This window comes from Spermophilus citellus (genome assembly GCF_964194105.1).
Source record: "Spermophilus citellus genome assembly, chromosome: 11".
In the NCBI taxonomy this organism is placed as follows: domain Eukaryota; kingdom Metazoa; phylum Chordata; class Mammalia; order Rodentia; family Sciuridae; genus Spermophilus; species Spermophilus citellus.
Genome location: NC_138192.1, coordinates 85,478,314 through 85,550,402, shown reverse-complemented (window position 1 = coordinate 85,550,402; position 72,089 = coordinate 85,478,314). Strand labels below are relative to the sequence as shown.

General features: G+C 38.0%; 1 protein-coding gene across 1 annotated transcript; it reads left to right on the top strand.

Annotated features, from left to right (window-relative positions):
* The first annotated feature begins 35,146 nt into the window (after window positions 1–35,146).
* On the top strand, window positions 35,147–65,631 carry FRZB (frizzled related protein). Its single transcript, XM_081260432.1, has 6 exons — window positions 35,147–36,163; window positions 43,418–43,465; window positions 55,523–55,588; window positions 60,084–60,288; window positions 60,675–60,738; window positions 64,427–65,631. The coding sequence occupies exons 1-6, from the start codon at window positions 35,686–35,688 to the stop codon at window positions 64,541–64,543; spliced, it is 978 nt and encodes a 325-aa protein (XP_081116558.1). The 5' UTR covers window positions 35,147–35,685; the 3' UTR covers window positions 64,544–65,631.
* The last annotated feature ends 6,458 nt before the right edge of the window (window positions 65,632–72,089 follow it).

The window sequence follows — 72,089 nt, the reverse complement described above, 5'->3', positions numbered from 1 at the left end:
TTAGGAAGATGGCAGGATTTATGTCATAGACATGTCAGTGTAAAAATCAAATATCCTGTATTTCCAATGTTGAAAGTGCCATGGTGAAAAGTGGATGCTAGTTTTTGTAAAATGATACTGAATAATAATACTTAGTTCATGGGGTTGTGGTGAGGGTTAAATGAGATAAACCATGAAAAGCATTTAATAATGCCTAGCAAGAAACGGCTAGCCATTACTCTTACTCCCTCACACTTACTTTTGTTCTCTGGCCTGTCACTGGGTGGCTTGGCCCTCCTCTCTTGCTTGTCTTTTCTTTATCTTCTGCCACACACCTTTAGCTCTGGTATCCATCTGAGGCGTTTGTGAAAACATTTCTGAAACAGAAAGTTTCCTTTCCAAGAATTATGGTGCCAGCTGTTAAGAAAAAACATCTTGTTGTCCACTGTTTATATATTTCAAGCTCATTTGGTAAATTTATTTAAGAAAGTAAGTTGCATATACACATCCTGAATACGGATCAGTTTTCAGCCCTGTGTCCCAGACATTCTATCCCTGCTTGCTTCTGCCCAGTTTGTTTGCTGGCCAAGTAGTATGCTTCTTATCTTTATTACAAAAATATAGACTCCTTAGTGACAAGGCTGTGTGTAATACATTTTGTTTTGGCAAAGATACTTGCATGTAAATGCATTCAATAAGTAATAACTGATTGACCCTCTTCCATTCTCCACCATAGTAGTTTGTGTGGTCGAGTTCTTTACTTGCCATGTCTCTTCTTAGGAGACGCTCAGAAGCAAAAGAGTTCTGACCAATAAACATCCCACACTCTGGTGGATTCAAATGAAAACTGGTAATCAAATCAGATACAACTCACGAAGAGACAATGGAGAAGGGGGGTTTGTAAGAAATTGTACATGTGATGGCACAGTATTTGTGCTGTATCAAGGTCACTTGACTTTATCCTATTAAGTTGAAAAAGTTGCCACTATAAGAACAATTGATCTGTTTTATCAGGAAAATAATTTTCCTCATTCTTCTTCACTATTAGGTTGTTCTAGTAATAATTATGTTAGATCACTTGTTTGGAAGAAAAACGATTGAATAAGATTGAACAATAATAGTATATTCAGTTCCTATTCAGTTTTTTGTGTATGTGTGTGTGTGTGTGTGTGTGTGTGTTTGTGTGTGTGTGTTGGAAGAAGTGAAAACAGTTACATGGAGACCACCTGTTGGTCCAATTTATTCCACTGGAAGGAAGGCATTCTGGGAATGATTCACTGAGGTTCAGCAAGGAGCAAATGCCAAAGAGACCACTGTGGGAGTATGAGGTCTGGAAGGCATGCCAGTGTGTGTGTGTGTGTGTGTGTGTGCGTGTGTGCATGGAATGTGCATTTGCACAGCAGGAGGGGTTCTTGTGTTTCACAGAGGCAGAAGTGGCATGCTCTTTGTCCTTCTTGTGTCTACTTGAGCCATTTTTCTGTAGGGTTGGGTGCTTTTGGCTTATTATTATTATGATTAATGCTGGGTATTGAACTCAGGGATGCTACATCCCTAGCCCTTTCTAGTTTTTATCTTGAGACAGGGTCTCATCAATTTACTGAGGCTGGCCTTAAATTTGTCCTGTCTCAGCCTTCCAAGCCCCTGGGATTATAGGCGTGCACCACCATGCCCAGCACATTGAGGATTCTAAACAATCTTGTACATGTCCATCCTTGAGCATACTGCAGCTTAGGGCATTTCATATGAGAGAGGGCATTATAGAATTCTTAACCCTCAAAGATCAATCTTCATTATTGCTAGAACCTATGGATTCAATGTCTCTTCTGCTTTTAATTATTTTCATAAAGACAGATAAATTTGTGTTTTTCATATTTTAAGCCAGATGCAAAATTCTCTCCACCCAGAATGGTAACATGTGACTGAAAGGGCTGAGTTAACAGAGCTTTTCTAGAATTTCATACCAAGGTGAATAACCAGAACCAGCTTGATCCCCACTTAGATGGAGCATAGGTCATGGATCTGCCTGCACCTTCTAGTCCAGAAGAATTAAACAATGAAAAGTCAGGGGTGAGAATTTCAAATGTAGGTGTGCAAATCCTTCTATACACCATAGGTAGAAACTATGATGATGGGCATATCAGGAAAGAAGGGTACCACCGGGCAAGCTGTCTGATTCAAAGACAGAATTGCCTCACTGACAGTCACCAGAACTGTTATTATATGGGAAAAACCTGTAGATGATTCTCTGGAGTTCAAGAGGAGGTTAGAAGCTCTTCTACAGAGGAAGATGGCAATTATATCTTTGATGAGAAAATATAAGTAATATGGGAGAAATGCTTAGGTTGTGTCTGGGTAGAGCAGAGGCTTTGTGCATTGGGTACCATGAAACCTGGGATGCTAGATAGGCCACATGCCCATGTGACAAAGGAATGTAGGATTTTTCTTTAGCATGGGAAGAAATGCTTTCAAGAATAAATAAAAATAGTAGCTAACATTTTTTTATGCTTTACTAAGTGCCAGCCACTGTTTTAAGGGTTTATACATATTAACTTATTTACTCTTGACAATATCCGTGAAGGTCAAGTATTGTTATCATTGACATTTGGGGGTGAGGAAATCCAGGCAAAGGGTAAGACCCTTGCTCAAGGTTACACAGAGAATTGGTGCCTTCTCTAATGATGGGGAGGGACAACAGCAGCCTAACGGAAGACTAAAATCCTAGGAGGCCTCCACTGCCATTCCAGGGGTGAGTCAGAGGTGCAGATCTCAAGAGAACAAGTCTGAGCAGTTTTCCAACTTTGTAATCTCTCCATGTTGGCTATCCAGGTTGTTTCTCTTAATATTCCTGTAAAAATTCTCCTTATAACATGTTAGATGAAAATCATTTGGATACTTATCTTCAAAGATGGTGGATGAAATTGAGTTTGTGACCAAGAAATAGGTCAGGGAAACACTGATCTGTTGCAAAAAAAGGAAGACACAGGTTTGGGCATGCACAGAGGTCTTAGTAATGATCAGAATATTCCAGGAAAGGCAGAATATGTAAATTGTAAATTGAGGAAACTGACTTAAGTCTTTGCGACGGAAGTTATGGAATATTCTTTTCTGAAGGTGTTTAGATTTTGGAATTTCCTAAGCTTTGTTTTCTAGATCTGTTTTTATGTTATCACAAAAGATTTTATGCCAGTCACCGCCAACCTTGGCATGCTGGCTTGTAGCAGATTTTACAGAATAGAGATTTATCAATTCTCATTTAGATTACAAATACTAATAATTTACTATGGGAACAGTATACTGTAAAGAATGAGACAGCTGGGTGGATAGCTGGGTGCATGTGGAGGTGTGTGCCTGTAATCCCAGCTACTTAGGGGGCTGAGGCAGGAGGGTCGTGAATTTGAGGACGACTTCAGCAACTTAGTGAGAACTTGTCTCTAAGTTAAAAAAAAAGAAAAGAAGAAGAAGAAGAAGAAGAAGAAGAAGAAGAAGAAGAAGAAGAAGAAGAAGAAGAAGAAGAAGAAGAAGTTGTTGTTTTTTTAAAGAGGCTGGGAATGTAGCTCAGTGGTAGAGCACTTGTCTGGCATGTACAATGCCCTGGGTTTTTTTTTTTAATTATTTTATTGTTGGTTGTTCAAAACATTACATAGTTCTTAATATACCATATTTCACAGATTGATTCAAGTGGGTTATGAACTCCCATTTTTACCCCAAATACAGATTGCTGTGTCACATCAGTTGCATTTCCATTGATTTACAAATTGCCTTTCTAGTGACTGATGTATTCTGCTGTCTATCCCATTCTCCACTGTCCCCCCTCCCCTCCCCTCCCCTCCCCTTCTCTCTCTCCATCCCCTCTACTATAAATCGTTTCTTCCACTTATATAATTTTTCTCCTACTCCTCCTTTCCTCTTATATGTAATTGTGTATAACCCTGAGACACACCTTCCAATTCCATGCAATTTCCCTTAACTCTCCCTTTCCCTCCCATCTATCATCCCTGTTTAATGTTAATCTTCTTCTCCAGCTCTTCGTCTCTACCCTGTCCTTGGTTACTCCCCTTATATCAAAGAAGACATTTGACATTTGTTTTTTAAGGATTGGCTAGCTTCACTTAGCATAATCTGCTCTAATACCATCCATTTCCCTCCAAATTCTATGATTTTGTCATTTCTTAATGCAGAATAATACTCCATTGTGTATAAATGCCACATTTTTTAATCCATTCATCTATTGAAGGGCTTCTAGGTTGGTACAACAATCTTGCTATTGTGAATTGTGCTGCTATGAACATCAATGTAGCAGTGTCCCTGTAGCATGCTCTTGTAAGGTCTTTAGGGAATAGACCGAGAAGGGGAATAGCTGGGTCAAATGGTGGTTCCATTCCCAGCTTTCCAAGAAATCTCCATACTGCTTTCCAAATTGGCTGCACCAATTTGCAGTCCCACCAACAATGAACAAGTGTACCCATTTCCCCGCATCCTCGCCAGCACTTGTTGTTGTTGGACTTCTTAATGGCTGCCAATCTTACTGGAGTGAGATGGTATCTTAGGGTAGTTTTGATTTGCATTTCTCTGACTGCTAGCGATGTTGAGCATTTTTTCATGTAATTGTTGATTGATTGTATGTCCTCCTCTGAGAAGTGTCTGTTCAGGTCCTTGGCGCATTTGTTGATTGGGTTATTTGTTATCTTATTATCTAATTTTTTGAGTTCTTGGTATACTCTGGATATTAGGGCTCTATCTGAAGTGTGTGGAGTAAAGATTTGTTCCCAGGATGTAGGCTCCCTGTTTATCTCTCTTATTGTTTCTTTTGTTGAGAGAAAACTTTTTAGTTTGAGTAAGTCCCATTTGTTGATTCTGGTTGTTAACTCTTGCGCTATGGGTGTCCTATTGAGGAATTTGGAGCCTGACCCCACAGTATGTAGATCATAGCCGACTTTTTCTTCTATCAGACGCTGTGTCTCTGATTTAATATCGAGCTCCTTGATCCATTTTGAGTTAACTTTTGTGCATGGTGAGAAAAAGGGATTCAATTTCATTTTGATGCAAATAGATTTCCAGTTTTCCCAGCACCATTTGTTGAAGATGCTATCCTTCCTCCATTGCATGCTTTTAGCCCCTTTATCAAATATAAGATAGTTGTAGTTTTGTGGATTGGTTACTGTGTCTTCTATTCTGTACCATTGGTCCACTCGCCTGTTTTGGTACCAGTACCATGCTGTTTTTGTTACTATTGCTCTGTAGTATAGTTTGAAGTCTGGTATCGCTATACCGCCTGATTCACACTTCCTGCTTAGCATTGTTTTTGCTATTCTGGGTCTTTTATTATTCCATATGAATTTCCTGATTGTTTTATCTATTTCTATAAGAAATGCTGTTGGAATTTTGATTGGGATAGCTTTGAACTTATAGAGAACTTTTGGTAATATCGCCATTTTGATGATGTTAGTTCTGCCTATCCCTGAACAGGGTATATTTTTCCATCTTCTGAGGTCTTCTTCTCTGTCTCTTTTTAGGGTTCTGTAGTTTTCATTGTATAGGTCTTTCACCTCTTTTGTTAGGTTGATTCCCAGGTATTTTATTTTTGGGGGGGATATTGTGAATGGAGTAGTTGTCCTCATTTCCGTTTCAGAGGATTTGTCGCTGATATACAGGAATGCATTTGATTTATGCGTGTTGATTTTATATCCCGCCACTTTGCTGAATTCATTTATTAACTCTAATAGTTTCTTTGTAGACCCTTTTGGGTCTGTTAGGTATAGAATCATATCGTCTGCAAATAGTGATAATTTAAGTTCTTCTTTTCCTATTTTTATGCCTTTAATTTCTTTCGTCTGTCTAATTGCTCTGGCCAGTGTTTCGAGGACTATGTTGAACAGAAGTGGTGAGAGAGGGCATCCCTGTCTTCTACCAGATCTTAGAGGGAATGCCTTCAATTTTTCTCCATTCAGAATGATGCTGGCCTGTGGCTTATCATAGATTGCTTTAACAATGTTGAGGTATGATCCTGTTATCCCTAATTTTTCTAGAGTTTTGAACATAAAGGGATGCTGTACTTTGTCGAATGCTTTTTCTGCATCTATCGAGATGATCATATGGTTCTTATTTTTAAGTCTATTGATGTGGTGAATAACATTTATTGATTTCCGTATATTGAACCAGCCTTGCATCCCAGGGATGAATCCTACTTGATCATGGTGTATAATGTTTTTGATACGATTTTGAATCCGATTCGCCAGGATTTTATTGAGGATTTTTGCATCTAGGTTCATTAGAGATATTGGTCTGTAGTTTTCTTTCTTTGAAGTGTCTCTGTCTGGTTTAGGCATCAGGGTGATGTTGGCCTCGTAGAATGTCTTTGGAAGTTCTCCCTCTTTTTCTATTTCCTGAAATAGCTTGAAAAGTATTGGTGTTAGTTCCTCTTTAAAGGTTTTGTAAAACTCTGCTGTATACCCGTCCGGTCCTGGGCTTTTCTTAGTTGGTAGTCTTTTGATGGTTTCTTCTATTTCCTCTATTGTTATTGGTCTGTTTAGGCTGTCTATATCTTCCTGACTCAATCTGGGCAGATCATATGACTTAAGAAATTTATCGATGCCTTCACTATCTTCTATTTTATTGGAGTATAAGGATTCAAAGTAATTTCTGATTATCTTCTGTATTTCTGAAGTGTCTGTTGTGATATTGCCTTTTTCATCCCGTATGCTAGTAATTTGGGTTCTCTCTTCTTCTTCTCTTTGTTAGCATGGCTAAGGGTCTGTCAATTTTATTTATTTTTTCAAAGAACCAACTTTTGGTTTTGTCAATTTTTTCAATTGTTTCTTTTGTTTCGATTTCATTAATTTCAGCTCTGATTTTAATTATTTCTTGCCTTCTACTTCTTTTGCTGTTATTTTGCTCTTCTTTTTCTAGGATTTTGAGATGATATATGAGATCGTTTATTTGTTGGTTTTTTTCTTTGTTTAAGGAATGCGCTCCAAGCAATGAATTTTCCTCTTAAAACTGCTTTCAATGTGTCCCATAGATTCCGATATGTTGTGTCTGTGATTTCATTTAACTCTAAGAAGTTTTTAATTTCCTCCTTAATGTCTTCTATGACCCATTGATCATTCAGTAACCTATTGTTCATTCTCCATGTGATGCATGATTTTTCCTTCCTTCTTTTATCGTTGATTTTCAGTTTCATTCCATTATGATCAGATAAGATGCATGGTATTATTTCTACTCCTTTATATTGTCTAAGAGTTGCCCTGTGACATAATATATGATCTATTTTTGTGAAGGATCCATGTGCTGCTGAGAAAAAAGTGTAACTACTTGATGTTGGGTGGTATATTCTATATATGTCAATTAAGTCTAGGTTGTTAATTGTGTTGTTGAGTTCTATAGTTTCCTTATTTAACTTTTGTTTGGAAGATCTGTCCAGTGGTGAGAGAGGTGTGTTGAAGTCTCCCATGATTATTGTATGGTGGTCTATTAGACTCTTGTACTTGAGAAGAGTTTGCTTGATGAACGTAGCTGCACCATTGTTTGGGGCATATATATTTATGATTGTTATGTCTTGTTGGTGTATGGTTCCCTTGAGCAGTATGCAGTGTCCCTCTTTATCCTTTTTGATTAACTTTGGCTTGAAATCTATTTTGTTTGATATGAGTATGGACACTCCTGCTTGTTTCCGCAGTCCATATGAGTGGAATGATTTTTCCCAGCCTTTCACCTTCAGTCTATGTATATCTTTTCCTATCAAATGCGTCACCTGTAGGCAACATATTGTTGGATCTTGTTTTGTGATCCATTTGACTAGCCTGTGTCTCTTAATTGGTGAGTTTAAGCCATTAACATTTAGGGTTATTATTGAGATTTGGTTTGTTCCTCCAGTCATATTTGTTTATTTATGTTACTAAACCTGATTAGTTTTCCTCTTTGATTACTTTCCCCCCTTTACTGTCCTATCTCCCACTGATGGTTTTCAATGTTATTTTCAGTTTCCTCTTCCTGTAATGTTTTGCCAAGGATTTTTTGAAGAGATGGTTTTCTAGCTGCGAATTCTTTTAACTTTTGTTTATCGTGAAAGGTTTTAATTTCATCTTCCATCCTGAAGCTTAATTTCACCGGATACACGATTCTTGGTTGGAGCCCATTTTCTTTCAGTGTTTGAAATATGTTATTCCAGGATCTTCTAGCTTTCAGAGTCTGTGTTGAGAGATCAGCTGTTATCCTGATTGGTTTGCCCCTAAATGTAATCTGCTTTCTTTCTCTTGTAGCTTTTAAAATTCTCTCCTTATTCTGTATGTTGGGCATCTTCATTATAATGTGTCTAGGTGTGGATCTCTTATGATTTTGCACTTTTGGCGTCCTGTAGGCTTCTAGTATATGGGATTCTGTTTCATTCTTCAAGTCTGGGAAGTTTTCTCGTATTATTTCATTGAATAGATTGTTCATTCCTCTGGTTTGGAGCTCTGTGCCCTCCTGTATCCCAATGACTCTTAAGTTTGGTCTTTTAATGTTATCCCATAATTCTTGAATGTTCTGTTCATGGTTTCTTAGCAGTCTTGCTGAGCTGTCTATGTTCTTCTCAAGTTGAAATACTTTGTCTTCATTGTCTGATGTTCTATCTTCTAAGTGATCTATTCTGCTGGTAGTATTGTCAATTGAGGTTTTAAGTTGGTTTATTGCTTCCTGCATTTCTAGGATTTCTATTTGTTTGTTTTTTATTACTTCTAACTCCCTGTGAAATTGATCTTTTACTTCCTGGATTTGTTTCTGTAGTTCCTTGTCAATGTGATCTTTCATTGTCTGATTTTGCTGTCTCATGTCTTCCTTGAGAGTCCAGATCATCTGAAGCATGTATATCCTGAACTCTTTATCTGACATTCCATCTGTTGCAGCTATTACCTCTTCTAGAGTTGAGTTGACCTGCATTGCTTGTGGTCCTTTCTTTCCTTGTCTTTTCATGTTGCTTGCGTTTCTTTCTGCTTTGTGAAACTGTTGTGTTTTTGAAATTTTTCCCCCTGTTTATTTATGTTGCTCTTGTATAGTTGGGATATCTCTCTTGTAGGGCGGGTAGTGGCTGTGATCCTCCTCTAATCAGGGTGATCTATCCACTATGCTGGTTGGTCGTAGGTCTGCCCGCCCTGTGGGCATGGGTGGCTGCTCTACTCTGCCCCCACTCCAATTGTGGTGACGTTCCTACCACGTCCTTGGATCATTGGTCCTGATCCGGATGTGGGCGGCAGCTCTTCTCCACCCCTACTCCAATTGATGTGACGTGTCTACCACGCTGGTCGGCCTCCAAGCCTGTTCTGCCGGTGGGTCTCATATCTGCCCACCCTGCGGGCCTGGGCAGCAGTTCTGCTCAACCCCCACTCCCAGTGGGGGTACCTAACTGCCTCTCCAACGGGTCTCTGGGCTCCTTCCGGACGCTGGCAGCGGCTCTGTTCAACCCCCACTCCAACCAGTGTGACGTGACTGCCTCAATGCTACTCGTCCACCACACTGGCAGGCTGCCGAGCCTGTCCTGCCAGTGAGACGCAGGACTGCCTACCTTGCAGGATCAGACGGCAGCTCTTCACGGCCTCCACTCCAAGTGGGTTGACTTGGCTACCCTGCCGTCGGGTCGCTGGTCCTGTTCCAGGCGTGGGCGGCTACTCTCCTCGGCCCCAGCTGCAGTTGGGGTGTCACGATACCACACCGGCGGGACCCTTAGCCTGCTCTGGGCGCAGGAGGCAGCTCCACTCTGCCCCCCAGGCCCCCGCAGCACCCAGCAGGACCCGCACCAAGAAGCAGTCCCTGTAGGATCCCCAACCCTGAGCCAGAGCCGCTTCGGGAGCCAGGAGCCGGTCTCTCCGATCCCCGCCACGTTCTGCTAGGAGCAGGCTCCTCAGGGCAATCGCCGCGGGTTCCCCAATCCCAGGCCAAAGCAGCCCCGGGAGCCCAAGCCTGGCCGCACCAGACTCTCCCTGCTCGGTGCCCAAGCCTGGCCGCACCAGACTCTCCCTGCTCGGTGCACGCTCCCCTTGGAGCAGAGTCTAAGACGCACTTCCCGCGGGCTCTCCAGCTCCGGGCCAAAACTGTTCCAGGAGACAGAGTCCCGCTGCCCCTCGTCGCAAGTTTCACTTGTGGCTGGCCTCAGCTCGCGGTCCCCGCAGGCTCCACGGCCCTGGGCTCAAGCAGCCACGAGAGCCAGAACCCAGCCTCTCCGATCCCTGCCACACTCTGCTCGGAGCAGGCTCCACAGAGGTACCCCAGCCTCAGGCCCAAGCAGCCCCGGGAGCCCGAGCCTGGCAGCTCCAACCTCTCCCAGCTCAGCGTACGCTCAGACAGGGGCAGGGTCAAAGACGCAGTCGCCGCGGGTTCCCTAGCCCCAGGCCAAAACTGTTCCGGGAGTTAGAGCCACGCCGCCCCTCAGCGCACAATCCACTTGTAACTGGCCTCTGCCCGGAGTCCCCGAAGGATCTCCCGCCCTGGGCCAAAGCAACCCAGGGAACTAGAATCTGGCCGCTCAAAGTCCAGCGCCCGCCTTGCCAGGGGTGAGGCCTGAAGAGTATTCTCCTCAGATTTTCCAGTCCCGAGCCTGAGCGATCTGTCTGCGCGACGTAGGCAAATACCAGCCTGGAATCACCTGTTCCGTAGTTGAATGAGCTGAGATCAGTAGAAAACAGGGATGATTGCATCAGCTCTCCATGATGGCGGCTGCTGTCCTCCTCCGTGTTCCGACCGGTGTCGGGAATCGAACTGGACCGATTCTCTCCTCTGTTTCAAAGCTGGAACTCAGCACTCAGCGCGGCCAGTGTGCCACTGGCAGGAGCCTCCAGAAACCGCTTCGCTGTAATCCCGCTCTGGTACCTCATGGCTAATTAACTAGGGCGCGTCCCAGACTCCATCCACGGGGCGGTCTGCCGACCAGGTACTGCTTCCCTCCGTGCGGAGAAATCGCCCGCGACCAAGCCCCTGCAGCCGAATCCCGCGCGCTGGAAATCTGTCCTCTAGATTCTGGAGCACCTCAATTTCACTGGGGATTCCCAACAAGGTAGCCTTCAGCCGTTTCACCTCGTGTTTCTCCCGCACAGTGGCGCAGCGTACTAGGGTGCTGCACTCCCTTCGCCGCCATCTTCTCTGACCCAATGCCCTGGGTTTAATCCCCAGTGCTTGGGAAAAGAATAAGAAGGAGGAGTAGGGAGAAGAATGGTGAGGGGCATACAAAAGGTTACAGCTGGGCATGATGCCTACCTGTAATCCCAGTAACTCAGCAGTAACTTGAGAGGCTGAGTCAGGAGGATCTCAGTTCAAGGGCAACCTCAGCAACTTAGGTCCTAAACAACTTAGGGAGATCCTGTCCCAAAATTTAAAAAATAAGAAGATCTGGGAATGTGGCTCAGTGGCAAAGCATCCCTGGGTTCAACCTCTAACACCAAAAAAAAAAAAAAAAATTACATGTTCCTTTGATGTGAGGCATCAGAGATCTACCCTAGTTGATCTAATTAATGATAAAGTCCTAAAGAGGTGTAGACACTGCAGGAAGCCAAGGCTAGGAAAGAGTCCTGAAGTTCATTCTTATGTGAGGCTATGTATTGGGAAACAACCTCCTGTTGCCTTGGAGAGAAGAATGGTGGGCCCAGTGGAGGGGAGTGGTCAGCCCAAGACCAGGGGAAGCTCTGGTAGTTAGGGAGGGAAGCACGGCCTAAGTGGTGGAACAATGTCAGGGGTCTGGTGGTCCTGGGACCTATTCTCAAAGGGCTGTTACTAAAACTTCAAAGGGTAGAACCCACTTCTTGTGCATCTTGCAAGAAATGTGTGTGGAGAAGGCTGGGCACCAGACCTCTGAGAACCTTCTCATGCTGAAGATTACGACTGAGCAGCCCCCCTGACCTTCCAGGACCTCCCTGAAGCTTTGGATATGAGGGGCATGGCGGGTTACTTCCAAGGTCTAACTTCTTTTTTCCTTTCATCCCACTGGGGTTGAATTTAATCTCACTAGGGAAAAGTGAAATTTTAAATTTTATATCAAAATAGTCTTTTTAAAAATAACTTCTTTATTCTTAGGTGGTGCTGAGGATCAAACCCAGTGCCTCATAAGTGCTCGGCAAGTGCTCTACCACTGAGCCACAACCCCAGTCTTTGAAATATTCTTAAAGAAAAGTTGTAACACTAACATAAAAAGGATAAATATTCTATTTATTTTTTCATTTACTCACTAATTGATTAATTCCCATAATCCACATTTTCAACCATCAAGTATATATATATATATAGTCCCATGCTGCCCATTACTCAGCCTCCCTCTTCCTATGTCTGATTTATTTCACTTATAATATCCTCCACATCTATCCACTTTACCACAGATGACAGGATTATTTTTAAATGACAGAATAATATCTCATTATGAATATTCACCGCATTTTCTTTATCCATTCATCTCTCAGCACCTAGATTGATTCTATATCTTGGCTACTGTGAATAGTACTGCAACAAACTTGGGAGTGCAGGGATCTCCAGTCCAGTATGCTGATTTCATTTCCTTTGAATATGTGCACTCAGAAGTGGGGTAGCTGGATCAATACTGGGGGTTGAACATGGGTGCATTCTACCACTCAACTACAACCCCAGTTCCTTTTATTTCGAGACAGGGTCTTGCTAAGTTGCCCAGGCTGTTCTCAGACATGTGATCCTCTTGCTTCAGCCTCCCAAATCGCTGGGATTATAGGTGTGCACCACATTGCCTGGGTTATTTTTAAGTTTTTGAGGAACCTCCAGAGTGTTCTCCATTAATGGGTGTATTAATTTACATCTGCCACCAGTGTGTAAGAGTTCCCTTCTTCCCACAACTTCCCCAGTATTTGTTATGTTATGTTTTTTTTGATAATAGCTATTCTAACTGGAATGAGGACCAAAATGCAGTTAAATAGAAGGAACAAGTTCTGCTGGTCTACGGCACAATTGGGATACCATAGTACACAATAACCTAATATATATTTTAAGAAGATCTAGAAGAGAAAACCTCAAAGTCTAGAAACACAAAGAAATGAGAAAGAGAAGCAAATGTTGCTCATTCTGATTTAGTTAAACATTGCATACATGTATAGAAATATATAAATATGTGCAGTTACTCAAAGATTCCATACTGAGGACACAGGATGGATGAAACTTGGTTCTTGCCTTCTCTAGAGGTCTTTGGTTTGTGCTTACATCATGTTATGCTATGATTGGAACACCTTCTGGTAGGAAAATGTCATTTAAGTGTGTGTCTCATCACATGCACTCTTTATAACCTCAAAGCGTGGGTTTAACTTTATTTAGCTGTTCCCTTGCACCGGTGTGCCTCAGAGAAGAAAGGAATGTCCAAACACTTTGTTAAATAAGGTCAAACTGTTCTGGTTGCAATCAGTCATGGGGCTGAAATTGTCCATGTGCTCATCCTCACAGATAGTGAGTGGCTTACAGAGAAGACTAGTGCTAAAGTGATTTAGTTTTATAATTTTATTCTAATAACAAGTGATGGTTTGCACTGGACAGGAAAGAAGCATAAGGCATTTGTTGGGATAGGTAGTTTTATGACTTTTCTGGTCAAGACATTTTGTATTCCACTGTTAACAACATTAGATTTTCTTTGCAAAAGTCGAACATCAGAATGTATCTGAAGTGTTATGATTGCTCTAATAAAACATATAAACCCTGTTTACACACATTTCAATGTTTACTTCATGTCATTGCTGCCCCACAAAGCCAAAATGAAATGAATGAGTTCCAAAACTATTGCTATAATTTATCTAAATTTTTTATTTGTTTGTTTTCTTAATGTGTAGGGATATAATCCCTAAATTATCCATTTCATGTTGGGTAAGTACAGCAACATTAAATTTGGTTTAAAAAAAAAAAGCCTCACTTTTTTTAGGAAGAAGTTGAAATTTCTAGAACATTTCAAAACTTCATACTAAGGAATCATCCCTCTCCCTCTCCCTCTCCCTCTCCCTCTCCCTCTCCCTCTCCCTCTCCCTCTCCCTCTCCCTCTCCCTCTCCCTCTCCCTCTCCCTCTCCCTCTCCCTCTCCCTCTCCCTCTCCCTCTCCCTCTCCCTCTCCCTCTCCCTCTCCCTCTCCCTCTCCCTCTCCCTCTCCCTCTCCCTCTCCCTCTCCCTCTCCCTCTCCCTCTCCCTCTCCCTCTCCCTCTCCCTCTCCCTCTCCCTCTCCCTCTCCCTCTCCCTCTCCCTCTGTGCTGGAGAATCAAACCCTGTGCCTTATGTGTGCTGGGCAACTGCTCTGCCTCTGGGATATATCCCCAGCCTGTACACTAAGGAATCTTTAATTTTGGTAGTCATTAGGTTTTGAGTTTAGGCATTTGATTTTTAATATTTGGAAAAAACTAACACTGCTTAGCATACTTTTATCAAAAATCATCAAATACACAAAATAAACTAAATTTGTGGCTCCATATGCCTGTTGAAACAAAATGGTAGTCTAGGAGAATTTTAAAGTCAATGTAATATTGTTTGGGTTTCTGGGCAATATTTCATGTGAATCAGTTATTATAGAGTCTTCAATTTTAAATTAGAAAAGTATCAAATTTCAAAGAAAAGCCTGATTCTTTAAAGTTTTTCTTAGTTTACTTTATACCAGTCAAATAGATTTGAAATTTGTTGCTGGACCTTTTTACTTAGAATAGAATGCCTTACTAAAGAATTGGTCTTTTGCTTATGTTTTAATCAAAAGTCAGTTGCAAAGACTTCTTCTCGGCAAGCTGTGCCACATAGATGAAGGCCACGGTCACATCTTAGCTAGAGTTGATTGCATTATCCTCTCTCCTAGAGTCTACGTTAATGAGACTAGGAATCTAATTTGAATCTTATGGTGTTGTAATTGTCAAATCAGGACCATCTCATCAAGAGATAGAAGGAAGGATAGCGGTCATGTTGATATTTAGCTGATGAAAGGGCCTGGGAAGGCTGTTTTCTTCTCCCTGCTACTACTGCAAACTGATTCCCCGCCCTAGGTAGTTTCTACACATATCTCCATGTCCCGCTTTTTTCCCCCTTCCTCTTTAACTTATTATTATTATCAATGATGCAATTAACACATACCTCTGATCAAATAGAGTGATTTAAGCTACAGATATTTCATAATATTTTCTATTATCATTGAAAATAGTTTTTGGAAAACCCTAACATTACCAGCGAACAACAATGCAACAAATTTCAACTTTTTGTTCTTAACTAGTCTAATGTCTTTATGAGCATATTGATTCAGTAATAAAATTGAGTAAATTGTTTCTGTCTTTTAATGATTTAATATGCATATATAGAATTGACCTAAGAATAAGTAGAGAACATAAAATAAATGAGCTTATGTATCTATCTGCACACATACATCTACACATAGAAAAAAAAAAGAACAAGGGGGAAGAGAGTGCGGGGAGGAAGAAACTGGTGAGAGAAGGAAGTTTAAAGGTCACAGGTGAGGAAGGATTTTACTTCCTTTGGAATATTTGCAAATTCGAATCATTTCCAGATCATATTCACTTCCAAATGTAGAAATATATTGCTACAGTATATTTGAAAATCCTAGTTTCATTTTTTCTGTTTATCTTGCAAGCTCTTCTAAAATGTATTAGTTTAAATGAATGTCCTATGCTCTATTGCTATTTTTGTAGTGGCTAACTTTAGACACTTTAAATAAGGACACATTTAACCTAACAGTCTAATGTCAATAATTAGACAAGCAAATAATCCTCCTAATAATAAAAGATTTTAAAATGCTTTAATGCTAATGACAACCTTCTTTGGAGTTTTTATTTTTATTTGATTTTTGTCTAATAAATACATATGTTTTTAAATCAAAGAAATTTCAAGAGATCAATTAATGATTCATCATATATATATAATAAAGAGCTTTATTATATATACAATTAATTATATATAAAATCAACTTTATTATATATAATAAATAATTATATAACTTTATTATATATATAATAAAGAACTTTTATAAACTAATTAATGAAAATGTATAAAAAATTTGACTCTTGAAAGTGTCACTATTTTGTGACCGTACCATGTCATTGAGAAACATATTTATGCCTTGATTTGATGTTGGTTCACAAGCCCATGTGAACATGATCCAAATTCATTAATTTTATCAGTAGGGAGTTGCAAATAAAGCAAGCAGGAGGGTCTAGGTGGCAGCAAATGATAACCTGGTAAGACACATATTGAATTACAAGCAGATTCACACAGGAGCGTAGCAGTTTCCGTGGATCTTGCTGCAGAATATTATACTATTTTATAGCATTAGCCACAGTACAGATTAGGTTCCTGAAGAATACTCATATTATAAAGCATGTAACACAACTTTGGCCTTATGAAAAACATACAGTATCCCAAAAGCATCTTCAGACCTGGATTTTCTAGGGGGCACGGGGTTATTCAGCACAACATCTGTTCCATCTTATATTCATGTAGTGTTTAATCTCCAGGGCATTTTTATTTATAGACAGGCAAAGAACATGCGATTTGAAGGGGAAATTGGGTTATGGCACATATGAGAAAAATAAAAATTTTGAGCATTGAAGCCCTTATAAACAATGTATATATTCTGTCATTCTGTGACTTATTCATTCTTTGTGATTCTATTGATAAAAAAAAATCAATAATATTGTTAAGAACAGCATGTTAGGCCAGGCACAGTGGCACATGTCTGTAATCCCAGCAACTCCAGAGGTTGAGGCAGGAGAATTGCAAGTTTGAGGCTGACTTGGGCAATTTAACAAGACACATGTCAAAAAATTTTTTAAATTTCATTTAATTTAAGAAAAGGGAGAAAAAAACGAAAAAAGAAATAAAGAAAGGAAAAGGCTGGGAATGTAGTTCAGTGGGAAGAGTGCTCATGGGTTCAATGCCAGTTCTGGAAAAAATAAGAGAGAAGGAGGGAGGGAGGCAGGGAGGGAGAGAGGGAGAAAAAGAAAGAAGGAAAGAAAGAAAGAAAGAGAAAAAAATAGTACTTTAGGATCCACCTATTCTTTTGGAATTGTATCCTTTCTGGTGATAAATTGCAAGATGCCCTGCACAGAGGTCTCACTACTATCTGTGTCATAGAGGAACTAGACTCTAGGGTCATACAGTGGTCCCTAAGGCCAGTGGGAAAAAAATTAGATTCCTGGGAAATCTTGAAAGAACCCAATAAACAAATTTACCAATCTGAATGAGAAACTAATTGAAAAATAAGTCACAGCGGACAAACTGATGGATATCATTACTAATATAAGTTCATTGGAGACTGTGGCTGTAGATATATGGCTAACAGGTTTTGCTAGCTTTTGACCTCAGGCTTAATAAGAATTAAGTATGTAGGCAGGGGAGTGCTGGACCACTGTGGACCTCCCCTGCAGGCTGGACTACTCCTAGACATGAACATATGAGGCACCTGAGAAGTCTTGGCATTCTAAAGGAGAAGGCAAAGTCCAGAGAACTTTCTACACTCAAAATCTCAGGTCAGAAAAATTGCTCCTCTGCCCAGGCTCCTCCCATGTTTTTAGTCATGAGGAAAGAATGGAAATATATTCTTATTCCCCCACTGGCATAAAGTTCATCCCCAGCATCCTTCCTGCCTTCTCCCCACCCTTCACCTCCTTTTATTTTCTTTGTTCTTTCTATATCTCTCTCTCCCTGCCTGGGGGCCTCATGTTGTGTTGATCAGGGAAGTCATGAGTTTTCTCTGTACTTTCTCCTAATAATTTATTGCAATCATATCTAATAACCTTAGTAATATAATAGGAATATTAGTTGCAATAATTTACAAATGGAACTATGTGATTTACATATTTTGAGATCTAGATATGAAACAACACAAATTTTATTTCTCTATATTTAGGAAAGAAAAAGTATGTTTGCATTTAGGTTGAGAACTTGAAATGTATGAATACCTAAGGAATATTATATTTCTTAAACAACAATAACAAAAACAACAAAAAACAGAATGAGTTCATTTATCAACAGAACCTAGAAATTTGTTTTCTCAAGAAGTCCTAATAGTTAGGAGCAATCAATTGGCTATTTGGATAATTATTTCTTCTCTAAATGTGATTGAACTCTTTTCTTTATAGTTTCTTGATTGCCTTTTTCATAGTCTTACTATGAATTGGACATTACAATTTTATGGTTTTTCTGTTTGGTTCTTCTTAAATACTTTAGGGAAAATCTTAGACCATTGTGGGCTTGACCACATTCTTTAGAGAGAAACAAGCTTGAAAACAAAATGCACAACAGATGTAAAGCTTTGCAAAGTTCCCCGCCTATCTTTTCACCATACGTGCTATTTTTAACACTAGGCTCTCCCTACTGAATTGTTGATGTGGCACGAGTGACAGAGAGTTCTGTGAGGCCTGCACAAACCTGGCAATTATGGTCTTACACGTACTTCTAGTTAAAACTGTTTATACCTAGAGGAGGAAATGCAATTTTCTGAAAAAATCATGTCCATGGATGATGTGGGTGGAGAAACAAAAATAAAATGAAAACATGGACCTCTAATTTGTTGAAATGAAATATCAAATGTGTCACCTGCAGGACAAATCATTACTTCAAATGTACACAGTTGGGCTCTTACTAAGACTGACTAAATAAATGTTCACTAACATTGAAATATGTCAGTGAAATGTAAACAGTTTTTCAAAAGCAGTTTATATGCACCATCAAGAATGCCAAGTTAATAATTTTTCACCTGCCAGTTCTTTAGAAACCTTACTTTCCACATTATGTATAGATACTGTCTGAAGAAAACAGGGAGGTATGTGGCCTGGGTGGGGCTGTGTCATCTAAACCCTTTGGAAAGGAAAAAAAAAGGTGTTTATTCTTTCTATATAACTAATTTTCAAAATATCTTTATTTTATTTATTGTTATGTGGTGCTGAGGATCGAACCCAGCACGTCGCACGTGCTAGGTAAGTGCTCTACCGCTGAGCCACAACCCCAGCCCCTATAACTAAATTTTTAAGGGACTCGGTTAAGGATTTACCAAGGTCTACACTAGAAAATTCTTTGGATTCATTCAAATATTCTTGCTGCAATATAAATAAAAGCTTAGTAAGTTAGTCTTCCGTCCATTAAGACATAGAACCAATCATTGTACAGTTTTTTTCATCTTGTAGAGAAAACTTATTAGAATTTAAGTTTTAAGATGGTCCAGTCCCCGCTTTGCTTATTGCATTTTTTTTTCCAAAACCTAAAATTGTCTGGTTTTTAGAAGGTGAGCAGTGTTCAGTGAATGAAGGAATGATGAATTATCTTTTCCAGGATAAAAATATTTTTAAAGCCTTCAGAAATTATGTTCCACCACTACCCAGAAGAAATTTCATTGTTTCCTCCAGCTCCTGTCCAGTTTGTTTGGTCTTATTATCGACAGCATTCTGGACATGAATAGCTATATGGTCATGCGTCAGTCACTACTGTTAGCATCATAACCACAAACATTACAATAGAATCATATAAATAGACTCTAATGGACATTCCACATCAAGCTCTTCTAGAAAGATCTATACTCCTACAAGCCGATTGTATTTTACATACAAATTAAAAATGTTTTAGTTTCAAAACAGGAAAGAAAGGAAATCTAATATATTCTTTACTCCTACAAAATATTTAAGGGATTCTAATTATTTTTGTTTTCATTTACTAAAGTAGTGTCAAAACGTGAATCTCTGTTAAGACAGAAGATAAGTATTTATAGACATTCTGTACTTAGCATGAATCTCATGTTTGTTTTCAAAATCTGGCTGGTTTTATATTTGTCAGGCTGATTTTCTGTCTCCATCTCCCTTCCCATCTCAGGTAGAATGAATGAGTGATATCTGTCCATGTGATTCCCTTTCCTGGTTCTCTCTCTGGGATCCAAACAAATATCATTTATTATGAATTATAATTTTCTAAAGAGTCTTGGAACCTATCTCTTATAAAAGAAATAAGTAAAAGTAGGTTTAAGCAATAGTACAGTTCTCCCCTTGATGTATTCCAGAAACTTGTGTGTATTGTAAAGTTGTTGGTGATTATGGGCTTGACTAGATCTTTTTACTTTAGGCTCAAGAAATTATTTATTTTTGTGTTCACTTAATAATATTTCATGTCCAGTGTAATGGTGAATGCCTATAATCCCAGCAACTCAGGAGATTGAAACAGGAGGATCACAAGTTCAAGACCAGCCTGGGCAACTTAGTGAGATCCTACCTCAGAATAAAATAAATTAAAAATGGGATGGGATGTGGCTCTTAGTAAAACACCTCTGGGTTCAATCCCAGTGCCAAAAATATGTATGTGTGTGGCATGCATGTATATATCTCAAAAATGCAAAAAATAAAAAGGTCAGGGGGTAGAGCTCAGTGATACAGCATCCCTTGTTTCAGGCCCCAGTACCTAATAATAATAATAATACATCAGTCATATATCTGTAAAATATGAGTGTAAAATATGATTAAATATACCTTAAGAGAGAGGCAAGATATCTGCATTCACCTTTTGAGACTTATGATTAGGAAATTCTCAGTTACTAAAGTTGTTAGCGCAGAGAGAAATCCACTCTTCAGACCTGAGCTTCATTATAATGATCCAGTTCTTTGTGATAGAAGAATGAAGAGAAAGATTGAAAAAGAGTATTATTCAGAGGTGAAGTTATTATCCAGTGATTGGGGAAATGATATGGTTGAGGGCCACCTTGAGGATCAGGACCTCAATTAGAAGGACCCTGGGGAAAACACTGCATAGGATGATTAATACTCTTGGGTTAGCAAAAAGGTCAGCTGGTCAGGATTCACAGATGGGGACAATTAGTTGATTGGTGATATAGGAGTAGTAATGCTATCCTAGAAAAGGTTCTGTTAGCAATGGGAGGATCCATACTACAATTTAATCCCTTTACATTGGCTATTTTATTTTGAAACATCTCATTTTGATCCTAGAAATTTTTCAATATCCATTTCTAACATCATTAACTTTTATTCTTCAAAACTGAGGGAAAAAACATCTTAGATTAAAAAAAAAAATCTCCTGGGGCTGGGAATGTGGCTCAAATGGTGGCGCGCTTGCCTGGCATGCACAAGGCACTGGGTTCGATCCTCAGCAACACATAAAAAAAAATAAAAATAAAGATATTGTGTCCACCTAAAACTAAAAATAAATAAATATTTTTAAAAATCTCCTGAATTTAATAATCAATATAGTTGTCTGACTTCCTGACTTTGGGTAAGTGGTTCTTTTATCTCTGAGTTTTTTCTTTGAATTAAGATATAGAGACTGGGAGACTTGAGGAGGGGCATGAGTGAACTATTTGGTAGAGGTTCATTCCATCATTAAGGTATTAAGGCCCCTTCTGGAACTTCTTTCAAGCTCCATCTATTCTTTTGTTACAATGGGGATAGAGTGGAGCTGTGACCCATTAGGAAAGTACATTAAGGTCAGAGGGCTAGATGATTGCATGGTGAGTGTTATTGAGGCCATTAGTACAAACTTTGAATAAATGATAGCGATATCTAGACCTCTCCCCACCCCCAAGTGTTGTTTAGCTGTAAGGTTACGTTATTAGAAATTTTGTTTCTGATAAAGAGAAAAGAAGATCAAAATCATGAAATCTTTACTGCACAGGAAGAGTTTATAAGGATAAATCAAAGCTTATCATCTAGTTCAAAGGGGTGATTTATTAAAGCATTGTCCTTGGACATCAGTATTAGGTTCATCTGGGAAATGTTAGAAATGTAAATTCTTAGGCCTTACCCCAACCCACTGTTCAGAAACTCTGGATAGGGCCTGTCAATGTATTTTTCCAGAAGCCCTCCAGAAGATTCTGCTGCACACATGTTTGAAAACCACTGCCCTAATGCTGCAGCAGCTAGCAGGTGGGATGCTTTCATCGAATTGTTTCAAGTCTGGAAGGGATAAGATCTTCCTAAAGTGGAACTAGTGGATCTAGGGAACTACTAGATCTACAGAGCATCTCAGGGAGAGTTCCCAGGCAGGGAAGTCTTCCCACTTGAAGTCTAAAGCTTCTCATTGGGCTTGACACCTTGACAACTTTGTATTCTTGGCAGGGCAGAGTCAACACCAGGCCAGTGGTATGGTTAGGGTGCAGGCCGAGACCCAGGTTAAGAGATAATCCAGTGCTTCCCTTTCACAGCTCCCTCCTGTCCATGAAACAGCATGATTATTGGAACTGTGAAGAGAGAATAGATTCAAGTATCACTCTGACATGCCCTTATCTATTTGTGAGAACTTTGGGGAACCTCCTTCCTCAGTTTCTTCCTCAGAGCCTCAGTTTCTTCATCTTTGGAATTAATATGGTCTGCAAATTTGTGTGGTTTATGTGCCTCACAGGAGGTGTGTATTCAGTAACACGTCTCCTTGCTCCCTGGATACCTCGGACTGATACTTACTATAGAATGACACTGGATTCAGACCTTCTAACTGGTAGATGTCCATTGCTATAGTTTGGATCTAGAATGTCCTCCAAAGCCCCATGTGGAGCTTGGCCCCCAACCTGTGGAGCTATTGGGAAGTGACAGAAAATTTTAAAGGATAAGGCCTACCAGAAGGAAGTTAGGTCCTTAGGTGCATACCGTTAGGGCATTCCCCTGAAGGGAATGTCTTGGTCCCTCCTCCTCTTCTCTCTTTGCTTCTGGGTTGACATAAAGTGAACAGGCCTCCTCTGCCACATGCTACTGCCATGATGTACTGTGTTGTCATAGGCCCAGAGCAACAGGGCCAAGCGACCGAGGACTGGAAACTGAATGGTGAGCCAAAATAAACATTTCCTTTTTTAAAGTCTGTTATCTTCAGGTATTCTGCCAGTGATTGGAAACCAACTAACACATTCACGCTCTACCATTTGTTATTTTCCATATAAGCCCTGTTTGCAGGAATGTAAGCACATTTATTTTTTATTTTTAATTGAAAACTAATAAATATATATTGTAAACACAGTGTGTGTGTGTGTGTGTGTGTGTGTGTGTGTGTGTGTGCACGCGCGTGATGTTGGGGGTCAAACCCAAGGCCTCATGCATGCTAAACATGTGATCTACCACTGAGCTATACCCTCCGGTCCAGCACATTTCCTTATAGGAAAGACGTGGGCAGTCTTATAAACAAAATCTTAGGGTAAGTTTAAAGTTTACTTAAACAGATGAAGAAATTTTAAGTTATTTAACATTAAAGGTTCACATTATTGACAAAATAAAATATTGACATTTTGAAGGGGAAGTGTAAATCAGTCAAATTTAAATTTTGGTAATACGGTGTGGCTGTTTCAATAACACCTAGCAGTATCTTTTCTAGACATTGCCACAGAAATCCTTGTTAGGAATGTAGATGAAATGCTAGTGGCAATGGGCATGACTCAGTCTAAGGAGACTGGCCATGATTGGGTCTGGGTATACTTCCTAAGCTTCTATAAAGCCAAAATTGACCCATAGTTCCAACTAGGTTCTAGGGGGCCTTATGTTGCAGCTCTCAGAGATCTAGGAGTACTCAGTCCTGGAAAAGACATGGATATGTCTTGTGGAGTCTTTTGCAGAATCTTGGAATCTGGTATCCAGGAGATTTTTTTTTTTTTTTTTTTTGCAGCACAGTATTAGTACATCAATAATTTGCTCTTGCCATCTTTTTCAAAAGTCTAATTTGCACCCTTAATTTCCAAACCTGAGGCAGGGGTTGGAACATGGCCGCCGAGGAGGAAGCAGGGACTCTGATGTCGCTGCACTAACGGGATCAAAAAGACCCTTTGGAACAGCGGCAGTCTTCACACTGAGGAACTTCTAGCAGAATTCCATGAAGAGGGGTCCTGCAGGGATCTGGTAGGTCTATAAGAAGTGTCGGTGTGTGGCCGCCGGGACTCGGGGCCTGGGGACTGTGATACTTGCCGGAGTCAGGCCGTCGCCTCCCCGGCCCCGGGCGCCACGAGCCATAAAGACACGGACCGGGCCGCGGTGCAGCTAGAAGCCGGGAACGCCGGGGGCGGAAAGAGCGAACAGGGCAGCGCCGGCTGTAGAAACCGCGGCGGAGAGAGGCGCAGGAGCTCGAAGCAGAGACACACCGGAGAGAGTGAGCCAGCACCCCGCCATCATCCCGAAATAGCGAGAGGAGAAAGTTGGCGGCGGGAAGTGAGTAAGCCCCTCCTGTTCCGTGCCCCGCACCACCGCGTCTGAAAAGCTAAGACAGACAGCTGCGACTCAGCATTAAGCTATCCGGCTGAGGCGGCTGGTCAGCGCTTCTCATTCCCCGGAGGTGGATGCCTGCCGGGCCTTCGTGGGTAGTGGCCGCAGGGTCCAGGCGGGGCTTGGGAGACAGTGGGGACCCGCTCAAGGCATTGGTCGCCCGGCAGGGGGAGGCGAACTGCAGCCGTTTGCTGAGGACACCACTGTGACAGAGGGCTGGCGTGGCAGGACTGCGGCGGAGGAGATAAATTCATTGAAGCCTGCTGCAGCAGGTGTGTGGTCTCCTGGTTCTCCCTCCCCACGCATCAGGGAAACCTTAAGAGCCCCTCCCAGCTCTCCCGAGAGTGCTACAGCCAGCCCAAGGGAGTCAGAGGTGCTGCGGGACTGCCGCTCCCTCCAGGGATGGCTGTTGAGGTCTCTTGCACCAGCTACGGGGGTGTGGCTACAGGAGGGCAAGCAAAATTCGCTGAGGATTCTCAGCACCAAGCTCTACAAGCTTAGGGTCTGAGGGAATGGCAATCTGGAGGAGTGAGCCCAGTCGTTCATGAAAACAGGGCTCCCGGGAGCAGCAGACCCGGCCTGTAGCCAGTATTGTGGTGAGAGGGGCCTGGCTAGAGGAAAAGTGGAAGTGTTTGGACACAAGAGGAGGCCCTAGGCACTCAGGATTGGAGACTCGCCCAGTCTGGGAGGAGCTGCTGCACAGTGATTGGTTCCCGCGTACTGACGGGAAAGACTTGACCTGGGGGGCACAGCGCCACCTAGTGGAAGAGAAGTTAATCAAACACTAAGACGGCATTTATTAGTCTTTTTTATTGTTTTTTTTTCTTTTTTCTTTTTTTTTTTTTTGATTGATTGGGGTTTTTCTTTCATCTTCATTTTTCAATCTTGTTTTTTCTTTCTTTTCTCTTTTTTTCTCCTTCTTTCTCTTCTAATCTCAATTTTATTTATTTTTTTTAATTATTATTAATATTTTTTTAAATTTTTGTTCTTTTTTAGTTCCTATTTCTTTCTTCTTTTGTCTTTTCATTTTTCTTATCCCCCCTTCCTTGAATTCTACCTGCCTATTCTCATTCTCCTTAGTGACTCCTTCCCTTCCCTTCTAATACCTTTCCTCCCTAGCATCAAATAAATTTATAGGAAAATAACAGTAACCCAGCAGTCAACCAGAACAAGAAGCAACATGAGCAGCTTCAAGAAGCAAGGAAGAAGAGGAGTACAAGCAATGCAGGACAGCCTAAATACTCAGGAGGACCTAGAGTCATCAGAAAAATGGTCATATAAAGACCTCAAGGAACACCTTAGACAGATGGAATGGAACCTCAAAGAGGATACGAGACAGCAAATTCAAGCAGCGAAAGAACACATTGAGAATGAATTACATAAACAGCTAAAAGAAGAAGTTAAGCATCTTTATAAGGAGATAGAGATTATAAAAAATAATCAAACAGTAATTCTAGAAATGAAGGAAACGATAAACCAAATTAAAAACTCAATCGAGAGTATCACTAACAGAGTGGAGCAAGTAGAAGCCAGAACGTCAGATAATGAAGACAAAATATATCAACTTGAAAAGAGTCTAGCCAACTCAGATAGGCTGGTTAAGAATCACGAGAAAAACATCCAAGAGATTTTGGATAACTTAAAAAAACCAAACTTACGAGTCATCGGGATAGAGGAAGGCACAGAGATTCATGCCAAGGGAATGAATAACCTGCTGAATGAGATAATTACAGAAAACTTTCCAGAAATAAAAAAGGAAACAGATATACAAGTTGTAGATGCATACAGGACACCGAGCACACAAAATCACAGTAGACCAACGCCAAGACACATTGTTATGAAGCTATCCAATATACAGAACAAGGAGAAAATATTAAAAGCTACAAGAGAAAAGAGACAGATTACATTTAGGGGTAAACCAATAAGGTTGACAACGGATTTTTCATCACAGACACTGAAAGCGAGAAGATCCTGGAACAACGTATTTCAAACACTGAAAGACAATGGATGCCAACCAAGAATTCTGTATCCAGCAAAATTAAGCTTCAGATATGACAACGAAATAAAAATCTTTCATGATAAACAAAAGCTAAAAGAATTTGCAGCCAGAAAACCTGCATTGCAAAGCATTTTGAGCAAAACACTACACGAGGAAGAGATGAAAAACAATAACCAAAACCATCAGTGGGAAGTGCCTCAGTAAAGACAGAGGGCAAGGGGAAAGATAATCATGGAGAAACAAACTAAATATTAAAAAAAAAAAAAGGATAAACATTCAAACATGGATGGAAGTTCAAACCATATATCAATAGTAACTCTGAATGTTAACGGCCTAAACTCTCCAATAAAGCGACATAGGCTGGTATCATGGATTAAAAAAACAAATCCAACAATATGCTGCCTCCAGGAGACACATCTGATTGGAAGAGACATACACAGGCTGAAGGTGAAAGGATGGGAAAAAATATACCACGCACACAGTTCTCGTAAGCAAGCAGGAGTGGCCATCCTCATATCGAATAAAATCGACTTCAAGACTAAGTTAATCAAAAGGGATAAAGAAGGTCATTATATACTGTTAAAAGGAACCATTCACCAACAAGACATAACAATTATCAATATTTATGCACCAAACAATGGTGCTGCGACATTCATAAAACAAACTCTCCTCAAGTTCAAGAATCAAATAGACCACAACACAATAATTATGGGTGACTTCAACACACCTCTTTCACCGTTGGACAGATCCTCCAAACAAAAATTGAATAAAGAAACTATAGAACTCAATATCACAATCAACAACCTAGACTTAACTGACATATATAGAATATATCAACCATCATCAAATGGATATACTTTTTTCTCAGCAGCACATGGATCCTTCTCAAAAATAGACCATATATTATGCCATAGGGCAACCCTCAGTAAATATAAAGGGGTGGAGATAATACCATGCATTTTATCTGATCATAATGGAATGAAACTGGAAATCAATGATAAAAGAAGGAAGGAAAAATCCTACATCACATGGAAAATGAACAATATGTTACTGAATGATCAATGGGTTACAGAAGACATAAAGGAGGAAATTAAAAAATTCTTAGAGATAAATGAAAATACAGACACAACATATCGGAATCTATGGGACACAATGAAAGCAGTTTTAAGAGGAAAATTCATCGCCTGGTGGTCATTCCTCAAAAAAAGAAAAAACCAACAAATAAATGAGCTCACACTTCACCTCAAAGCCCTAGAAAAGGAAGAGCAAAACAACAGCAAATGTAGCAGAAGGCTAGAAATAATTAAAATTAGAGCGGAAATCAATGAAATTGAAACAAAAGAAACTATTGAAAAAATTAACAAAACTAAAAGTTGGTTCTTCGAAAAATTAAATAAGATCGACAGACCTTTAGCCATGCTAACGAAGAGAAGAAGAGAGAGAACACAAATTACTAACATACGGGATGAAAAAGGCAATATTACAACAGATCATACAGAAATACAGAAGACAATTAGAAATTATTTTGAAAACCTATATTCCAACAAAATAGAAGATAGTGAAGACATCGATAAATTTCTTAAGTCATATGATTTGCCCAGACTGAGTCAGGAGGATACACACAATTTGAACAGACCAATATCAATGGATGAAATTGAAGAAGCCATCAAAAGACTACCAACCAAGAAAAGCCCAGGACCGGATGGATATACAGCGGAGTTTTACAAAACCTTTAAAGAAGAATTAAAACCAATACTTTTCAAGTTATTTCAGGAAATAGAAAAAGAGGGAGCTCTTCCAAACTCATTCTATGAGGCCAACATCACCCTGATTCCGAAACCAGACAAAGACACCTCAAAGAAAGAAAACTACAGACCAATATCTCTAATGAACCTAGATGCAAAAATCCTCAATAAAATTCTGGCGAATCGAATACAAAAACACATCAAAAAAATTGTGCACCATGACCAAGTAGGATTCATCCCTGGGATGCAAGGATGGTTCAACATACGGAAATCAATAAATGTTATTCACCACATCAATAGACTTAAAGATAAGACCCATATGATCATCTCAATAGATGCAGAGAAAGCATTTGACAAAGTACAGCATCCCTTTATGTTCAAAACATTAGAAAAATTAGGGATAACAGGAACCTACCTTGACATTGTAAAAGCTATCTATGCTAAGCCTCAGGCCATCATCATTCTGAATGGACAAAAGTTGAAGGCATTCCCTCTAAAATCCAGAACAAGACAGGGATGCCCTCTATCTCCACTTCTATTCAATATAGTTCTCGAAACACTGGCCAGAGCAATTAGACAGACGAAAGAAATTAAAGGCATAAAAATTAGAAAAGAAGAACTTAAATTATCACTATTTGCAGATGACATGATTCTATACCTAGAAGACCCAAAAGAGTCTACAAAGAAACTACTAGAACTAATAAATGAATTCAGCAAAGTGTCAGGATATAAAATCAACACGCATAAATCAAAGGCATTTCTGTATATCAGCGACAAATCTTCGGAAACGGAAATGAGGAAAAACACTCCATTCAAGATATCCTCAAAAAAAATAAAATACTTGGGAATTAACCTAACAAAAGAGGTGAAAGATTTATATAATGAAAACTACAGAACCCTAAAGAGAGAAGTTGATGAAGATCTTAGAAGATGGAAAAACATACCCTGTTCATGGATAGGCAGAACTAACATCATCAAAATGGCGATATTACCAAAAGTTCTCTATAGGTTTAATGCAATGCCAATCAAAATCCCAACGGCATATCTTGTAGAAATTGACAAAGCAATCATGAAATTCATATGGAAAAATAAAAGACCCAGAATAGCAAAAGCAATTCTAAACAGGAAGTGTGAATCAGGCAGTATAGCGATACCAGATTTCAAACTATATTACAAAGCAATAGTGACAAAAACAGCATGGTACTGGTACCAAAACAGGCGGGTGGACCAATGGTTTAGAATAGAGGACACAGAGACTGATCCACAAAGTTACAACTATCTTATATTTGATAAAGGGGCTAAAAGCATGCAATGGAGGAAGGATAGCATCTTCAACAAATGGTGTTGGGAAAACTGGAAATCCATATGCAACAAAATGAAACTGAACCCCTTTCTCTCGCCATGCACAAAAGTTAACTCAAAATGGATCAAGGAACTTGATATCAAACCAGAGACTCTGCATCTGATAGAAGACAAAGTTGGATCCGATCTACAAATTGTGGGGTCGGGCTCCAAATTCCTTAATAGGACACCCATAGCACAAGAGTTAACAACAAGAATCAACAAATGGGACTTAATTCAACTTAAAAGTTTTTTCTCAGCAAGAGAAACAATAAGAGAGGTAAACAGGGAGCCTACATCCTGGGAACAAATCTTTACTCCTCACACTTCAGATAGAGCCCTAATATCCAGAGTATACAAAGAACTCAAAAAATTAGACAATAAGACAACAAATAACCCAATCAACAAATGGGCCAAGGACCTGAACAGACACTTCTCAGAGGAGGATATACAATCAATCAATAAGTACATGAAAAAATGCTCACCATCTCTAGCAGTCAGGGAAATGCAAATCAAAACCACCCTAAGATACCATTTCACTCCAGTAAGATTGGCAGCCACTATGAAGTCAAACAACAATAAGTGCTGGAGAGGCTGTGGAGAAAAGGGTACACTTGTACATTGCTGGTGGGACTGCAAATTGGTGCGGCCAATTTGGAAAGCAGTTTGGAGATTCCTGGGAAAGATGGGAATGGAACCACCATTTGACCCTGCTATTGCCCTTCTTGGACTATTCCCTGAAGACCTTAAAAGAGCATGCTACAGGGATACTGCCACATCGATGTTCATAGCAGCACAATTCACAATTGCTAGACTGTGGAACCAACCCAGATGCCCCTCAGTAGATGAATGGATAAAAAAAATGTGGCATCTATACACAATGGAGTACTATGCAGCAATAAAAAATGACAAAATCATAGAATTTGCAGGGAAATGGATGGCACTAGAGCAGATTATGCTTAGTGAAGCTAGCCAATCCCTAAAAAACAAATACCAAATGATATAATGAGAGCAACTATGAACAGAGCAGGGAGGAAGAGTAGGAAGAAAAGATTAACATTAAACAGAGACATGAGATGGGAGGGAAAGGGTGAGAAAAGGGAAATTGCATGGAAATGAAGGGAGACCCTCATTGCTATACAAAATTACATACAAGAGGTTGTGAGGGAATGGGAAAATAAACAAGGAGAGAAATGAATTACAGTAGATGGGGTAGAGAGAGAAGCTGGGAGGGGAGGGGAGGGGGGATAGTAGGGGATAGGAAAGGTAGCAGAATACAACAATTACCAATAGGACATTATGTAAAAATGTGGAGGTGTAACCGATGTGACTCTGCAAGCTGCATTTGGGGTAAAATTGGGGGTTCATAACCCACTTCAGTCCAATGTATGAAGTGGGTTATGTCAAGAGCTTTGTAATGTTGTGAACAACCAATAAAAAAAAAAAAAAATTTCCAAACCTGAGTTCTAAAAGACTACTAATTGCTCTGCCCATGAAATATATAATTTAAAACTCTAATTTTCTAGCCCCTTGCATATTACCTGCAGATTTATCTAGTTGAAAATTTCAGTAGTTATAAGGAGAAGTCTAAAGCAGTTGGCTGTCTTTTCTGTAGTCCAGGTGCAGTTTTATTTAGTGATCAGTGCACTATCAGTTAAATTCTGGTTATATAAAATAAAGCATAAGAGAAACAAATTACCTACAACCCATTTCTCCAAAGTACAAGGTTTCAGTGTTCTCTTGAATTTCTGTAAATTTGGGCCTGTTGAAGGCACTCACTTCTGGGGATGAAGGTCATCTGTTTCTGGCAACTCCATGCCATATCTAACTTGTGTTTCCTTCACGATCATATAGTGTGCTTTTCAAACTTAGGTGTAACTATTATCCCCAATTGTATATTATATCTATAAGACATTTAAAAAAATATTTATGATGTTGTATTTCAAATTCTATCATCCCTCATTTTTTAAATGACTTTTTCAAAAGAAACAGAAGATGAATTGTCTCCTTTCAAAAATTGTACATGCCCTTTAGGGAAGGCAGAGCACATCTGGATAAAATAATGAAAGATAATTTTTCAAAGTAACACATTGGCAGGTGTTAAGCTTTTGTAAACATGAACAATATTCAGGGAGAAACAATGAGAAAAATGAAGAGACTCAGAGTACTCTGAAAGGGTACGTGGCTACAATGTAGTTTATTTTAGGTTTTGATAAAGACAAATTTGGATTAAAGAAAAGTTGCAAAGGACATGTTAGATAAAAGGGAGAGTTGACTTTTGCTCAGGGTAAGGAAACCAGACTTTATTTCAGATAGTGGTAGAACCACTAAAACAATGGGCTCATTTCTTCTTACACTGTAAATTTTAAGATGAACAGGAAAACATATTTGGCAATATTATATTATGTCTCACTTCTTCCTTTTAATTTATCACAAATCAGTGCCATACTTTTAAAAATCTGGATTAACTCCCAAATATTCTAATATTGACTTTTTAAATTTTGTTTTTTTCCACTAAATTTTATGTGCTCAGTCATTTTTCCCTCTAATTCATCTATATTATTTGGCCTTGTTTTCTTATGTGACAATAATGGTAGGCCAGGGAAAGCTTTTTTTATATTAACTAAATGACTCCCTATCTACTATCTGTTGTTGTTTTTCTCTCAAGTGGAACAAACTTCCTTTTAACACATTTACTGCAGTCACAAACTGCTGTTAATGGTCATTTTAGAGATAAAAATTCCATAAACTAAAGTTAGCAGTGACATTTTATCAGTACTGTGAAGGCAGTGCTGGGGAATGGAAACTGACATCTCACTGTGTGCTGGGAAGTGGGGACTTATTTTCTATGCATGTTATTGACAGAAATGGATGAATTAAAGCAGAGAAATATTTCAATGATGCAGAGCAAAGGTGACTTCCTGTTTTGCTTTAGGTTTTGTTGCCTTCCTTTCTTTTTATTTATTTATTTATTTTTTACATTTTTTATTGGTTGTTCACAACATTACAAAGCTCTTGACATATCATATTTCATACATTAGATTGAAGTGGGTTATGAACCCCCAATTTTACCCCAAATGCAGATTGCAGAATCACGTCAGTTACACATCCACAATTTTACATAATGCCCTATTAGTAATTGTTGTATTCTGCTACCTTTCCTATCCCCTACTATCCCCCCTCCCATCCCCTCCCATCTTCTCTCTCTACCCCATCTACTGTAATTCATTTCTCTCCTTGTTTATTTTCCCATTCCCCTCACAACCTCTTATATGTAATTTTGTATAGCAATGAGGGTCTCCCTTCATTTCCATGCAGTTTCCCTTTTCTCTCCCTTTCCCTCCCATCTCATGTCTCTGTTTAATGTTAATCTTTTCTTCCTGCTCTTCCTTCCTGCTCTGTTCATAGTTGCTCTCATTATATCAAAGAAGACATTTGGTATTTGTTTTTTAGGGATTGGCTAGCTTCACTAAGCATAATCTGCTCTAGTGCCATCCATTTCCCTGCAAATTCTATGATTTTGTCATTTTTTATTGCTGCATAGTACTCCATTGTGTATAGATCCCACATTTTTTTTATCCATTCATCTATTGAAGGGCATCTGGGTTGGTTCCACAGTCTAGCTATTGTGAATTGTGCTGCTATGAACATTGATGTGGCAGTATCCCTGTAGCCTGCTCTTTTAAGGTCTTCAGGGAATAGTCCGAGAAGGGCAATAGCAGGGTCCAATGGTGGTTCCATTCCCAGCTTTCCCAGGAATCTCCAAACTGCTTTCCAAATTGGCCACACCAATTTGCAGTCCCACCAGCAATGTACAAGTGTACCCTTTTCTCCACATCCTCGCCAGCACTTGTTGTTGTTTGACTTCATAGTGGCTGCCAATCTTACTGGAGTGAGATGGTATCTTAGGGTGGTTTTGATTTGCATTTCTCTGACTGCTAGCAATGGTGAGCATTTTTTCATGTACTTGTTGATTGATTGTATGTCCTCCTCTGAGAAGTGTCTATTCAGGTCCTTGGCCCATTTGTTGATTGGGTTATTTGTTATCTTATTGTCTAATTTTTTGAGTTCTTTGTATACTCTGGATATTAGGGCTCTATCTGAAGTGTGAGGAGTAAAAATTTGTTCCCAGGATGTAGGCTCCCTATTTACCTCTCTTATTGTTTCTCTTGCTGAGAAAAAACTTTTAAGTTTAAGTAAGTCCCATTTGTTGATTCTTGTTATTAACTCTTGTGCTATGGGTGTCCTATTAAGGAATTTGGAGCCCGACCCCACAATCTGTAGATCGGAGCCAACTTTTCTTCTATCAGACGCAGAGTCTCTGATTTGATATCAAGCTCCTTGATCCATTTTGAGTTAACTTTTGTGCATGGCGAGAGAAAGGGGTTCAGTTTCATTTTGTTGCATATGGATTTCCAGTTTTCCCAACACCATTTGTTGAAGATGCTATCCTTCCTCCATTGCATGCTTTTAGCCCCTTTATCAAATATAAGATAGTTGTAACTTTGTGGATTAGTCTCTGTGTCCTCTATTCTATACCATTGGTCCACCCGCCTGTTTTGGTACCAGTACCATGCTGTTTTTGTCACTATTGCTCTGTAATATAGTTTGAAATCTGGTATCGCTATACTGCCTGATTCATACTTCCTGCTTAGAATTGGTTTTGCTATTCTGGGTCTTTTATTTTTCCATGTGAATTTCATGATTGCTTTATCTATTTCTACAAGAAATGCCGTTGGGATTTTGATTGGCATTGCATTAAACCTATAGAGAACTTTTGGTAATATCGCCATTTTGATAATGTTCCTTTGGCTCTGTGATTTCCCATTGAAAGGGCATAGCGCCGGGGTCTCCGCAGGTCATTCCATGTAGAATGTGCTGAAAGGAAGTGGGTGGTTGGACAGGGAGGGAAAGAGGAGACTTGTTAGTGCTAGGAGTAGATCAGGAGAGATCTGTTTTCTATTTTCTCCTCCCGGATTAAAACTCATCTGGATGGGATGGAAAGGGTTATTACCACAGTCATTACCTATGTGGGGTAGTTTTCCTAGACATTTCTTTCAAGTGTGAGGCGAAATTGTTGTTGAGAAGAATTAGGTAGTAAAGGCCGTTTTATTTCAGGGAGGGAAGGAAGGAAGGAAGGAAGGAAGGAAGGAGAGAGAGAGAGAGAGAGAGAGAGAGAGAGAGAGAGAGAGAGAGAAACTGTTTGAAGATGTTAGTTTCCACTCCTAGAAAACAAAACTCTAAAGTTCTAATTCTCCAGAGCAAATAAAGAAGAATACAGACACCGGTTCTTTGCTCCTGGTGAACTATTTATCATCACCCACAGCATTTCTGCTCTTTATGAAAGGCAATTTCCCTTTAGTTATTCGGAATGCAGACCTCTGTGGTCTTTAGCTCTGGGTTGATAAAGCTTGGTTGCTGCTCACTAGGTGGGCGAGGGGGGTGCTGTTTTCTGCGAGGTGGACATTTAGTGCTGTTTAAGCCTTCCTTCCTTGGGTCTGATCTTAGAAGAAAAGCTGCGTTGTAGTTTGCTGAAAGGAAATACTCCAGGGAGTGAGGGGCGGGGGTGGGGGGGGGTGGTGCGGAAATTAGTGGACTCCTCCCTGGGGAATTGGAGTGGGCTCTTCAGTCAGGGGCAGGGGCTCGTCTTTGGGGCTTCCCATTGCGGGACTGAGGAAGAGATGCCCGGCTCTAGTGGGCACTGCTTGGGGTTACCGCATCTTCACCGCTTGGCAAGACTCCCCCCCCCCCAATCTCCCGCAACTCAGAGACTTCTCCCCCGCACACCCTTTCCCTTCCAGTGAAGAGGAGCAGGCGTTGGAGGCTGGGACTGCCCCGGGGGCGGAGCTCCCCCACCCGTTTGGAGGTGGGAGAGCCAAGAGCTGTAGGTCCCAGCCACAGACCGCGGGGCTAGGCTCTTCGTAGCGCACACCGAAAATTGATCTTTCTCAGACCACAGGACGTAGCAAACTCCTACTGTACCCTCCTCTCCCCCTGTTTTCCGCCTTCCTCCCTACCCGGTCCTGCGTCTTTTATCCTCGCTTTAGAGAATTTAATGCTTCTTGCTAGCATCTTTTTGGTATCCAGCGGACGCGATACCCCAAAGCTCCAACTACCTTAGTTGAATGTACTTTTTATTTCTTCCTCTTGTGTTCCTCTCATCTGATTGATGTGCAAATTCTGATGCTTCTGCCAGAGGGAGAGGAATAAATAGATGCTGCTGCGCCCGAAGGCTTAGACGTTTGGAAAGAGCAGCCAAAGCGGCGGGAGCGGAGCTCGGTGAAGCTCGTTGGACCCCATTGGGGGAATTTGATCCAAGGAAGCTGTGAGATTGCCGGGGGAGGAGAAACTCCCAGATCATTGTGTCCACTTCCAGGCCACAGGAGGAGACGGCGGAGCGGACCTCTCAGCGTCCACGGTAGTGTTGCTCCCTGTCCCATTCTGCTGGGATCATGGTCTGCGGCAGCCCAGGAAGGATGCTGCTGCTGAGAGCTGGGCTACTCACTCTGGCTGCATTCTGTCTGCTCCAGGTGCCCGGAGCTCGGGCAGCAGCCTGTGAGCCCGTCCGCATCCCCATGTGCAAGTCCCTGCCCTGGAACATGACCAAGATGCCCAATCACCTGCACCATAGCACCCAGGCCAATGCCATACTGGCCATCGAGCAATTCGAAGGTCTGCTGGGCACACATTGCAGCCCAGATCTGCTCTTCTTCCTCTGCGCCATGTACGCACCTATCTGCACCATTGACTTCCAGCATGAGCCCATCAAGCCCTGCAAGTCTGTGTGCGAGAGGGCCAGGCAGGGCTGTGAGCCCATCCTTATCAAGTACCGCCACTCATGGCCGGAGAGCCTGGCCTGCGAGGAATTACCAGTGTACGACCGGGGCGTGTGCATCTCTCCGGAGGCCATCGTCACAGCGGATGGAGCAGGTGAGTCTGGACAAGGCCCACCCTGCCCCTGCCCTGACACTCCTTGTTATTCGCCTTTATCTTCTAACTCCGTTTTTTCTCTTGGGGTCTTTTAATCTCTCCCTTAATCACTCCCCTAGTGAGCACCATTCTTCTTTTCAAGTTTCACCTCATCACTCTTCCAAACTGTTGCACTCTCTTTTAATAGGTTATTTGTCTTTCTAAAGCACTCTATTCATTCACTCTCATCACACTTCTGCTCCACACTGACCCTTTATTTTCTACTCTTTCCATGTGGAAGCAGCCACATTTTGTTTACTAATGCTCTTTCCTTACTTGCTTGTTTATAATCACTGAGTTTTCTTGCCTGATTCTCTTGCAGTCTCAGTCATCAGATTTCTATGTCTAGTGTCTTAGCTGATTAAGATTGTATGGAGAAAACAGAAAACTGAAAACCTCATTTGTATCTGACCATTGAAAATACAAGATGATTTCAGTAACCTTGCTCCAATCTGCAAATGTTAGTGGTGAGTGTTTGCTCAAAATCCAATTTGAGCAATTACCTTCACCTTAAATTTCCCCTTCCTTCAATGAGATGAATTGTAATTCCATTCCAGACTAAAACAGTTGTGAAACATTGCTATGCACTGCTAATTAGCTTCCGAGGCTTGCTCCAGCCATAGAGTTGGCAGACTGAAATTACTGGACTCTTTTTCACAGGCCCACACGATTTCAAGTTATTCTGTAAATGGCATATGGATTAAAGGAGTGATATTTTAAGAGTGTTATCTTCATATACTCATGTGATGTTATTTAATCTCACCTCTTATCCTGCTCTTATGCTCTGCAAATGGTTTGTCTTTAATACCTTATTCATGCTTTGTGTGTGCATCATCCACACATTCATTTCACTCTTTCTCCACCATAAAACTTTATTGTATTTCTCCATTTAATCGAATAACCACAAGTTGGTTTCTCACTAGTTTTGGGCCTAATTATGACTTTCATAACTCTAAGTCCCCCAACTAAGCCTCGTACATTAGGGTCCATTTAATTCTAATTCAATATTACTCCCTCTGGCTAACCCAAAACTCAAATTTTACTCCTCATATGCTTTAGGAATGAAAAATTTTTTTATCATACTAGTGGTCCTCTTTTATATCCTCCACAGATTAACCTTGTTTTTAGTTGACTCAGTTGTCCCATCTACATTTGTTCAATGGGTATCAACGTTTCCTTCTTATGTCTTTTAACTTGCTCAGCTTGGGTTCATTGTCCCCAGTCCATTTTTGGTTAGTAGTTCTTAGTTATCAGGGGACTGATTCAGAGAATTACTTCCTATACACATTAACATAAAGTCAGAGGGGAATGGAAAATGCTTGTATGAACAGTAAAAAACTGAAACTGAATAGAAAGATTTCAAGAACTTATTGAACCTTACTTAGTTTATCACTCTTTGAATATACATATTGTATTCTAATGTTAATCAAGAACCAAGAACTGGTTGTATAAAATAATCAGAAGAAACATTTCTTAATCTCTTTGGGGTAAAAGAGAACTCTTGAGCCTTTACACTCAGTAAAGTTAGGGACTCTACAGACTCTGGCAGAACTCAGGGCAGTTGCTACCTGTGGTTTGCCAGGCTCTTAGAATCAGTTAAATACTGGCGCTTCCCTCAGGCCAAGGACTAGGAATGAGGTGGCAATGATTCACATTGACATGTGTCCTTTCCTTAAAGGACAAGACTTGCTCTAAAAGCTGTCTTAGAGATGGACCTGGAAGGAGTGAGGTTTGGCAAGGTTAATGGCTCTCAAAAAGCATGGTCAAAATGGATGGGAAGCAGTTTCATTAAATGTCCCTGAGTTACCTATCACCATGGACCAAATGTGGAACAATTGCCTCATTGAAGCACTCAAATAGGACATGCATGGAAACAATTTGTCAGTCCGGGGGACCTGATTTCTGAGCTGCTTTAAAATGCCATAATATTAGTTTTGCTGTCAGCATGCTTGCTAGAAAAATAAGTAGCGGTAGGTGATAGCTGGAATCATATTTTAGTAATGATATTCTCTCTGCCCAACCTTCAGTGTGAATCAAAGACTGTGGTGGCAGGAGGAAGCTAAAGGGGAGTAGTCTGGGAGTAGAGGGGTAGATTCTAGCCTGAAGGGTCCCCTAGCTTCCAGAGCCAGTATGTTGAAAATTACATTCCCCACATTGGGTCAAACTGTCAGACACCTGGAATTACTTAGGAACCACCACATGTGGCTGGTTTTATCTACAATGCAATATACTCCTTTTTTTTAGTAGGATATGATAGTTCAAGAAGCAGATTTTTTCCTGCAGATATAAAGAGAGCCCTGTGTCTTATGACTAGAGTCTATCCAGTCAGATATAAAAACGAGGTCTCCCTGAATACAGTGGGACCACCTTTAACATTCCTTTAACACTGAGGATTTTCAGATCCTGCCAGTCATAGAGATCTGTTCCCCCATAGTATATTGTGACTCCACAAATAATCTTAGGGTACTTTACAAAGCAAAGCCTTACTGAAATAAAATAATGCTTCTTTGCTTTCAAAACACTAAGGGCAAACATACTTAATTTAGAAGGAATAGATTACATGTTGGCCATTACTAATAAATTCATATTGTTTATTCTTTCTAAGTATTTTATATTTGTTGTAGAGTATGGCTGCATATACTTCTTTTTATCCTTCGAGAACTCAGTTCAATTTAGCCATTCAGCTAGTTTAGTACACTGTTTAGTCAAATCTTTACTATTGCACAGTGAGTAAAGAATATGGGCTTAGAGTCAGGCCAACCAGGAATTGTATATCAACTCTGCCTCATATCTACTGTTGCTATAGGAATATTATATGACCTCTCTGATTTAGTTTTCTTATCTATAGTTGGGGAAAAAATTTGCCCACACCCAAAGAAAATGATGAAGATTGATTTAAACAGCATGTAAAGCATTGAGCCAGTAGTTGGTACATAGTATGCCCAGAACTAATTGTTGCCGCTGTTATAATTTTTCTATTATTATCACTGTTATATAAAATTAACTGATTTTTTTCTTTCATTGTTTTTAAAATGTTAATGTTGGTAAACACAGATATTGCCTAGGACTTTTAACAATTATCTCTATCGAGCAAACATTATACTGGGACCTAACTGGAGAAGATCTTATTTCTTCTGTGTATATGAAGTGAATAGTTCACTTTCTACAAAGGGACCTGGACCTCAGGCTCAAGAGCAAATCCCTTTGGGAGTAACAAGAAAGAAGAATGAGTCTGATGGGTATCTGTAAATTATAATTTATCTCAGAAATCAAGTATTTAAGAAAATTTATGGTAGGATATTTCACAGCTTTTTCTACAGCACCTACAGTTGGCCATGCCAAGGTTTTTATAATCAGCCCTCAGTTATTGCTGGATTCTGTGTAGTGCTGACTTGTCCCCTAGCTCTTGCTCAACACATTCTGCAGGCCCTCTTGCCTGGTAGAGCTGCGCCAGCTTTTGCATGCGGGAACTGCTGTTTAATCATTTCTCCACTCTCTGAGGAACAGTCAGCCTTTTCTTTAGCTCTAGTCTACAAATATTTGAGGGACCAAATACCAAGAAGGAAGGCTATGAGGAGAAATATGAAATGGAAAGGAGAAATGGAAATTTTAGATTAGGACTAGAATTTTTAAAAAATCATGTTTCTAAAGATCCTTCATCATGTGAAATATGCCAAGGCACCCTGGGTGGAAAAGTATCTCAGTTTTATGGCACGTGTTTTATTTAGAGTTAACTTTCTATTAGCAGTGATATGAAATGTTACATAGTGCCTAAATCATGTGTGTGTGTGTGTGTGTGTGTGTGTGTGTATCTGTGTATAGTGGTGCTGGGGATTGAACCCAGGGCCTTGTCCATGCGAGGCAAGCATTCTACCAACTGAGTGAGCTATATCCCCAGCCCTCCTAAATCATATTTTAATAATTGGCTTTTAACACTCTCCTTCCCAACAAACTTTAAAAAGTTGTTCAAAGAGCAAAATTGACTATGTTATATTATGTTTGGTATTTTTCTTTCTACTAGGTGTCTACAAAGAGGAGAGCAAGAGGAACCATATAGACATATAGTTTTAAATAATTAAGAATTGGCTGTATTTCTTCAATCTAGAGTTTCAGCCACTTAGTTGGAATTTCAGATTTGCCATTCATTTTGTACTTTGAACAAGTCCCTTGGCATTATCATTGATTGGGGATTATGAAGAAGAATAGAAATATTTATGTGATGTGATTGGTAAATGGTAATGCACACTATAAATGTTTCACAACATCATCACTGGGAGAGGTTGGGCCATCTCAAGAGAAGGATCATTAGCAGCAACTCTTAACATGTTCTAGGCCCTATCCTTAATTGAGTGGCAATTAAGTGGAAATGTTCCCTAAATTTTCATAACTACTGCTCCCATTTTGCAGAAAAGAAAGCCAAGGCATATAGAGAAGTCAAGTGACCTATCAAGTTAGGTTAGCTGTTAAGAAAAAGAAGATTCAAGCCAGAGCATGTCCTATACTGTACTTTCTCTCTGTTGTAGCCTAGTGGTAGAGCACTTGCCTAGCATGTGTGAGGTATTGGGTTCAATTTTCAGCACTGCATATGAATAAATGAATAAAATAAAGGTACATCAACAATTAAAAAATATTTTTTAAAAAAGAAAGAAATGTGGTTGGTAACTTTACAGAGAACTTGTGCTTTTACCCATCAGGTTGTAGTTAAAGGAATAAAGTTTTTTCTTTGTATTTTGAAAGCCCATTTGTATTTGGCTTGTGAGAAGAAAGCCCAGGGGATGTCAACACATAGGAGGTTATCACCTTGCTGCCTTGTTGAGTTAGCAGAACACACATTTCAGGTTCTCTCCTCAAACCTGAGTCCCCCCCATCTCAGCTTGCATCAGAGTGAACTCATCCTTTCCTCACCCTCCCACATTGGTTCTTTCCTAGAATTTTCCTGGTATCATTGAGAGTACCACTGCACCTCGTTGTCTAGCTTGGGAATCAGCCTTGATTCTATTCTTTTCCTCATCCCTCACATATATTGAGTATTAAGTGTGGTTGGATCTACTCTGAGTCCAATTTCCTTCCCTTCCTCTCTAATGTCATTTTCTTAGTTTGGACCTCATCATTTCTCATGTGGATTATGGCCATAGGATAGTGATTGGCCCTCTTATCTCCAATATTCCTCCTCCCTATTCCAACAGGACTTATCTTTCTGAAATGAAAATGTGTTGTTTGAAGTCTTTTGGCCTACCTATAGCCTTCAGGATCTGACCCCTTCATCTTGATTTCTCTCTGCTTATCCTGCTCTTTGCTTTAGCCATACCAGAGGAGTTCAGGGCTCCTGAAGAGCACTATAGTGTTCTACCTCAGTACTTTTGCAGTTGTATCCTTTATCTGGAAAAACTCTCTCCACCTTCTCCAGTTCCTAAGGACACTCCACTAGAAATCCATGGGCCATAAAATCTACTAATGATACAGAATCTACTATTTTAACTCAGGATAATTTTAATGCTAGACTTCCTAAATTTAACTTTCTAAAAGCAATGTCTAAAATTTATGATCAGAAAAAATGCTCGTTTTCTCTTTACAATTCTAACAATTGACTTATAAGCATTTTTATTTATCTATCTATTTACTTGTGGTACAGGGGATTAGAACCCAGGCCCTCTTATGTGCTAGGCAACTGCACTACCACCCTCTAAGTATAATTAAAAGTGTAGAACTATTTCATTGTGACTATGACTATGAAAGAAGAAAAACATTCTCCTTGACTCAACTGTTTCAAAAGATTTTTCTTTTTCCATGGAAAGAGTTATTTTTCATTTTTATATAAATCTTTGAACACTAACCATTTTAAATGTGGACCAATATCATTTTAATCTATACAATAATTTTTATGAAGATTATTTTTATGTAAACCATATTTATTTTATTACATTATTGTTCAGGAGTAGAAAAACTATCAGCACATTATCCTAAAAAATGCATATATTTACTGAATGAAGTTTAAATAGAATAAGTCATTAAGATAGTAATTTATGCCCAAGTTGAGCCAAATGTTTTAGAACTAGTGTTTGCTGACTGTTTATCTATCTATTTATTTATTTGCAGACCTCTATCTTTTCTTGGATATAGCTTTATAAATACCAGCAGAGAGGTGGAGATGGAGCTCAGCAGAAGAGCATATGCTTAGCATGTGGGTTCATTCTCCAGCACCAGAAAAACAAAGAAACAAAACCAGCTCTCCAGTATCAAAGGAAACACAAAACAGCTAATAATTACTAAACCTGAGAAAATAAGTCATTAATTATAATTGTGATTGTCATTGTCCCAAGATAGTATAAACCTTTCCTTGTTTAATTTATGATGTGACCTATGAAGAAAAATGATAGAGAAAGAATGCTATTTTCTGTTAGAATAAATAGAAGCATTGATCTCACGTAGCATGGTGTTAACACAGGTGTGACTCTCTTGTATGCAGGTGTGAGTTGCAGTGTCAGTGAGAATTCATGGCTAGGTACACATCTCTCAGCAGGTGCTCTGCTGGCAGTGGAATTCATCAGAGGCTGCTTTCTTAATTAGAAAACCTTTATCATTAATCAGAAGACCTTTATCTTAATTCAAAGACCTTCATCTTTATCATTTTTTAGGATTATGATATCATAAAAAATTAATGCAATTTCTAATGTCACATTGCACTGGCTTTGAACAGGTCCTAGGCAGTAGATTTCCTTTCTGCTGAATAATTATTTGGTCTTCTGTTAATAGAAATGCCTAGCACACTTTCTGAATGTTTTCCTTAGGCACTAAAGAGCTCACTGTGTGCCAGCATAGTGTGACACACACCGTTGTTGATCAGGAGTGTTCAGTTCTTTTTGTCATCAAGTTACAGTGTTTGGTGAACGCCTAATGTCTGCAGAGCCTTTATTGTGATAGGATGCTCGTCATTTACAACTTTTGTTTCAACCACAAGTTACTCATTGAATCCCGAAATTTTATGAACAATTGAGGATTCAAGAGTATCACCTTTCAATCACATCACGGAATAGATCTCATCCATATTCAATTCACAAATAAAAAACCAGCCTTACAACACTAATAAGGTTCCATTTCCTTAAAAAATCTGGCTCTTATGCAAATCAAACTTGCCACTGAATTAGATTTTGATATAGGAATTCTTGAAGTAATAACAAATATGTTATGCCTCTTTCTTTATTCTGTCACTTTCAGATTTTCCTATGGATTCTAGTAATGGCAACTGTCGAGGTGCAAGCAGCGGTGAGTACATCAGGATCTTCCTGGGTTTCATTTGTGGTCAAGCTAGTCTTTGATGTAATCTCAATACTCAAATTTATGGAAGTTTGTGCCCTAACATTTTAACAGTTTTTAAAAGTAAAAAAAATATTTATATTAATTTTATTTTTAGTATTAATATATAATAAATTGAATTTTTGGTATAGAACTTGATATACAGCAATTTTAATGAATGTGTAGATTCATGAACCAACAATACAATCAGAATACAAAACAGCTCCATCACTCCCTAAAAGACTCCTTTATTTTATTTTTTAAAAAATATTTTTTAGTTGTTGATGGAACTTTATTTTTTTAAATTTATTTATATGTGGTGCTGAGAATCAAACCCAGTGTCTCACACATGCTAGGCAAGTACACTGGTTCCGCTAAGCCACAACCCCAGTCCAAGACTCCTTTTTTTAATCTCCCTGTATAATTAGGTTTTCCCCTAACCACTGTCAATCAGTGATACATTCACTATCATTTTGGCAATGTATTTTTGGGCTTGTTGTATAAATGGAATGATAGACTGTGTGACTTTTTGAAATTGGATTTTTTCACTCAGCATAATGCCTTTGAGAATCATTCATCTTGTTCCATGTATTAATAATCCATTCCATTTTATTGCTGAATATTTTATTACTTTGGATGTATTACCATTTTGTTTATCCAGTCATTCCTTGAAGGGTATTTAGATGTTTCCAGCTCTTAGCAATCATTAATAGAGGGGCTATATGCATTCTTGTATAGGTTTTTGTGTGAGTATACATTTTCATTTCTTTAGGGTAAATATCTAGGAATACGATATCTGTGTTATATGGTAAGTATACTTAATAATAAATAATAATAACTTAATAATAAACTGCTAAACTGTTTCCAAAATGACTGTTAAATTTTGCCCTGTAAGATTCCAGTTACTCTGTATCCTCATTAGTACTTGGTATTGTAAGCCATTTTAATAAGTGTGTAATATAGCTCAGTGTTCAATTTGCAATTCCCTAATGGTTGATGATATTGAATATCTTTTCATGGGCTAGTGTTCTGTCCACATCTGTTTTTTTTTTTCTGGTGAAGTGTCTGTTTAATTGTTTTACCCATTTTAAATTGAGTCTTCTAAACATCAAAAAAAGAATTTTTTAAAGAGAGAGAGAGAGAGAGAATTTTTTAATAATTATTTTTCAGTTTTTGGTGGATACAACATCTTTATTTTATTTTATGTGGTACTGAGGATCGAACCCAGCGCCCCGTGCGTTACCGCTTGAGCCACATTCCCAGCCCCTAAACATCAAAGTTTGAGTGGTTATTATTTTTATGCATCCAAAGACCTGTCTTTTGGTTTCTTCATTTTCTCTACTGTTTTTCTATTTTCAGTTTTATTGATTTCTATTTTTTTCTTCTACTTGCTTTGGTTTTAAGGTAGAAGCTTATATTTAATATTATTTGACACATTTCTTCTTTATTTTTCTAGTATAATATAATGCTATAAGTATCTAAGAATGGCATTAGTTGTAGCCTATAAATGTTGGTAGGTTTTTTCCACTTTTCTTCAGTTCAAAATGTTTTATAATTCCTTGAGACTTTCTCTGACTCATGCATTATCTAGGATTGTGCTGATTAATTTAATAATATTTGGGGATTTTCCTGTTATAAATATTTTACTTTAAAAAATTTTTTGTGTTACTTTAAAATTCTATTATGGTCAGAGAACATACTTTATATGATTTAGATTCTTCCAAATTTGTTAAAGTTTATTCTAAGAATGAGGATGTGATCTATCTTGATGAATGTGTACTTGAAAAAAGTATATTTTGATGTTTGGTAAAATATTCTTTGAATGTCAATTCCATTCAGTTGATTAATATCTTTGTTTAATTCTTTTTTTATTGCTAGTCTCCTGTCTGCTAGATTTATTGATCACTGAGAGAGATTTATATCTCAAACATTTTTGTGTGCATTTTGATTTTCTTTTCATTCTGTCAGGTTTGCTTCATGTATTTTGAAGTCCTGTTATTTGGTATGCACATATTTAGTATTTCTTATGTCTTATGGTGAATTGATATTTTTAAAACATAGTGTCTCCCACCTCTGATAATTGTCTCTGCTTTAAAGACTATTTTTGTCTGATAATAATATAAACACCCCAGCATTCTTTTAATTAGTGTTTTCAATGTGTTTCTCTATCATTCTACTTTTAACATACCTACACATTGTTTTTTGATGAATTTATTTTTATCATTATTTTAAAAATAAATTTCTTGTAGACATCATATAGTTGGATTGTGTTTTTTTGTTGTTGATTCTTTTTTTTTTTTTAGTCCATTCTGTTAGTCTTTGTCTTTTGATTGGTGTAATTTGACCACTCAACCTAATGTAATTATTAATATGTTTGTATTCAGGACTATCATTTTACTTGTTTTCTATTTGTTTGTTTTCTTTTTCATTTCCATTTCATTCTTTCTTTGGGGTTATTTCAATGTATTTCCCTCTTCTCTTCCACACATACTCTTGGGAGTGTGCTCGTGTATAAAATTGCATGGGAATATATACCCCCAGGAGATAATGTCTTATATTTTTCTTTTGACCATTAAAAGAACTTTCAACAACTTAAGAGCTTACTATCTCTTATTTCCCAATGTTCCAGGCTTCTTTCTGGTATCTTTTCTCTCCTGTCTGAGGCACTTCCCTTAGTACTTTTAGAACCGTTCTGGTGGCAATAAGCTCTCTGTTTTCCTTCACCTGAAAATGACTTCATCTCACCTTTACCTCTGAAGGATATTTTCACTGGATGTAGAATTCTGATCTGGCAATCCATTTCGCACTTTAAAATATTCTGCTCACTTCTGGTTTCAATGTTTCTTATGAAAAACTGGCAATGAATGAATCATTGTTCGTCTGCAAGTAATACATCTGTTTTCTCTAGTTGCTTTAAAGATTTTTTCTTTGTCTTTAGTTTTTAGCAGTCAGATTATGACATGCTTGGCCATTGATTTGTTTGAGTTTTTCTTGTTTAGGATTAACTGAGATTCCTGAATTTACAAATTTATAATTTTTGCCAAATTTACGAAGTGTTAAAGAATTATTTTTTCAAATACCCACTTTTTATATCACACTGTGAAAGTTAGAAGACATTAGCAACACTATAAACAATATATAAAAATAGTACAACATGTAAAACTACCTAGAATGAGTGCAGTGTTCCTAGGTTCAGTGTTTACTGTTCTGTTTTTAAAACTGTTTTCCTGTTCCCTGGTATAATGGGGGTGAGGAAAACAAACAACAGGCAAAACCAAAGCTCATTCTGTTTGTAAAAAAACACTGATGGAGACATATTTCTGAAAAGAAAATATAATTTGTTCACACACAGAATTTTATACTTTGGAGAAATGTAACAGCTGAGATGGATCATGATAAAGCAGGAAGTGAAGAAGGCACAAAAACACTGTAACCCACATACTGACCTCTTTCCAAAGTGTCAAGCTGTTTGTGTCTGGAATTTGGGAAAGAAATTCTTTCACTCCAATTAATTTATTCTTTGCCTCAAAGCTTAACAATTTTTTTTTTCTTTTGGAGATAATGACTGTGAGGAGCTTCCAATTTGTGAGGGTTTTACTGTTGTAAATTTGCTGTCATAAAAAGGAATAGACCCTCTCTATTTGTATGGCATGAAATATGGGGGAAAAAATAGTTCATTCCCCTTGAGTCTCTTTGTCAAAGCAGCACAGAAAATTTAGGCAGACAGTGACATGATTTGATGAAAAGGTATGTTTATTAAAAGAATTTTTAAAAAATTTCCCCAGGAATTTTTTGGTATGACAATCAATTTATGAGCGTTTATATTTAAAAATGAACAAATTTCTCTAGAGGAGATGTAGTTAATTTCTGACACTTATTAACTACCCAATCATGACAAAATTATTTTTCTGAGTCTGTTTCCCAACATAAAATCAGATTGTACTGACCCCTGAGTTCCCTTCTGCAAATGCTTACTAATTCTAGAGGTCAAATTAACCTGGGGTGGCTTCCATGCTTTACTGGAAAAGAATTAGGATAGATAAACAGTATTTTTGTAATAGTACAGTAGCTTGTAACTGCAGGATTTTCTTCATGACTTTGCAGCCAATGATACTCTTTCCTCAGCAGTCCTCTCTTTCCCAATTCTTCTCCCAGAGCCCCACATCTGTGAGCACATCCAGAGGCTCCTGTGCTTGGCCTCTTTCCCTCTATCCTCATGATGATTTCTTGCTATCAGAGTTCATCCAGCTACACAGATCATTGTGAAGGTAGTTCTGAATCAAACTCCCAGGTAGAATACCACATTTTTCCTCCAATAAAAACTTCTCTCCAGCTATCCTACTTGTACTTTAAATATAATATATTTAATAGCTAGAGTAAGATTTTCATTAAAAATTTTTTCCTGCTGGGCATGGTGGCGCATGCCTGTAATCCTAGTGTCTCTGGAGACTGAGGCAGGAGCATCTTGAGTTCAAAGCCAGCCTCAGCAAAAGCGAGGCACTAAGCAACTCAGTGAGACCCTGTCTCTAAATGAAATACAAAATAGGGCTGGGGATGTGGCTCAGTGGTCGAGTGCCCCTGAGTTCAATCCCTGGTACAAAATAAATAAATAAATAAATAAAATTTCTTCATTCAGCTCTCTTATGTATTATGTGCCACTGTCATTTTATAGATCCCCGATTCTGAAGTTTCATAGCTTGTTTCAGTCCATTATTCTACCATTCATCAAAAATGTAATGAATGCTTGTACCAGACACATTATATACCAAGACCATGAAATGAAGGAGTAGACAGGTGGCTGGCACTTCGTTTTCCTCTACCTCCTTTTACTGTGCCTAGCATTGATTAGACATAGGACATTCTAAAGGCTGTGGAACTCATTTTGTCTTTTTGCTCATTGATCTCTTTAGAGTATATCATATAAATGCAACACTTTAGATGCCATAATGGAAAACGATCAGAATTGCATTGATTCTTACAATATTTTGAATATTCTGAATGTCTCTTAGATATAGAAACCTTATGTTATTAGGTAGTTTATTTTAAAATTTCCAAAAAATGTGAATCCTAAAGGAATAAATTAAACTTTCTTTTCTTATTAATACAGCGGTAGTCCTTTCAATCTTAAGCAATTCCCTTTTAAAAAATGCAAATTACTCTGAATTGAGTTCTTTATTACAATATTTGAGGTTTGTTTTTATAGCTCAGTTGAACAAATGTTACTTATGCTTTTTAAAGCCTTATTATATTGAACAGGTTCACCAGCCAACTTCATCACATTTTCCATATACTGCTTTAATCCAAAATAAAATTTAACATGATATTTTTGCCTTATGTAGATGTTTAGGAAATAAATATTATTTTAAACAGGTAATGAATGGCTGCTAAGTCATGGCACACTTCATTTTATAGAAAAATGAAAGGAGTATCTTATATGAATTTTTATACTAATGGTGTTCATGAAGGTTTAATTTGCTTACTGTAAAATGCATAAATCTCAAGTGTATGCTACAATGAATTTTGACAAATATATAGACCCAGAACAAGATAGAGAACATACACATTGCCCTTTGAAATTTCCTTGTGACCACTTTAGGCAAGCACAGTTCTAATTTTTATTACTATAGATTAGTATTATCTGATTTTCAGCTTCAAGTAAATGGAATAATATTATACATCTTTTTTGATTGGCTTCTTTTGCTTACTATAGCGTTCTTGAGATTTATCCATCTAGTTCTGTTCATAACTTCATTATGTTTATTGCATAATGATACAGGCTTTTCTGAGCATAATGCCAATGTGACATTTTAAATTCTAGCCTTTTAAGTCTTGTTCCTGGTTTAATACAGTTCTTGTTTTCTTGTTCTGTAGAAATGGCAATGTTTTATTCCCCAACTCCACTTCCTCATTGTCATCAGGACACTAGGGTTCTGGTATTTTGTTTTTTAATATCTAGGAACAACAAACCCCTATGGTTTTCCATAAACTGTACATTTGATGACTTCTAATTCTGGGACAAGAGAATGTGATTGGTTCTAGGGGTGTAATCTAGAGATGTTTTTCATCTCCTTCTTTCTAGAAGGATGGTGGAACTAACCTTCTAGGAGGCCAATTGGTAAATTCATGCTCCATTTAATGTCTATCAGAACATCCTGAACTTTTCCATTTAGTCTTATGTTAACTTCATAATCCTAATTTCAGGCATCCCACTCTTTGCCTACGACCTCTTTTTATTCCAGCTCATTGACTCTGATACCATCACTACTATTTTTCTCCCAGCTCCATTAAGAAGACCTATCCATCAGCAACCACTTACTATCTGTTGAATTCCTGGCCTCCTGTCTGCTTGAGATTTCACTGTCTATGGTAATAATCATCCTCTTGAAAACACCATCAATTCCCTTTCTTCTCTTCCTCTGTTATACTTACCTGGCAAATTCCCAACTCTAGTTGCTGGAAATCACTCATCTGGGGTGACTGACAACCAACATTGCCCAGTAATTTTATCTCCCGGAAAACTGGTCTTTCCAAATAACTGCTTCATATTTTGTCCCTTCATATCACCACCTCCTGCTTCTCAGTCTCACATTCCTCCTGCCTGATAACTTCACTTCATCTTGCAATGAGAAGGTAAGAGCTGTTGGGAGAAACTCTCTTATCCTCCACCAACAAATTTATAGCCCTGTCAGTATCAGTGCCCCTCTCTCCTTTTTCTCATGTGGCAGATGAAGTGTCCTGGCTTTCAAAGTCTTATTGTCCCTTTTGCTGAGAATCCTGTCATCTCCTTGCCAATTAAACTCAATGGGCCCTTTTATTTCTGAACTAATTTGAGCTTTGAGGGTCATTTAACACGGAGGCCTGCCCTCCTTTTTCCTTAGAACTCCCTCTTTTTTCAGCTTTCCTGACTCCACAGCCTCCCTTGTTTCCTCCCACATCACTGGATGCTCTTCCTCAGTCTCCTTTTTGGACTTTTCCTTCTCTATCTTTTGTATATATCAAGACGTACTTCCTGCCTGGGTGAATAGAACTCATTTTTTAAGCTTAAATATTATTTCCTCTGAAGCCAGTTTAGGTTAAGTCATTTGTTCTCATTATATATATATATACATTATATATATATATACACATTGTACTTTTCTTCATAGCATATATCATCCATGACAATAAGTTGTTTTGTGTATAATTACTTGTTCCATGTTTGTATCCTCTTCTGGATTATCTGCATTGCCCATCAGGTGTTCCACAGGACTATTATAGAGTCTGGAATATAACAGATCCCCCCAAAATATAGGTAGATGGCATGAATGAATGTGCAGTTGACTAAGAGGGTTCAACAAATGTGAGTGCTCTTTCTCTTTACCACCTCACATTTACAGAATGTTGAATATCTCAAGGTGACAGAGTCAGAGGACATTTCTTTTTATATTTTATTTTTTCATAATTGTAGATGGACAGCATGCCTTTATTATCGTTATTTTGTAAATGCAGTGTCAAGGATGGAACCCAGTGCCCCACACATACTAGGCAAGTGCTCTGCCACTGAGCTACAGCCCCAGCTTGAGGACGTTTCTATAGAGGAAAGACAATTTCATGGTTGATGATGTTAATAGATGTTTAAAATTACCTATGTACATGCTCATAGACACTTCTTGTAGCCAGGTAAAAAACATAAATCTGAATCTCAACTAGGTCAGAGTTAAGGATATAGATCTTCAAATCATGAAAAATTTATTTTCTATATCATTTAAAATTTTCTGTTGTCTTCCCCTAAGTTTCTTAAAATGGAGGGAGAGAGGACAAGTGGGTTTCAGGAGTCAGGTGTCAGGATATAAAACATTCAGTGTATTTGGCACAAATTAATATTACTTGAACTCTGATATGATTAGAAAGTTTAGTCTTGGGAATTAAAGTGGAAATTTAACACAAATAGAATAGTATCCACCTCCTGCTTTTTGAAAACAAATCTTTAGTTCGGATTTCAGATCATTTCCTAGAAAAATCAGAAAAAAATATTCACTAAAAGATAGTTTTCTGAAGTCATGGTACATGAAAGATCATAGGACTTTTGGAATCTGGTGAAGTTAATTATAGTCTTACAGCTTTGGATGAGACCCAAAATAGTTCAATCCAAACAAAGGTCAGGGCTTGTTGGAAAATTATATTATAATTAAGCACTAACTCAAAGAAGTTTGCGTTAAATAGTGAAGATCCGGTAAATATAAAAATTCATAATTTCTTCTGGTACTTGGAATTCCTTAGAGCTCATAAAACTGTGTCAAAAATACTGCTATTCTCACTTGAATCAAATGTATGAAATATGATATGTCAAGAGCTTTGTAATGTTTTGAACATCCAATAACAAAAAAAATTTAAAAAAGAGAAAAAAATACTACTTTTCTCATACGTTTTTTAATAAATAACTCTATTATATATCAAACTAAAAAATAAAGGATATGTTCATTTTCCTCTTTGAACTAATAATTTAATTATTAGAAAATCACTTTGGAGAGGGAAGTTGCTCATTGCTCTCACTTTGCAGGATGCTGGGGAGCGCTTCCCAAGTTGCAAACCAAGTTCTAGGAGGTGCAGGGCATGTTAACTTCTCAAGTTTGTATTAGGGGAATAAGTCATGTTTGTACTAGAATAATAAGCAGGCCTCAGGTTCAGTAATAGAGAAATAGCAGAGCATTAATTCTAGGAGAGTGATTGAAAGAATCGAATGAGAGGAGTGCAGGAATGTGAGGAAGCACTTGCCCAGGTCAATGGCCCATCATAGCCCATGGTTGCTATTGGGATGTAGCCCTGCACACTGTCCCATGATTCAGGATATTGCGCTTAATTCAAGGCTTCCAGGTAAATGAACTGCTGATATTAAAACTTTACTCAAATTTGGAGATCTTTATCTTCACTTGGTCTATTTTCTTTTTTATCAAAGCTGCTCCTTCAACTTTTTAAATATATATATTTTTTCTCTTAGATAAAACACCAGGTCAGACTCTTATTTCCTTCATATGCATTTCTTTTCAACAGCGAACCATAAGAAAATCATATCTAATGGTTTTGTGCAAAGTTCAGTAAATATTAGATTTTATTTTGCCAGTATAGAAACCCAAACTTGAAAACCGTATGCCATTGGGAAGCTGGGAGAAGAAGACTGCAAACAATTAAACTAGTGACAAGAGTGATGCTAGGGCCCAATAAAATGTCCAACTATCAGGAAATCATCTGTTGGTAGCAAAGAAAAATAAACCATTGCTTTGATTTAGGGTGATGGGCACAAAAAATATAATAAATATTTCATGCAATGTCTCCTTCCATGACTTTGCAATTTCCTAGTTTTAAGGCTTTTGTAAACAGTATGGATGTTTGTGAACACAATTTAAAAGAGGGATAATGTTTCCTATCCATCGACCTAAGATATACTTTTCATGAATATGTTTGTGTTGAGTAAGCATAAATAATGAAAGGAAGTTCTTTCACATGTGAAGCTTGTGGATATAAAATTCTACTTCTCCTTATTACTCTGTTAATTTATTGAGTTATTAGTTACTTTTGACTAGACAGATGTTTACTTATAGCAATAGCTAGGAATTGGGGCATATCTACATGCATTATGGCACTTTTTCCTCAGAGACAGCTGGGGTAAAAAGTGCCTTGCAGATGAGCAAATTGTGGTCTCAAGAATAAATTGCTTAGCTCATCAGCTATTAGGTAATAGTCTAATTATGTATATACAATTGTATACGTAATTTCTTGAAATCTTCTTAAGTCAGATTTAATTATAATATAATTAAAATTCTTTATCTGCCTGGGAAGTTTTATGGAATACATTTGTTTATGCTTTAAGCAAAGTTATATGGGTAACATCAAATTAAATTCAATTCAGTGACAGTTGCTATTTTTTTTGCCAAATGTTTTTTATTAGAATATCAGCAAATTTCTGAAGAATTACAAATGTGTAGATAATTTATCTACATGTATTATTATTATTATTATTATTATTATTATTATTATATTAACATATTTTTGTGTGCTGGGGATTGCACTCAGGGCCTTGCACTTGTTAGGCAAGTGCTCTGTTACTGAGTTATACCCCCAGCTCCTGTAGGTATTATTTTTAATAGATATTTATTTATTTATTTTTAAATAAAAGTTCATATCAGTATGAGGATAAATCAAAGACAAGAGCATTTATTTCTTTAGACATATTCTAACATTAAGGATCTCTCTCTTTAAAAATGTATAACAGCATAACATTTTATATAAAATAAATCAACTGTATAAGAAGCCAAGAGCTAGATAGCCTTCCATTTTCTTTGAAATGGGAATATAAACAGTTTGTTAATAAGAGTTATTTTTGCAGTAGTCTTCCTCAAAATAGCAACAAGCACTGATATCACCCATTGTTTATTTAGCTGAGATTGTTAATCACAGAAATCTCGAATTAAAAATTCCCTATGGAACAAGGCAGGAAGATGCCTTGTGTAACACTGAGAAATTCCCAGTTCTCTTATGGAGGAACACTAGTTGCTGCTGTGACCTGTCTCTAGAGGAGAAACTTATTTCTAGGACTTGAAACTGACAGAAATCATGCTACTCCTCTTGGGACTGCTGTCACTTATTTACAGATTCAAAGGACATAAAATTTGTTTGGATTAGAAAATACAATAGCCAGCAGTCAACAAAAGTGTCAGCCTTTCATTGTTCTCATGCTAACATACATACTTTTAATTTTTAAATTAAATTAAATTAAATAATTAATTAATTTTTGGAACTTGGGGTTGAGCCCAGGGGTGCTTTACCCCTGAGCTATATCCACAGAACTTTTTATGTTTTGAGACAGGGTCTTGCTAAATTGCTGAGGTTGGCCTCGAACTTGCAATCTTCCTGCCTCAGCTCCCGAGTCATTGGGATTACAGGTGTGCATCACCATACCTGATCATAAAACACGTTTTAAACAAAACTATTTTGTTAGGTACTTTTCTCTGATTCATGTGTTCTTTTTTCCCCCTTTTCTGTGTTAAAATAGAGGAAACTCATAGCATTTAATTTTTAATGGATCTTTCTCTGTGGTACTATTTGTAAAAGACTATATATAATCAAATATTTTCTGAGGTAATTACAGCTATGGTAAGGCTAACTTCATGATGACTCATACTATCTAGGGTTGTGTGTTATTTTCCATTTTTATGTTTCTAGGTCTGTGTATTACTTTCCATTTTTATGTTGCTATTGCTAATAATTTACCATGCTTATGGAGTATATTTCTTAGCTAAGTAATCTCTTCTATAAAATGTATAAAAATCTACTCTGCATGATGTTAAATGATCTAAAGATAAAATATTTTGAGATAATTAGAACTTTTTTTTACATTCATCTGTCCAACATAAAGTGTGTTCGGGTCATGCTTTAAGCAATTATGTGCCAGATATTTTTAAAATATGGAATTTCTGTTTTCAAAATATGTACATAGTGATTTCCTCCAAAAAGTGTAAAGATACTATTGCATGTAATGGCATCTGTTCTACCTGTGTGAGGGGCTCATTAAGTTCACTGGGTTGTAGCAATACCTGCTTATCTTCCCAAGTAGGTTTCAGATCTGGGATGTAATATTTGGAAGAGTGCTGTGTAATCTGTAAAATATGTGTAAACATCAGGTAATATTCCACAGCCATGGGCCAGCAACCTGAGTATATGTAGAGAATTGCTCTCAGCGGGCATCCATTCTACTTGCATAAGCATTGAACAAGTCTTTTTCAGGATTTGGGTCCTGCTTATCTCATGTATGGGGATGAACAGTGTTTTCTCAGGATTTGGATAGTTGGTTAGAGAGTGGTAATTTAAGAATATACAGACATTGAATACGAGGCTATATTGATAGAAGTAACAGGTGCATATTTCCAGGAAAAAGAGAGACAGAGTTGCAAAGAGCCTTTTTACCACTGAAGTCATATGTAGTCTTACCAAAAATATGAGTAAATAAAACTAATATGGAACATTTGCTTATAATTAAAATGTATTTTTCAGAACGCTGCAAATGTAAGCCTATTAGAGCTACACAGAAGACCTATTTCCGGAACAATTACAACTATGGTAAGGCTAACTTCATGGGTGACTCATAAGTTACTTTCTAGGTCTGTGTTTGTGTGTGTGTGTGTGTGTGTGTGTGTGTGTGTGTGTGGTGCATGCTTACACACATGAAAATAAGTAGTGTTGTTTAAATAAAAAGGGTTAAAAGCAAATCAAGAAGGACAACTTTAAGAACATAGTTTCCCTGCTTCAACCAATGTCTCACATGGGCAAAGTTCTTGACAAATGCTCAATTTTGAGCATATCAGGCAGTGTTGCTGGAACCTTGCAGAAGTTTTAAAATGGATGGGTTTTTCTGTACCTGGGAAGTAGAGGAGTATCTTAGCTCCTGTTTGGAGCTGCATGGGCCATCAGTTGTGCTACACAGGGGTGAACAGAAGAGCACTTTGATGTACCAGAAGGGTTAAGGTCAAACGTGGTTCTTTGGTCTATCCCATGGGACTGGGATAGACCAGTGGAAATAACACTTGGAAATAACACTTACTAGGTGTTGTTGATATTCAGTAACTTTTATGTTTTGCTATCTAGCTTGACCTAAAAATGTGACATTCAGGTAAACTAATATCAATCAAAGAGCTACCAACACAAATGTATCTGAGTACCTTTGAAGGTTGAAGAAACCTTTTGTCTCTGTATCAGGGACTGTGCTGGATGGTTTCCAAATACTCACTTGTTTGTTTTTCTCAACTCCAAATGAAAAATAATACTGTTCTCATTTTATCAATGACTAGTACACCTAAGTTTTTCCTTTATCAATTATTCGTAATGGATTTTTGTGTTCTCATAAGGTATTTTTGAACGTGATTTTGTACTGACGTGCTTTGGTGTCATAAATATTACCAACATATTTACAAGGAGAAATTACTAGAGTTTTCCAGTTGATAAAATATGGGACTAATTAATGTTTACCGAATTCCTTTGGCATTGTGTTTTTCTTTTTAGAACAGGTTGAGAATATCCCTTATCCGAAATACCTAGGACTAGAAATATTTTAGGTTATAGTTTTTTTTTTTTTGAGATTTTAGAGTACTTTCATATGTTTAATGCGATATCTTGGGAATGGGACCCAAATCTAAACACAAAATTTATTTATATCTTATATATACCTATATTCACTGCCTAAAGGTAATTTTATATATTTTTAATGTACCTGCATTTTGATTGTGACTTGTCACATGAGGTCAGGTATGCACTTTTGAACTTCTAGTGTTGCATTGATGCTCAAAGAGTTTTGGGTGTTAGATTTTTGGATTAGGAATGCTCACTCAGCCTGTATCTGTAAAACTGATAAAGGTCGAGTTACTTAATCTGTCTGCAGTCAACTATTGATGCTAAGTCAATGAGTAAACACGGTAATTAAACAGACTCTTAACATGAACATTATTTTTAAAATGAGAGTCTTCTTGTGTTTATGTGTTCTATTTTCAAGGACATAGGATATATAGAGCAGATTTACTTCTATACTTTTGCAACTTGGAAAGAGGGAAATGGATAAGACTCTAAAGTAATCTTTGATATCTTCAGAAATACTATGTATTAAGAAGAACAAAGCTGAAAATTCTCAGTCTAGTTAAATCTCTTTAAAATAAATGCACTTAGTTTCTGACTTAGTTTCTGAAAGTTTCCTTCAGTGAAATCAATTTTTACTTTTTTGGTTTATTACTCATCTTAAGTGGATGGCTTTTCCTAGCTGGTGATGGACACTTTCCAAGGTTAGAAGGTTATGTTTATCTAAGAAGTCAAATGCCTGACTGCTTATCTGAAGACCTTCCCTGTGTGAATTGATGTGAAAAGCCTCAAGGAAAAGGGAGATCTTAATTTTTAGACTAGCTTTTTAAGATTGAAAAATGCTATATGAATGTTTAAGTATAGTTACAATAAAAATTAAAATATAATTTTATATCAGGGAAATATCGTCAGTTCCATTTTACTTATAATTTTTTACTTTATCCAACTTCTTGGTGTGAAATGTTTGATGCTACTATCTTTGTTAAAAATTAAAATACTAGTTGTTACAAATCCCTGGAAAGAGAAGATTCTGGACAAGGTAGCTGTATGAACGTCATAAAATGAAATGGGATATGGATCGTGATTTTAAAAGAGGAAAAAACTTTTTTCAGAATCAATCAATAACCAGACCGTCCATAGTGTAAGGATTATCATTTGTCTGAGACTTACAAATTTGGGGGGCAAGGCAGGTGCTCCCATGATTGAATAGAAGGAAAAACTCTGAAAAGGAAATATATTTTTACTTTCAAGATATGTTGATTTTTATTTTGTATATTTGCTTCTGTCCAAATAGGCATAGGAGCAGTTGGTAACTCAGACAAAACTGCTGCTTCATTCAGATTAATTCAGTTACAAACTCTTGAGTTTTAACAAAATTACTTGAATAATAAAGTAGGTCTTGTAGAGAGATATTTATTTTGGAGCGGGTACATGTGCTAAAAATTTCTAATGAAAATAGTAGACACACTGGGTAAATAAATCATTAGCTTGAGAACATTTGCACAGTTCACTAATCTCTAATGGTTGATGGATGCCATGAAGCACATTCGTATAAGCCAGGACACAAAAACATGTCTGCGAGCTGGGGTTAAAAATTTATCGTCTGATTCTCTCAAACAACATTTCAAAAAGGGCAATCTTATCTCCCGTTAAAATTCAGAATCAAGAGGACACAAATAGAAAGGTTACTTGCAAATCAAACCAGGCAGGGGCAGTTAGGCAGTTTTATTTTGTTTGCTTTAAATTCTCATACTCAGGCAACGAATTCTCTGAAGGCTGAAATAAGATTTCATTCTAAAGTATTTTAGAAATTTTTCAGTACCTGAATTTCTATCAGATGTAGGTTGTATTGGTAGAATATTAAGTTTCTGTGATGGAGTTGGAACATTGATGGAGAAATTGTTTATTAGCTGGCTTTATATCTGTGTGGATTACTTTTTCCAATCCCTTATCATCTTGAGCACTTAAAACTCATGGGAAGGTCCTCAGATGAAAGAAGTTTGCAGATTGATTGCAGACCAAGAATCTTTCAAAATGTATATTCATTTGGATAGATTCTGTTCTCCACTATAAAACATCCGTGGACATTGAAGTAGAGCAATGAGGACCCCTGAGCAAATGCTACTGACCTCTTACTAATTGACATTTTTTACATCTTTCTAGCTTTATTTATTTATTTTGGTACCAGGAATTGAACTCAAAGGTGCTTAACCATTGAGCTAAATCCCCAGCCCACTTTTTATTTTCATGTTGAGACAGGGTCTTGCTAAGTTACTTAGGGTCCTGCTAAGTTGTCGAGGCTGGCTTTGAACTTGTGAACATCTTGCCTCAGCCTCCTGAGTTGCTGGGATTATATGTATGTGCCACTGTGCCTGACTTTTCTTGCCTTTTAAAAAAAACCTTTTTGTTAAAAAACTTATTTACCAGAAGTAGGAATCTAAAGAATTTGGCTCTTTCAAAGGAGAACTACTGAAAACTAGCAGAACTGTGCTTCCTAATTATTATTATTATTATTATTATTATTATTATTATTATTATTATTATTATTATTATTATTAGTGGTGCTGGGGATGTAATCCAGAGCCTCATACATGTTAGGCAAGTGCTCTACCACTGAGCTGCATCCCCAGCTCCTGTGCTTTCTAGGTTCTAAGTCAACTACTTTGATTTTACATCTGAAGGCAATTTGTCTTCACATTGAGCAGTGAAGCTGACTCTTGAAAGTGGAGGTCCAGTGCCTGTGCCTCTATTGTGAGAGGTAGATTGATGCAATTGGCATATTAAAATGGACCCCACAATACACCATGGGGAGGAGTACTAGAGCATCTGAATTCTGAGTAGATAGATGCAGAAAACAAGGTCTAGCCATGTTTTAGAAGAAAATTTAGTATGCTTAAAGGGGAGCATAAAAGATAATATGCACTGAAACAAAGGAAGAGTGAGCTAAAATGAGATAATGAAAAGATTGATGAACGAATTTGGGAACACTATTAAACAAGACAGCTTATAACACTAAAAAGACTCTCAACGAGAAACCTATTAATAGGCCCTGCAGCAGAAGCAAAGCATGGTGAATACAGGTCTTTACATGTGGTGAAATTAATATAGTCTAGATTCTTGTTGGCAGCATTTGGGATTGCATATATGTATACACACATATCTAAAATTAAAATTTTGGGGAAAATTGTATCAGATTATTCACTCAACCTTTGATAATCTAATTGGATTTTTCAAAATGAAACACACACATATATGCATTATACATGCAAATATACACATACACACAAATTAGAAGGGGATGGAGCTGAGCACTTGGACGGTAGGCATGTTATTTAGTTTATCACTCACTGTAGGCTCAGGCAAAATCTCTTCTCAAACACTGAGCATCAATTGGATAAGAATTGGCTGGAAAGAAGCCTCATTGTCTATTTTGAATAGGGCGCTTGTGTGTTATGAAACAGCACATCAGCTTTGTTGTCCTCTATCACAGTCATCAGGGCTAAGGTCAAAGAGGTCAAGACCAAGTGCCATGATGTGACTGCAGTGGTGGAGGTGAAGGAGGTTCTCAAGTCGTCTCTGGTGAACATCCCAAGGGACACCATCAACCTTCACACCAGCTCTGGCTGCCTGTGTCCTCCACTTACTGTCAATGAGGAGTACATCATCATGGGCTATGAAGATGAGGAACGCTCCAGGTAACTCACACCTTGGGGTTCAGAATAATGTCTTTGCTTCCCCTACCCTCTGAGTTTCTTTTTAGAGACCTTACTGTGGCATCTTTACCTTAGGACTTTTTGTCTTCTTGGATATTGCAGATAGGTTGTAACTGGATCTCTGAATTTCATATATTGGATAGCAAAGTTTGTGCATGCAATTTATGGGTGGGAATTTTTTTCTGGAGACAGAAATCCTAGCTTTGTTTTTAACCATGACTCCCAAAAGGTTAACAATTACTGTTCTCAAACTGGGTTCTCCTATTCTAGAATAAACATACGTAGTCATTTTTGGCACTAGATTCCTTATGTTTTTTTAAAAGAATGCTTTACTTTTTCAAAAATGGTGCTTGTTTAAAAAAACACAGGTTACTTTTGGTGGAAGGCTCTATAGCTGAGAAATGGAAGGATCGACTTGGCAAAAAAGTTAAGGTAAGCCTATATTTCATGTTCAAAGTATTACAGTGTACAGAAAATAAAAGTAGAAAACCAGCCACCTGTCACTTACAACCACATGAGAATATTAAAACTTTAAAATATAATATATAAAAATGTGTGTGTGTGTATATATAATTTGTAAGAACTGAGTTTGCCAGCTTGTCTTTAATATCTCATTTAAGGAATGAGCTCCCTGTATATCAGAGATCAAACTATAGTTGCCACAACGTCTCGTAAGTCAAGCTTTAGTTAGTCCATTTCTGGTAGGGAGGCTCCACATTATCATTAGGGCTCCAGGCACCTGATTGCTTAATGCTTTGCCATGTTTTTAGGGTGTTGCTTTCATCCTCACAGTTATCTGGGGGTTACAAGATGGCTTCTGTGCCTCCAGCATCACATTTCATTTCAGGTAGAAAGAAAGGAGAGGCAAAAAGGGATTTCCAAGAGCTTCAGCAATTTTTTCTTAGGACTTTTGATCAGAAGTGGATATATATATATATATATATATATATATATATATATATATATATCCATTTCCTAGCTGCAAGAGAGGCTAGGATTTTTTCCCCCTTTAGGTGTAAGACTTCCTTGAACAAATTATGGTTCTGTAAGAAGGGAAAATAAATGGTGGTAGGAAAATACCAAAGTTGTCCAATGCATAGACAATAATTCCTAACACACGAGGTTTAGCCTGAATCATCTGCCTGCCTGACCAGAGTAGGTCTTTACAACAGTACTGTAGCTTTATTTTTAATCCAAGAATTCTTAGATTCTGAAATTGATATAAAGAAAAATGAAGTAGGAAATTACTTCATTATAGAAGGTTTCATTTCTTCTTACAGTACTAAGCAGATCTGTTTCAAAGAAAGGAATGTGGGGGGTGATACATAGGGGGTCAAAGAATCTCAAAGGATATGTGTTAAGAGTGGGGGTGGGGGGTGGGAACTGTACCAAACATAATACATCCTCTTCCTTCTGAAAGTCTGAAGGCTTGGGAAACATTTACAGAGTAAGTTAAACACCCCTGGGCAGTTGATCTTATACATCTGGCACTCGGCATAGCAGACACATTTGAATTTAAGTGACCTACAAAAAATGTAGAGGGCACTCTTTTGCAGGGAGAAACTATCACTGGTTAAGTTCCCTTTTCTCCACATATTTGTCAAAGAGAGGTGCACTCCAAGTGCAGACTTATCACCATTCTAGGCTTATGTCTCTCTTCAGTTAGTTTGGTGTTTACTAAAGAAGTGGCTCTTCTTCAGCATGTTGGAATTTCTTCCTGTCCTTTTAATTTGGTTTTCTGCCTGCTAATGCAGAACAGGAATTTGTCCTAAATTCCTGCACTGGTTGGAAGAGCTTTCGACATCTCTGCTGCAGGGTGGGTAAGGAGCCTCACTGCTGCCCTTGTCCACAGGATGCCTGGCTTGTCTGTCCCTTCTCTTAGTAAGGGGACAACGTGTTTACCTTGCTTGCCATGGGGAACTCACAGAGTTATTGTGAGATCATTTATGTTCACAGTCTGGATTTAAACATACTAATGGAAGAAATAAACCAATAACTCGAACCATTTTTTATTTGTATGTACCTAGTAGGGGCCAAAGTATTTGAGTGGAAAGTCTCTTTGACCAGAATTATTGAGATCCCTATTTTAGTTGACCAGTGAACTTCAGACTATACAAAATAATCTTATGGAAGATATTAGTTTTTTATTTAATCAAAGTTGCCCTTTTCAGCTGATGTTTTCTCTATAGGTGGGTGGATTAAGTATTTTTAAAAGAAGGTTTTAGGGTTTTTCCATACAAATGATTGGTTTACCTAAGTCTCTGTTATAGCAGATTGTTCAAATCAAGATATTTGGATTGCCTTGGGGAGCTGTGATCAGAATTTTTTTTTAAAAAAATATGGAAACTATAAGATAGTGGAGTAAAATATGCTGAAAAGAAGACTTATTTTCAGTAATAGAAAAATAGTAATAGCTAACTTAGTATGTGCTATCACTAGATATTTTTAGTCAATTTTCAGAACAATCATAAATAGGTTCTATTATTAATTTCAGTGTAGAAATTATGGAAATGAGGTTCATTAAATTAAAAAAAACTTTGCATTGTAAGTAAGTGGGGCAGTGAGGATTTAAACTTGAGCCATCTGATCATTAGCTTCTTACTACTTAATGTGTGATCCTTAGACCAGTAAAATAGGCATCACCTCAGAGAGTATTAGATATGATGACTTTGAGCCCCATCCCAGACCTACAAAATAAGAATGTACCTTTGTGTGTGTGTGTGTGTGTGTGTGTGTGTGTGTGTGTGTGTGTTCTGAGGATTGAACTCAGGGCCTCACTCATGCTAGGCAAGAGCTCTACTGCTGAGCTACATCCCTATCCCAAGATCCTGAGGTGATTTCTATGTTCATCAAAGTTTGAGAAATATATCTGTAGTCCTTATTCACCACCTACATTCTCAAACATAACTTCCATTTAATTTCTTACATTATATGTAAACATTTTTGGCATTGTTAATATGTACTGTTAGTAAATGTGAAAGTGGTTATTAAAACATTGCAATTATTGCTTTATAAAACAGAATGAAGTCTAGCACAATAACTCACAGTAATCCCAGTTACTTGGGAGGCTGCAGCCAGGGGATCACAAGTTCAAGGCCAGCCTGGGCAACTGTCTCAAAATAAAAAAATAATTAAAAGAGCTAGGGATATATTTCAGTGGTAGAGTATACCAAGTTCAATCCCTAGAACCACAAAACAGACCAAAGAAATTAAAGAAGGGCAGGATCTTGTCTGTTTTATTTGTTGCAGTTGGTAGACATTGCTTATAAAAATATTTTAGAGACACCATCCTTCCATATTTTTAATTGCTCACATCAAACAGGTTTTATTTATTATTTATTTTTGGTACCAGGGATTAAACCCAGGATTGCTTAACCACTGAACAATATTCCCAGTCCTTTTTATTTAAATATATTTTTTTAGTTATAGTTGGACACAATACCTTTATTTTATTTATTTATTTTTATGTGGTGCTGAGGATCGAACCCAGGACCTTGCATCTGCTAGGTGAGCACTCTACCACTAAGCCACGATCCTAGTCCCCACCCCCAGTGCTTTTTATTTCTTATTTTGAGGAAGGGTCTTGCTAAATTATTTAAGGCATCCCTAAGTTGCTGAGGCAGGCTTTGAACTTGGGATCCTCCTGTCTCAACTTCCTGAGTCACTGGGATTACAGATGTGTGCCACCATGCCCAGTTCAAACAGGTTTTAAAAGTCTATACTGTTATGTTTTCTTTAGAGAAGAAGATGAAAAATAACCCCTCCTACAAATTCTGTATATAAATCTTCCATTTGTATGTCACCTCAAGAAATACTCACAGATACTGGTAGATATTTGCATCACCATTTATAAATATGGAAATTTTAATTTTAAGCTTTGATATGAAAGTATTATTAAACATATTATCAATGCCCAACTTTATGCTTTTTAAAATCTGAGCACTATGTTCATAGAGTACAGTTCCTTTATTACCCTGGGATATGGATTTTATACTTTTGGGAAAGTAGCAAAGTGCTTTAGAGATCTGACCTGGCATTCTTATCTCATTGTTAAAAGTCATAGAAATAGTGACCCTGGTGATAGGTGCATATGACTTATTTTCACTTTTAAATTTCACAGCGCTGGGATATGAAGCTCCGTCATCTTGGACTGAGTAAAAGTGACTCTAGCATTAGTGATTCCACTCAGAATCAGAAGTCTGGCAGGAACTCTAACCCCCGGCAAGCTCGCAACTAAATCCTGAAATACGAAGAGTAACATCAGTGGACTTCCTATTGAGACTCGCATTGCTGGACTAGCAAAGAAATTGCACTATTGCACGTCACATTCTATTGTTTACTACAAAAATAATGTGGTAACTGATATTACTTTTATTTTCTGTTTTTCTCCCCCCACCCACCTTTTTAATGGCCTGGGGTTAGATCCTTAAATATATTACATTTCCTATTTTAGTAATCACGAAAAAACTTTTTTTAGGGGGGCAATAACAATAAATTAAACATGTGGATACTAGGGCCCCTTTGCTGGAGTCCCCAGATGTTAATTTCATGTTCTGCACCCAGATTGGAAAAAACAAAATTGGCTGTAAGGAGAGATTTCTGCTATAATGCAGAAAGCTAGATATGCTTAAAACGTTCTCTGCTGATCTCATTACAGTCTTATTTTTGTCTGCCATTTGGGCATTTTCCTCATGCTTAGAAAGTTCTAAAGGTTTATAAAGGTAAAATGGCAGTTTGAAATCAAATGCCACACAAGTACAGGCAAACCAATCAAGCACCAGGAAGAAGCATTTATGAGGAAATGACACACAGATGAATTATTTCCAAGATTGGCAGGAAGCCAAAAAAAAAAAAAAAAAACAGTGCCAGGAGCCAAGGAAAGAACATTTTTCCTGATTAAGAAGCACAATTGAAACCAGTAGCCATTTGGGCATTAACAGTAGCATTCTTCTTTTGGCAATATATTTGATTTGTTCATGAGTATATTAATCAGCATTAGGGAAGTGAATTATAACTAGGCATCTGCTTGTTATCACCATAGTTTTGTATAATTTGCTTCCTTCTAAAAAAGCCTGTTGGTGGAAGTGTCCCCACCCTTCTTTCATAATAAATTGGATTTAATGTATTGACCAGGAAAAGAAAGTATGTACACATGTGCACCAGGATATTCCTTTAAAAAGGTATGTTGCTCTATAAAATGCTGTAGTTTACAGGACAGTGAAATGTGCAAAAATTTCTTTCTTTTTTTTTCTTGGTGTGTGTGTATCTGTGTGTATGTGTGTGTCTATGCACTCACATACCCAAGCAGGTCTAAAGTATAGTGCTGTTTAATGCTCAATTGAAAATGTTTAATAAAGGAATTATAGTTGTCAGGAAAGATTATTCTGCCTTTGGAACCAAGTCTACATTCTCATTACCCAAGCTGCAGTGAGACCCCCAGGGACCATGGGAAACAAATGATGTTTTTAACTTCCTTCCTCCATCAGGGTTCCTTAGAGCATGTGCCAATCACTTGAAAGTCTCTTTGCTTGCAGTTTACATGTGTGATATTAGTAGAACCAAATTTCTAAGCTATGGTGTGCTGAAATAAAACTTATGAAGCAAATGGTGCTGTCTTTCCATTTTTGATAGATTCCAACCAACAACAACTTCTCTAACCCCAAAAGAAAGAGTTCTTACCATTGCCTGTAGGAGACTGAGTAGGCTTGTTGGCTATCATATGGTTTCTTTCAGCTAATTTTTCTGTCTGCTCTTTGGACTACATTCTCTGATGCCAGGGCAGGGGCATCTCTTTCGAGATGTTGCTGTCATATCCTTAAGGTACGTTTGGGTGTCACAGGGTAGTGATGAAATCCAAAATGAGGAGCTGAACCTCAGAATTGCTCTTCCTGGTATTTGTGCTTCAACTTGAGCTTCTAGGACTGAAGAATTCTTTTTTTTTTTTAAAGAGAGAGAGAGAATTTTTCAATATTTATTTATTTTTTTTTAGTTTTCGGCGGACACAACATCTTCCTTTGTATGTGGTGCTGAGGATCGAACCCAGGCCGCAGGCATGCGTGCCAGGCGAGCGCGCTACCGCTTGAGCCACATCCCCAGCCCCATGAAGAATACTTTCTTCCTTCCCCCTTTCCTTTTTTCCTTCCTTCTTTCCTCCTCCTCCTCCTCCTCCTCCTCCTCCTCCTCCTCCTCCTCCTCCTCCTCCTCCTTCTTCTTCTTCTTCTTCTTTTCTGTGTGTGTGTGTGTGTGCTGGGGATTGAACTGAGGGCCTTGAACATATTAGGCAAGTAGACCTACACCCACAGCCCAATGATGAAGCAGTTTAGTGTGCAATGAATATTGGAGACATTTCCAGCAACTGCAGTCTTTTTTTTTTTTTTTTTTTTTGATAAGGGAGAGTTATAATTAGTTTCTGTATAGGAATTTAACACAATTGATGCTTAATGCATATACAGTTTTGATAAGTATAAACAAAAGCGGGCCAGATTCTTACCAGTGTTTTTGCCATATCCATTTTCATATTCTGTGTTGGAGATATTTGGTTTTGCTGCAGTTTGAATAAAGTCCATGTGGTTTTTCAGTTTGATAGGTACAGTATCTTCAGTAATGAACTACATGCAAATCCCTTTGGGAGATAGCGTGATTTTATCCTGATACATTTCTTTCGGACTGCAGAGTCAGGTCTACTCTGAAGTTTCTATAGTGCAAAGATATCTCATTAATGCCTCTCTACAGGCTTCTCTTGCAGATACTCAATGCAAGAAAGTCATTAAAGGTTTAATATACATACATCCTTCTCAGTAATCTTGATATCTATAAAATCAATTATAATTTCTTAGAAAATTTTGTTTTTCTTTAGTCAAATAGCAACAACAACAATAAAGTCAGATGCATGCTGAATAAACTGATACAAATTAGAAGCAAACACGGATTCTCTTTTCCTCCATTGTGAGTATTTGACTGTGTCACATACAGTGTAATCTGACTTGCTGCCATATGTTTCACTGAGCATTTGGGGATGGGGTGGGACAAACCCATGTCCTTCCACATCTGTTATCTATTAAGAAGGCAAATGCAAAACTTACAACCACTGTGAGTAAATAGCACTAGTTATTGCCTTCTCCAAGAAATTACTCGCTATTAGATTTCAACAAGCAAAATTATTTTTAAAAGTATTTCAAGACTGATACTTATTTAGCTCTATGAATTTTAATATTTTAGTACACACAAGCATTCAAGAAGATAGTAAAAATGAAGTAAATCAGAGATTTCTAATACTGTGCTACTGAAACCTGCCCTATAGAATTAAAAGTATTGTTCCCAACTGTATCAATATAACAAAAGCAATACAGTCATACCTTCCGTAGTGATTTCTTAGGGGTAATAACATCTAACAGTGGCCACTCTACACAAAACACTTGCACACGTGTTATTTATTCCTTGAATGTTTGTGAAGTAGATATTATTATTCACATTTTATAGATGAGAAAATTGAGGATCCAGAACTTCAGAGATATGTAAGTAGCTGATCTGGGCCTTAAACTCTTAATCTTATTTCCCAAGTTATATGACTCCTATCATTGCAATTGCCTATGAAAAGGTGAATGCAGTGGGCTGGCGACATAGCACAGTGGAAGAGCCCTTACTTAGCATGCCTGAGGTCCTGGGCACCACAAACAACAACCAAATAAACAACAACAACAAAAGGAAATGTGTCCTAACACTGAAACGACGTATAAGTCATGTAGCAGCTACTTATGTTTATTTCTTAAGCTGATATCTATTGACTATATGTCGGAAAGTCTGCATGACAGAATTACAACTCTTAACCCCAAATACTGTCACTTCACTTCTTCAGTTGTCCTCCCCGACAAAATCAAATTTCCCATGGAATTATTCCAGAAGAGGATATTCAGATGAGCAAACAAATTCTTTTAATATTAATAGTTTGGAGATATGTGATTCTCAGAAACAAAAAGGTATTCTAATTTCTTTTTTTTTTCCCTTGAATTTGGAGAAAAGTATGAAGTTAACAGTGCTCAACAAGGCCTGGAGGAAAATTGAAATTAAAAGTTGATGGTTGCTATAAATAAAACCAGAATGGTGCTTTCCATTGGGAACTCCCATTTCTCACTTTCAGATCATTTTCTTTATACCTCCCCATCAGAGTCCCCCATGGATCCCACAATCCAAAAAGAGAGCTATTCTACATGATCTAATTCCCCTTGCTTTTCTTTCATTAAGTATTTTTTTATGACAGGAATTCAACATGTTTTTGCAAGATAACTAAAGGTGTTCTCCTTTGGGTAAAGTGCAAATGTCATCATGTGTCTACTTTGGTGGGTGTTGAGAACTCAGATGGCCTATGAAGGAGGAAAGGATGTGATATGCTCAGCGAAGTTTGTCCAGAAGGAAAGGATCTGTGGACTGTAGAGGATGCTGATGCAGAAATGAAAGAAAATAAAAGAGCTGTCCACTAACTACAGGAATGTGGAAGGCAGGACCACACTTCCAAGTAGCCATCACCATGCACCCTGCATGCTCAGCCACATGAAATGGGATTGATGTTAGGAGGGCAGGGCTGGACTTGGGGCATCAGCAAATGCAGGTCAGGGGTGATGTGTGAAGCAGAGGATAGCTCTATGAAACAGGGAACAAAGTATTTCTTATTCATACTGAATGACAAAGTTAATAAGTAAAGTTGATTGGATTTTCTCTAATGTCTTTATTCTACATTATTTGGTGGTTCTGGGGGAAATCTTCAAAGAGTAGGATTTGAAGTGAGTAATTATAAGCCTAGGAGAACTTGACAAAAGAAGAGATCAAGATGAACAGAATTCTCACTGAAAAACTTACCCCATGACCTATAACTTAAGTCATATATCAAAGCTTTAAAGAGGAACAAGAAACCCAGATAATATACCCACAAAGATGGTACTGTCCTGGCTTCATGCATTCATTTTTTTCTTCCCTGGCTATTCACGCCTATTCTGCAAATTAAATCAAACACTTGCCTGCAGAAAGTATACACAGTATTATTAGAAAGTCAAGCATGAAGCAAATAGAAGAAACTGTCTAACGTTCTTTAAATCCATGGATAAACATCTTGAAGCTCATCCTGATTTCCTTTAGATTCCCAGCTCAGGCAGTCTCACTGTGAGTCTCACCTTTCAACACCTGGAACTCCAATTGCCCACATTCCTTTTTCCTTGGAGATGGCACTTTGAGACATTCAATCATGAAGACCCTCTTACTTCACGTTGAGAAGGACTTCAGAGGTGAGACACCTGGATTCAAATTTCCACTATGTGTTTCATTGGATGTTTAGTCTCCTCTCTGAGTTTCAGTACGAGAGATGACTGGAGTGGAGGCTGTTGAGCAGAGCCTGGAGCATGATCGATGCTTAGTATCAGGATTATCCTACCTGTTACTCCAGAACACTCTCTGTGAGGTACACCATTCCTCAACAATGCTCTAACAGATGCTTACCAAGCCTGGAAGGAAATGTGACTTCCAAGAAATCCTACTCCCTACCCTGGTCTCTTCCTTCCATGTGTAAGAGGCCAGACTCAACTAACTTAAATTCAAGCTGAAGATTGAATTTCATACATTTTTTTTTTTTTTTTTTTGCGGAGCTGGGGATTGAACCCAGGGCCATGTGCATGTGAGGCAAGCAATCTATCAACTGAGCTGAGCTATCTCCCCAGCCCGAATTTCATACTTTTCCTTTAGTGAGAGAAGTGTGCTTAGAAAGTTGCATGACCAGGAGACTGGATGAATACGTATTCAATTTTTAAAGAGATAAGATGATGAAAAACGACATAGTATTCAATTCTACAAATATTTCTATCACTGATGCGAATTGATGTTTTATTCTAAATGTTTTGAATTATCTTGGTAACCGAAGAACCAAAAGACTTCTTCATCCACTTTAAAAAGCAGAAGATGGTAAACCTATAGGAAGTTTAGCACTTCACGTTGGTTATTTCTATAGAGATGTCCACTTCCAGGTTAATTTAATTAATCCTTGATTTAGGTGGATGGAGTTTTAATATTTTACTATTATTCATTGTAAGCCATAGATGGTTTTGCTTACTTTGCTCTTTTATGTGAAATAATTTTCTCTTAATTTTATTTGTAAACGTTTGGCTCCCCAGAAAGGTTGTCATTGGTAGCAAGGACAGGCCACTTGGAAAGATGTGAGTTCTCAATAAGGGTTGAATTTTTGTCAGAGGAGCTTCTTGGCGTTTTTCATTTCCTAGGGAGTTGCCGAAGTACTAAAATTCTATTGAGACAAAGTGTTTATGTTTCAAAAGTGCAGGCCCTGCATTCCAGGCTATACACTGAGGCGTCTCAAAACAGAGGCAGATTTTACTGAAACTAGGAAATAAGGTTAACTCATAAAGGGCTTGAACTAGTCTATATTAGAAAAACAGGCAATAACCAAGGAACAATCTAATCCAGGGATTGGCAAACTGTTCTAAAGGGTCCCCTAGTAAATATTCAAGTTTTTTTAGGTCATACAGTCTGTTGCAACTACTCACCTCTGAGTAGTCGAGACTCAAAAATAGACATTGATGATATGTGCATGATTGAGCTTGGCCGAGTTACAATAAAACTTACAGAAACAGGTGGTGGGCTGGATTTGGCAGATGAACTGTAGATTTCCTCCCTGAAGTCTAATTGAATGCTTATTTTTTGAATGATTTTATTTTTTGGACTTAATGAAATTGTTGGTTTTGGTGGCATAGAAACTTGACTACTAAACAAGATTGGGTTTGTGCTGATATAGGACTTTGAAGTCTTACCATTAGAGATTCAGTCTTTTTAACCAAAACATTGTTCATTTCACAAGTCTGCTTAAAATTAAGTTCTTATGAAATTTATTGAGTCATTATTTCCTTAGTATTGATTTGCTTATTAAGAAACTGGAGCTGAAAGGAAGCCTGGAATCTTCATGAGTGTTACCAGTTATGTAAAGCAGAGAAAAAGGGATTAAAAAGGGAGAAAGCATAAAAGTTGAGATTACGACCCCCAACTTGAACAGTTATCCTGAGGATCCGCTGGTCAACCAATCATCTTTTTTTCCTGCAAAGGCATATTCCTTAGGAATACTATGTAGTTTTTTCATTATCTTGGTTCCTACGCATTCAAGAAACACCTATTTGTTACAAAAATTGAAGGAAAGAAGTGGAATAGGAGGCTCCATCAGCACACACATACACACACACACACACAATCCACATATGATAGAATCTAAGAAGAAACAAAGACAAAGGAGAAAATTCTTTGAAAGTCTGGTCTCATTTCTGACTTTCCCTCTCTCCCATTATTCTAGTCGTATGTATTGAAATGAGGCCCTTGTGCTCATTATCATTTATTTTTAAAGTGGGCATTTGAGCGGTGGTAAAAAATTATCAATTGAGTTGGAAGTTTTTATTTTTAAAAACCTTTTTTACTTTTTGCTAGTTCCTTAAATCTTTCACTTAAGTAACTAAAACAAAACAAAACAAAAAAACACGAAAAACTTTGGGAAGTGTTGCTTGAGCACTGAAACCTTCTTGTGTGTTTAACCCATTCACCATGAGCTTGATTTACAACTGCTTTTCTTGCTTGATGAATCCCATATGCCCTGTAATTTAAACATCTTAATGTGCTCTCACTGGAGTGCCTTTTTATTTGAATGTGAATTGATTCTGAAACTGCTCCCAATCAGAAGTTTGAGGTATTGTAGCTTAGAGTTGAATATGATCATACCAAGGTTCAGTCTGCAAGGGATGGGATTG

Coding starts and splice junctions, on each gene's coding strand:
- FRZB (XM_081260432.1), top strand. CDS start 35,686: ATGGTCTGCGGCAGCCCAGGAAGGATGCTGCTGCTGAGAGCTGGGCTA. Junction 43,466..55,522: donor CTGTCGAGGTGCAAGCAGCG/GTGAGTACATCA, acceptor TGTATTTTTCAG/AACGCTGCAAATGTAAGCCT. Junction 60,289..60,674: donor GAAGATGAGGAACGCTCCAG/GTAACTCACACC, acceptor AAAAAAACACAG/GTTACTTTTGGTGGAAGGCT.